General features: G+C 38.0%; 2 protein-coding genes across 2 annotated transcripts; one reads left to right on the top strand and one right to left on the bottom strand.

The window, feature by feature from the left end:
• The first annotated feature begins 7,406 nt into the window (after nt 1-7,406).
• LOC139736294 (ciliary microtubule inner protein 5-like) lies at nt 7,407-17,182 on the top strand. Its single transcript, XM_071647024.1, has 4 exons — nt 7,407-8,311; nt 8,357-8,465; nt 14,903-14,942; nt 16,970-17,182. Exons 1-4 carry the CDS (start codon nt 8,170-8,172, stop codon nt 17,159-17,161), a joined length of 483 nt encoding a protein of 160 aa, XP_071503125.1. The 5' UTR covers nt 7,407-8,169; the 3' UTR covers nt 17,162-17,182.
• A 7,715-nt stretch (nt 17,183-24,897) lies between these two features.
• On the bottom strand, nt 24,898-26,820 carry LOC139736277 (caveolin-3-like). The gene is made up of 3 exons (XM_071647008.1): nt 26,572-26,820; nt 26,067-26,159; nt 24,898-25,191 (listed from the first exon to the last, which is right to left on the bottom strand). The coding sequence occupies exons 1-3, from the start codon at nt 26,818-26,820 to the stop codon at nt 24,898-24,900; spliced, it is 636 nt and encodes a 211-aa protein (XP_071503109.1).
• Between the last annotated feature and the right edge of the window lie 28,871 nt (nt 26,821-55,691).

A 55,691-nucleotide genomic window follows, 5' to 3' on the forward strand; every position in this document is an offset into this window, starting at 1 on the left:
TAGAAGGATAACTCCTGAATGAAAATTGTATCATATTATAACAAAGAGGTACAAGAGATATCGCGGTTTCATTAGGGCGGACGTCCACTTGGGCGCGGACAAGCCCCGGAAGGGTTGCGGAAACAAATTTTGTTATTTCGGCATCCTGTCCGCGACAGACGCGGAATAACTTTGTGAATCGGCTTGTCCTGGGACATTCCTAGGACTGTCCGCGGACTGTCCGCGGACTGTCCTAGGGCTGACTGCGGACAAACCTAGGAATCACTCCGGAAGAGCGCGAAATACCTCGGAATATGCTAATCGTAGCCGGGCAGCGCGGAAACATCTAGGATTACACCAGGAATGAACGCGGACAATCAGGATGCCTTCCGGACAACACAAGTTAGGCATGCGGACAAACTGCGGACAATACCAGGAAAATGGAAGGGTATAAATTTGGCGCTGACTTTGACTTTTCCTCATTTGACTGCTAGCCGTCATTGATGCTCCTTGTTGTGCTTCCGCAGTAATGGCTGATATTATATTGATATGATTGGTCAATACTATTTGATAATAGAATGTGACCACCAAAATTCGAAGAATAGGATTGTCTGCATATCGGCTGACGACTCATTTTTTTTATATTTTTTGTTGTTGTTGTTGATTTGTCTCATCTGGGAGAACAATTTTTTCTCTGCCTACAGTCACATGGATGATATTCGCAAACTTTTTGAACCATATATATATACATATATATATATATATATATACATGATATACATAAAAATGTAAATGTGTATACATATATATATGTATATATAATCATGTTGATAAGGTAGTCCACGTTTGGGCAAGATAAAAAGATAGGCAACAAAACTGCAACAAAGTTCATGCTGTATTCACCAACGGTTTATTTCTTCACAAGAAATAAACCGTTGGTGAATACAGCATGAACTTTTTGCAGTTTTGTTACTTATATATATATATATATATATATATATATATATATATATATATATATTAGACCTGTGCTTTATCCATCGTGAAGTATATACATGTTTTTGTCTGATACTTCTGTAGAGCATGCCAAAATGATCCTAATCATTAAATTTGTTTTTCTTTCTCTGATTTTTACCCTTGTGCATCTCTAACCCTCTCTTATTTTGATCACTTTTGAACATTTTCAAGTCCAAGATTTTTGTTCATGCTTAGAGCTTACTAGCATATTGTCAATGAAGTGTAAAAATGGGGAAATATTTTTAACCTACTTTAATTTACTTTTTTTTTGGGGGGGGGGTTCAGCTGGGCTGTCAAATTGGACAATCGAGTTTATTTGCAACTAAAACAAAAAGAGAAGAAAAAAATATTAGGTAATAACAACTACGACAATCATTCAAGTAAAGAATATTTCTGAAATGATTTGTGATGCTTAATGTGTACTTTTAACACTCAGCAAAAAAACACTTTTTCGAGTTCATGATTTATTGCTTTTTCTCTCATTTCGCTTGAATTTTGAAGTGACAGAAAATTCTTCATTTTCCTCCATCATCTTTAGCTTTCGTTGTTATTTTGGGATTCAAAGATATTACATTGTAATGAGACCACAGGTATATCTTTGCAATTGAATTCATGCTTTTTAGTGTGATGAATTTGTCTTGTTCTAATATGTTGTATCATTAGAAAGCATTTACGTATGAATAACAACTTGTTCATGTGTATATAATACATTAACATTTAGCCAAAAATGCTATGATTTTTTTTTTCTGAGTGTACTTCCACCTACTTTTGTGATTTTTCAGCTGGGCTGTCACATGGGACAACATGGTTTGTTTGCAAATAAAATACGAAAACAACATAAAGGAAAATGTACTATTAATAGTAAGTAATAGGAACCAGGAAAGTCACTCAGATGAAAAATAATTTCTGAAAAGATCAAATCAAAACAAACTTACTAGGAAGTTAGGGGGCTGATTTCACTTCTTTCTGGTTGCTTTTGGCACAGTCTCTACTACCTTCTTCTTTGCCTTCTGGGACCGGAAATTCCTTAGATTTACCTGTTCTTCATCACTAGACGAAAGGTGAGCCTTTTGATGGAGATATTTGCATGGAGGCCTTGCCTCCCTTCTTGCTCATTTTGCGTTTCATTGGCATGACGCTCGCGGAAAGTGTCGACATTTTCGTGTCTGGATCACAAAATTTCCGCATAGGTTCCGGACACTTGCATATATAGATCCGCATCGGCTCCGCGCTGTCCTAAAACATTCCTGGTGTCTTCCGCTTTCATTCGGTAAGCTTCCCCACACCGCGGGATTCTTTCCGGAGCGTGTGCGGAAGGAGCGGAAGGGTTTCGGACAAGCGGGACATCCTCAGGACATCGTCAGGACAAGTCGCCGAAGGTGTCAGGAAGTTCATTTCCGCGTCCAAATTTTGGTCTCGATCAAAATTTGGACGCGGAAATTTTTCTCTCTCCCGAAGGTGCGGAAACGCCCGGACATGTTTAGGACAGTGAGCGGACACGTTCAGGAACGTGCGGACAGGTTCCCGAAGGAGTGCGGAATACCAAATTTGCATTCCGGGGCTTGTCCGCGTCTTGTCCGCGCCCTAGTGGACGCCTGGTCTTAGGAGGCGGCGCGGAGCTTCTATGTCCACAAGCCCATGTGCGCATAATGATATGGCGGTTATGACAAAACATTCAACAAGTGAACCATCGACCATTGTAAATTAAAAGAGAGAGATTTGTCTAGAAAATCCTTCATTATATTCACAAAAATGTTAAAAAACGATTCCTATCAAGATCTCATTTCAGGCAAAATCCATTACCCAGTTTGTGGATGTAGAGGTTTTTTGTATCCAAGTTGACATAATTATCGAGCCTTAAAAAACAATTTCAAGAACAGAAGAAATGATTTTTTTTTTTTTTTTGCATTGAGATACGCGCATATTTGCCTTTCTTAAGTTCATTTATTATGTAAAGGCACTGTAAAGCGAAATGGACATGTTTGGAAAAAGATCAGTGGTTCCCAATGGCAGATTGCTGATATGAGTGGATGGATATGTAAATCAGTAGACACTCAAAGTTGAAAATATGGAGAAGAGCTGAATTTGGCTCGCGATAATTCAGGCTTCTTAGTCATTTCTGTGCCACAGACTTTGAACAGTTTGTAGAATGCTACGAGGTTTTCTGTGCAAGTCGCCACTCACGGCACACAAACGGTTAAAGTATCAAGTCAGAAGTATAAGTACCACACTCGGACGACGTGTAAGTCTCAATATTGCGGATAATACTGTGTCTGCAAACCGAAATCCTCCTCCGCTCTCCCGACCGCCACAATAAATTAGTGTTCCATTTAATGAAGCATTTTGCTCCCTGCGCCTCCCATTTTAAGCCTCCACTCCCAGCGCTATCACTATTAACATCATGTCTTACATGCGATGCCCACGGGGCCTTGTTTTGGCATCAACAGCAGCGTTATATTTGCCAACGTCTTATCGGGCATGTAAGGAACAATTGGCAGGCAAGCTTCGATCTGCGAGAGTGGACATTTCTTCTTCTCGTACACTAATGTCAACCACCTCCTATTTGTTCTCTTTCTTCCGCGCATCTTTATTCTATCACCCTGAGACGGCTGTGGCCTAGCATTTTTAACTTCCATCGTTCAGATTTGGATTATCGCCCTGCTTTTCGGGCGTTATCGGAGAACTTATCTCGCTTGTATCGTCACCATCATCATCACAAAACACCTCACCAACACTTCATTATTATGATGACGTCATCAAGCAACATCTCAAGCACTTGAGACCCGATTATTGATCTCAAACGGGAGTTATAGAGAGATTGTTTCCCTCTTCTTCTTTTTCGATGGAATTTGGTCGATGTTAGACACCTATATGTCATGTTTTGCTTCATGTCGGTGATGTAGACTATCGTTAGCTGAACCTCGTGAGGTTCCAGACGTTTGTCTTTGCAAGCTCGACTAAGGAAATCACCATGAGGAGCGTTGAAAGGGGAATGCAAGCCACTGGGTATGTTGGAGGTGGTAAATTCTTTGTTGGTAGAAAACTGAGTGATCTTGTTGATTATAAGCATGATTTGTAATTCACGCATGTTACAAAGGTGCAGTTACAGCATCATAATGACGTGCGTTTAATTCGTCGAGAATAGCGAGTTATGGAAGGGAAATTTTGTTAAATGATTAGTGTTTGCAGTGCTTATTTCATATTACATCATTCTGGAGTCTGGTTCAACTTCTTTCTGCAATGTTAATTTAACCTAAGAGTAGTCAACGTAATAATATTGGTGTATGCAATAACCCTTCTTCGCAGTCAGCAAGGTTTTCAATACACCATAGTGATATCCGACATCAAGCGCGAATTTTTAGCAATGTCAAACTTACATCATACCACGAACACTTCATATCTGCATGGGAAGTGATGGAATTCATTTGCTTATTCCAGATCGTCGCAAATTGTGATGTCCTTTTTTTTATTTGGAAATCTTATGGGCTAGAAGATGTGTGGTTTTTTTTTTAGAGTGACACTCAATTCGAGGTTATCGCCGGTTTTTATTTTCCCGGAACTCCCCTCCCTCCTCCATCCTCCCCTTTCCCCGCTTCCGTACACCAATAATATTGTACTCGCTCTGATAGATAGTGTGAGATGGATCTAGAGTGGAACATGGCGATACATATTTTCATCCGAGCGTCGCATTCGTGACGTCTCGGCGACAGAATTCGCCCTTAACTCGTTAGAATTCATGGTGGTGTATCCCTCATGTCGGAATTCAAAAGGTTAAAAAAATTGTCAGAAGTATCTGCAGGTGTTTCTTTGTGCATCTCAAAGAGACTGGACGCTTCCAGGGAGCTGAGCAGAAAACTGTTGTCATTGGGAACAGGATAAAGATTCCTTTCACCCTCCTCCTCTCAGCGCCTCGGAGCAGGTGAAAAGCACTGAGGGTAATCAATAGTTGTTTTCCTATCCTCCCCCTACTTAAAGAGTACTGATCAAATCTGGGTTAGATGCTTGAATATTCGATTTGTAGATATGACTTTTTAAAGACCTTCATCATTTTCTTTAAACTGTTACTTGTTTTCATTAGTGGAGGAGGGTGATAAAATATCCCTAGAGTTGTATTTCTTTTTTCAACGAAGTTAGAATTTTTTTATTCAAATTTAGACGAGGAAAAATTGCGGCAAACGCGTGATCGATTGATACGGTGAGGGAGTTTATAGTTGATATCGAGGTGGTTCTTTTGCTCGAGTCAAATTGTCAGAGGTCCTTGTCATGGTTGTAGTCAATGTTAGTGAAGAGTATTCTACAGTGTATTACGTGTAGTGATTTGGCGATGAATACAATTCATGTGTTCTTGTCTTGAGTAGCCATTTGTACGTTATAGGTTATATTATGGGACTCGGCATTGGCAGATTGGGGATTGTACTGGCAGGTCCTGTCTTCGGACCAAGACAGTGGAATTAGTGTCCTCCTCTATTGGGGAGTGATGTGTGAGTTATATGCGTCAATAATTCAGGACGTGCAACATTTCGAACAGATTATCTTGAAATGATGAGAGAGGAAAGAAACTCAGCAAAAGACATAAAGAGTATAGGCGTTTAACAATCCCTTTGGAAGCATGAGGGATGATACATATCAGTGTGGTAACCAGTCAAATGACTAACAGAAAAGAAGTTTAAGAATAAAATCCCGAGAAACTATTTCAAATACAGTACCTCGAACTGAAAGTGGCATGTTAGCGCTTTGTTTCTTCTATACACCGGACTGATGAAGTCCCGAATCCACATAAAGAGCGTCGTTTTCGATAGCTGGACTTTCATCATGCATTAGGTTTTATTTACATAGTACAGGCGATATATATTGGCGGTAGGCCTTGGTGATAACGGTCGATAGTGGCACCTCATAATATACAGTCATAATGCTGCAATAATGTTCTGAGAGTACATGCTTGTACCTTGTAATGATTCCCTTTGTCGCGCAGTTATATGGGAGGTGATTTATTCCTCACAGCGACTCGTGGCATCGTGGGGGTCTGAAAATGAGTTAGCTCTGTATAGATGATTGCATGGGTATATAGGTCTACACGTCAAAACAGAGTTCTGCAGGGGGTGATACTTTATCCAAAGTTACAGAAATGAATCCCTGAACAGCATACTCTACTGTATTCCAAGAAAGGGGTGATTATAGGGTTTGCAATAACTACTATACAGCAAAGTGAGTCTTAAAATTAGTGTTGATGCCCAATTAAGAAGATTTCGCACCATGATTATCTCTTGAAATGCCATACCTTGCACTTTCTCATAGTAATACATCATACATACATACAAACACACATACACCTGATAACATACATAGGCCCCTACGTACATACAAGTAGGCCTACATACATACATACATACATACATACATACATACATACATACAAATATGGCGTCATGGTCGGATTGAACTCAGTTTCCTTTTATTGTTTCAGTAACCTAAATGAGGCGTTATGCCTTCACCCAACCGGTTAACGATGAATAAGCAAAGTCATAAGATATTCGATCATGGAGACAAGGCTGTATTGAAGAGATTAATTTTTAGAAATGGGACACCCTTTCAAAGTGAGCGTTTAAATGGAACGCAACAAATGACGTGACCTCTGAGTTTTGTAGAGTGGAACGACCATTACCTCCGTTGACACTATATTGGGGTACAATGAGGAAGGGGGGGGGGGCTGTCCCACCACCCCCGTTTAGCTCCTAAAACAGAGAGAAAAATATGAATGGAATTTTTTTTTTTTTTAAATGCAAAAATCGCACAAAGACTTTCCTACAAAGGTTTCATCCGGAGATTTTGTTGTAATTCAATATGATATTACTTTGATGTAATGATATAATTTGTGGTAATATATATATATATATATATATATATATATATAGATATATAGATATATATACATGGTATTGTATCGTATGCCATAATTCCAAGGAAGGCAGATTATAGAGTAAAAGAAGTATATTACTGGTCTTTTTCTTCACATTATTATAACAGGCAGAACAGGGAAACGGTAGACGTGCAATGTTACGTCATAATTTGTGGTTTATCAGTATAACGGTTGCAAGGAGAATTTTGATAAAAAGGTCTTCGAGTTATAAGAAAAACGCAGGATATACGGACGCGCGTCTGTCCCAGATCACTGGCTCGCCGCGTAACTATCCGTATCTATTCGAAGTCAGGCAGCGCACGGGTCACTCATTTCTCTCCTCCTTCAAATAACACTTGAGAAATCGAAGAAGGCGGCTTCCCAGCCAGCGCGCCCGCACTGCCGCAGATCTTTTGTTGATCGTCGCCTAGCGACACTCGGGCTCTATCGACACGCAGTGTCAACCCCGAACAAAATCTATTCAGGTCTCTCGCACCCGAAAGGTCCCCCGATTTTCTTTTCTTCTTCCTTTTCCTTTTGTTGTGTCATCTCTGTGGTTAGTCGTGTATGGAATCTTGTTTGTCCATTCGGCACAGGGCACTGCCTTTCGCTGCGCGAAGCCATATCGTCGTATATGGCGTAGTCCCATGACCAGCTTTCCTTCTCAATTTACGCCAGATCTTTGGATAATTCTGCTGGTCTCTTACTCATATTCACTCAGTGAGGATTGCATGTGTCTCTGATATTCGGTGTTTGTGTTTCTCTGCCTTTGAGATTCCTTCTAATCTCGGACAGACGAAAGAATCGTCAGATATAACGAGTGCATTTTACGTCGGAAAGACCGGACGCACCGATAACGTATCAGAGGGCTCAAAGTTTGACGCCACTTTGCTTGACATGAAATTGGATATGCACTGTAGACATGGTAGAGGATTGTACCACATTACAGCTCCGTGACATTCGAATGTTGTGGCATCTTGATGTGCCTTGCTCTTTATAGCGGCAGTTTTCAAGATCCCGTTTGTGATTCCAGTTTTCGGTGTCCATGGATGAAAGTTACGAGCAATCGGCAAACAGAGACTAATGTGAAACTGTCAAGGACACACTTCGCTGCGTTATTGTCGTTACTACTATACGGAACTTTAGTAACATCCACGTCTGTATATTGTATGGTATAGATATGGCACGGTTGTGCATATAGGTATTCGATATATTTCTTGAAGGAAAGTAAATGGACGTATATTTTGTTTTAAGTTGATACTGGAACTACTATCATCATGAGTTCTCACATTCAATACACTGACCGGGCCACTTCGGCTGGCTACCGTCTTCCCGCTTCAACTCGTATCTCTAGCGCCTACCACAAGAAGTGCGTGCCAGCCGAGCAGCGAGCCGAGAGCCAGCGCCTCCCTGAGCCCCGTGTTGGAGCTGGAGGAGGAGCAGGAGGTGGACTTGGTGGTGCAGCGGGAAGTGGAAGACACACCAGGGCGGACTTCCGGGCGTGCAATGTCGTCATCGAGGACAAGACGTGGCGGGAATCCGTCGGGAGGGAGAAGAAGGGATCAATCAGATGGTAAGGACGCCTCATGAACAATCTGTAAAGATGCCATAAGCCATGTAAGCACCGTAAGAAAAAAAAAACACCACACACACGCACACACACACACACACACACACACTAATAAACCCCACCACACTTATTCCACAATTAATCACAAATACATTGCATATGTACTATATGTTTACTGTACATACTCGGTGCTTAACACTCTTTTCATAGGAAATGGGCCTTCGACCTGTTTTTAAAACATAGCCACAATAATTATAGACCAGGGGGTGTTTCATAAAGCTGTTCGTAAAGTTACGAACAACTTACGAGCGACTGGTGATCAGTTCTGATGTGCTATACTTATCAGAATTTCCATAATTCAGCACAAGAACTGATCACACCAGTCGCTCGTAAGTCATTCGTAACTTTACGAACAGCTTTATGAAACACCCCCCAGGTGAAGACCACAATGCCATGCTCGGGAGGCCCGGTAACTGTTTTGTGGTAGATATTCCCTGTAAATTGAGTCAGTTCTTACGATGCAGTGAACATTTTTGTAGACTGTCCACAAGACTGAGCCTGAGGCTGAGGTAAAGAGGGGAAAAATGAAACAGAGACACACAAAAGAGAAGAGCTGATTTGGTTATTGTATTGCCCATTTTAGGAAATTGGAAGTATGAAAAAGGTCAGTTTCATTCCTCCTCGTAATCTTTTGCAAAGGCTCAAGAGACTGAGATTCTCTCCGTCTTGCAAAGACCTGTGGGACATCCTGACTGCACCTTTCTTATCGCACCTCAATATAATCTATCTGTCATCTGGATACTGGTGTATATACACCATACATTATCTCTCATAATAATTTAGCTACAAGACGTATTTGTATGCATGTGATAATGTTCAACATGGCGCCATTACGCAATCTGTGATGCACTAGACCATTCAATCACTGACCCACAAAATTCGCTGCACTGTCTCCATTGTGTTGTCAGAGCGGTCCATGTGTTCTTTCTTTTCATATTTAATTTGAACTTCATTATCCCATAGTCCCATACAGATAATTGTTGCTTGCACATGATGATCTTGCCCGATGGTATGCATGAGTTTGATGACTTTTTCGAAACACTCAAACAATATATTTCTTGTCAGTCACTAAATTCATTGATGTTTCATTTCCACGACATAAAACTGCTGTTAACAATGCTGGCTGGACTTTAATCATATACAATAATTTGTACAAAGATTTTATGTCAGTACTGCTGAAGTATTCCAATGCCTGTTGATCACAATCATTTAGGTGATAGGGTTTCCATTAATGTGTTAGAATGTTGCTCTTAAATATCCTGCCCCCCCCCCCACTCTTTTTTTTTTTTTTTTTTGCTTCTTCTCATTTTCAATTTTGCAAAGAGACCAGTTGCGAAGGTTATCGAATTGACAATGGCAATAAGGGCAATTCCGTATGGGAAGGGCAAAAACAGCAAAATTCAAAGTTAAGTAAATGCTCAGAAATTTCAGTTTCCCGTACAGACGGATTGTTGTATTTACGGAAACAAAAAACCCTTTACCAATAACTTTCCTCGTTTTTGTTGTACACACTTTTGAAGTTGGAAGACTATTTATTGTATTTATCTGAAATCTTACAATATTAAATGAAAATTTAAAATGACACAACTTAAATATCTGTCTGCTTTATCCATACTTCCACATCTTTATTCCTATGCTTCAACAATCACATTTAATGAAGCTTTCAGTCACTCTCATTACGATATTTTTTGGAGAAATTTTCAAAATCTACTGACAAATTGACGTAATTCCGTTACCATAAAATTGAAAAAAGTTTTCTCCTGAACAAACTAATCACTGATTTTTTTCTCCCCTTGTAAATTTTTTCTCTACATGTGACTCCCTGAAAAGTCACAAAACATTTTGTGAAATATCTCCTTCAGTTCTTCTGTAATTGTGGTAACGGAATTACATGGTAACGGAATTACACGCACATCTAATATGGAAGAGAATGACATATCCTACTTTCGTGCCAATATATATGTGAACTGTCCATGAAATAGCTTCAGGGCATTATTATTGAGCTTAACAGTGTTAGTGATTGGCAGTAAAGGAGTGAAAGTTGAAATATATGTATGGTATGATACACTGACATGACTCAGCATACAGTGTAGCTGGATGCCTCTGACAGTGAGTCCTGACATCAGGGTACACGCTTGACAAGACTTCTTGTGCTGAAAGTCTCCCCCTTCTTTCACCTTCTCTCATGTACAAGAACTACATGTGTACATGGAGACTGTGCTAACTGACAACTTTATAAGGTTTGCTACAGATACTCATTCTCAAATGTTAAAAATCATACTGAATTCTGAGATATCAATTTGTATATTTTCTTGCTAAAAAGTCTCATGGTTTCATACAAAATCTAAGTATAGTGATGAGGGACTATTGAATGGGTGTGATGCAGCATAAATTGAACAAAGGTTACAAAGAAGAGGAAGGACATAAAATTTCTTTAAAAGGAAAAGAGAGCACTGCTACTGACAGAGAGAAATGAACAGGATAATTTTTGTGAGGAAAGATCAAGAATTTAAGAGAAGGATCATACACAATGTGTTAGAAGTCATTACTTGACATGGGATGCCCACTGAATGTGACACCTTTGATCTTTCTGTATGCTAAAGGCTTTATTATCACCAAGTCGATAGTCTGACCTTTTATTGAACATGTCCTGTTTTCATCCTCAAGTCCTTTATCTTTAATGGTAAGTGTATGACTATTGTGTACCTTCTTTCATTTGTTTCTTAGATCTTTCCTCCACAGAGACATGTATATTTTGATTTTCATGCCCATTTCATACAGAGCATCTGCTACCCTTTGAAATTTGTTCTTTAATCCTTTCTTTTTAAAAGGAATAAAGACAAAAACACCAGTTGTGATGAACATTTACCCAGTCAGTAATTATGATACAGCTCTAAAATGTAACATTTAGGCCTATACTTCCCGTCCTAAGAATATTTTAGATATTAAAGTCAATGGGCTTCTGCTTCTACCTTTACTCTTCATGTTACCATTTGCTGTACAATCCAGTTTCCTTTCATACAAGTGCCATTACAGTGTATTTTATAATATGCTTTCAGGCAGTCAAAATACAACTTACTGCAAAAGAGAAGATGCACACTTCTTGTGAGTAAATATATGGCAACACTCAGGATGAGAAAATAGACAAAGTCAAAGAAGAAAGACAGAGACAGGAAACTTGTAGGAAAATTATAGGCCAAGTCATGATTGTGTTTCTGAAGACGTCATTTGGAAATTTTGTGTGGTCAGAAGTAAATACTAACATTATTCACAGGTTGATTAATCTAACTCTAACACAGTGAGCTGCAGATGGATAAAAGAGGCCCTCTGACCTTTCTATGAATTCAGAATTTGGTGGACTCACTCTAATGATTCAAAAAGTTGTAGTTTGTTAAAGTTATTTTGCTGTTTTCTATTTCCTTATAGTTTAGTTCATTTTATTTTGGTGGGCTTAAGTAGGACTTACACTGTAAGGGAATTATCAAATTATGCACTACATTATATACCAGGGGGCAACTTCAGCTATTAGTAAAATGTCACAAGTTTTTAGTGATTAATATATGCCACAACATATAGATAATAATGATTAAGCACTGATGCAGTACCATAATCATATAAGAAAATTTTCTTTCCTATTTATGATTGAATTGTAATTTGTTATATTTGTCATTGAACCACAACTGCATCTTTTCACTTAACAAATTAAAAGTTTCAAGCATCTTTAGTGTTCATCCTTAATATCAAACATTTTGTTCAATGATGGGGCTGCACACTGCACTCTTGCACTGGAAATTGGCACTTTATGATTTAGATTTAAATTCAGTGTCAATTCGGACAGTTTTTTATTATTTTCTTATGCATGTGCACATAATATTCATGTAGAATACTTGTAAGTAATTCACACATATTGTCAATTATTGGCATATTTAGGAAGAAGAAAACAGAGAAATCTGTCTTGCATGATATCAACAAAAGAAATACAAGAAAATTTGAGTATTGTTGACTGGATTTATAGAATTGTACTTGTGTAGGGCTATTCTAGCGTAATTCCGTTACCATGTGTCTTAGATGTCATTTACCTGCAGAGTGTGAAATTCTTAACTTGAAAGTAGACAAATTTTGATGGATGTGGTACTTAGAAGTTACAAGATCTTGATTGACATTGTTACAACTTCAAATCACAGTCGTTAGCATGAACATTTTATGTTTTTTGACAATAAAAACTCATTTGGCACCTATACGCTTGTAGCAGTTCAAGGTCAAAGACTAGAGAATACTTATTTAGTGGTTATATTATAGCTAAAGGCATAAACAATCTTTATCAAGACATTTCAGAATACATGAGTACCAAGAATGTGTATTTTTTCCAGTGTATTTCAGAAGGAGTAATTCCGTTACCATTTGTGTAATTCCGTTACCACTGAGTTTACAGGGAAAAAGCGTGCTGCTTGGAAAATGTGATGAAATATTTGAAAAACAATACAACCGAATTGAAGTCAACACAATCAAAGATGAAATCAGACAACAACCTACAGTGTATGTGTTATAGATTTCAGAGAAACAACTCCCAAAGTCAGAGTTGAAGTTGTGACTAAATTCTCTGGTAATTCCGTTACCATCGCACATAGACCTCATTTGTAACCAACCAAGTGAGAACATTTAACAAATTTGTATTTGGGGTGACAGTGTGAGTACCTCTGCATCTTTTAAATGTATCAAGAGAAGGCAAAGTAATCAATCCTGTATACAGGGTGAAAGAATATGAGCCAAAATTCTCTGATTTGTAATTCCGTTACCGCGGAATTGCCCATAAGTGAGCTTGGCAGCAAGAAAGATAAATGATTGCCCTTGATACGTTTCTCAGACCACTTTTAAGCCTACAATGTGTATCAAACTAACAGTTAGTTTATCCATTTGTTGTTTGTGATCGAAGGAAGTATGCAACCCCTAGTAAAGGGAGAGCTCAATAAAATCACAGTACAGAAAAGAGATTAGAAATGCGCGCAATTCCGTAATGTCTAGTGAGTGTTCAGCACAATGAAGGATAATCTAATTTCTCTGAATCGCAATATGCAAAATCAATTCATGCTAATTGGGTCATACAAAGGTTTTTTTTTTTCTTTTTTCCTAGCTTATTATTTTTTCCAGAAAAAGGGATTGGTTTCAGATAATCGTTACGATATCGATTTTCAATTAGCACTTAAGGTGACTTTTTATAGTGAATATAGTGAAAAAATCGATATAAACGTTAGTTTCATCAACATTAAATAGAGAAAAATTTAATAAGTGTGTCTGTGTATGTTTTTTCCTAATTCACATAATTTTATGAAACAGTGATGACGAGTACGATCACATACAGTGGACTCCCGTTACTCTCTAAAAAAAAATCGAGTGAAAATATTCACTCTTAAAAGAGTGAATACAAAAAAGAGTGAATTTAGAGTGAAATTGGAGTGAATTTTGAGTGAAAATGTTCATTTTCACTCGTTTTAGAGTGACGTCAGGGATCACTCCAAAATCTTCGAGTGATCCCTGAGGTCACTCCAAAATGAGTGAAAATGAGCATTTTCACTCAAAATTCACTCCAATTTCACTCTAAATTCACTCTTTTTTGTATTCACTCTTTTAAGAGTGAATATTTTCACTCGGTGTTTTTTTTTAGAGAGTATAACAAAGTCCTCGGGACTGGCAGTTTTCTTTCGTTATATCAAAATTTCGTTATAACCTAACAAATAAACAACAACAACAACAACAACAAAGCCATTGGAGTGGATACTGTTGCGGTCTGATTTTTTTTCTTCGTCGTAACCGGCATTTCCTTAACCATGTTCGTGATAACGAGAGTGCACTGTGCTTAACTATAGTATATAATTGATTCATGTGTATACGTCAATGAGGAATAGCTGGAACGTATTTGAAACTTCCAGATTCTAAACTTTCTCATGTCTTTAATTACTCTGAGCTCCGTTTTATACTTAAGAAGGAAATCCATGCTAAGGTCCCCAAGAGATGTTTACAACACACTGTGAGATTCAAATGACCGTGGGAAATCGGTATTTGAAAGGAAAAATCAATAACTTGCTACAGAAAGTCAATGGCCTTGTCGCCTGAGAAAATCTCGCGTCAGCCATGTCTGCAAAACATTTCTTTCCTTAACATTTATACCCTACATGGGACACTAGTTATTTTGCAATGGGATGATGCTGGAGATATGGGCAGTCTGGATGATTATTGTTCATCTACTTCTATATAATTTTCCTAGATTTACAAGAGATCGTTATCACGAATGGTAACAAACAAAGATCTGATTTGATCCGATGTGGTTTGATAAACGTAGTCAGTCTTATTCTGTTGTTTTGTTTCTTTGTTTCCTTTTGCAGGGAGGAAGGCTGGGGTTTCCTGAAAGAGTATGACCAAAAGGTAAGTCTTGAAAGTGCCTCAAGTTAAATGATGAGAAAATAGCATCATATCATTGAAATTGGAAACGAACTTAAATCGTTGCTGTGTAAATTACGCAAAACAATAGTTGATGCTCGTATAAAGTAGTCACAATCTTCTATACGGTCACGACTAATGCAAATTCAGATATGGTAATTGATTTTTAATTTCTAACTTGGAACACTGTACTGTCGCACTGTGTTTGACCAAGGAGTTGTAAGAAAAGGAGAGACAACTCTTCGTAATTCATGCAAACACATGTTTGGGTTCAAAGCGTTACAATGGGATGTCTAGCATTCCACTATACGCTTTGAAGTCATGCTCTGCACCGCTCTAGTTGCAAGGCGAAGTTCGGAGACGAAGAACGCATTTCACCTTTCGTTGAATTACAAGCTTTATTTCCCCGTAAAATCTTAAATGAAATACTCGAATTGATTAAGAGTAGTTTAGGAAAGATTCAATATTATAAACATGTATTTCTAGTTTCTTCGTAATGCGCAAATCGAAATGAAATGAAAATTAGGCCCTCTTAAAAGTCTAATATTTGTCTATAATGCGCACATTTCCGCATGTTAGTTTTCTATCCTTTAATCTGGGACATTTTGATCTTTCAAAAAAAAAAAGCACTCCGCTAAAGCGTGCTCCACCGTGCTTTTAAACTCTTTGCTGTTAAACTTGTCAGTGTTACACTGCATTTTGATTCGCTGCTCCAATTCAAGGTACACAAATTCATTGTTGCCATCATATTGAAAGAGAGAGAGCGAAATGCACTAGGGGCAAGTATTTCTAGATGTGAGAGCGCTAGTCCCGATAATAATACGCTCTCTTTTGTCAAAGCACTGATTTCCTCCTGTAGTTAAGCGCAAAACTTCTCGGCGGTGCCGCGCATCCTTCAAAGGAGAGCAGGAGTTGTCTCTCCTTTTCTTACACCTCCCTGGTTTGACTTACTGATGACTGTACATGTGCATGTTACTAGTAACCCAGACTTAGCTAGCACATGGAGTGGGATGTCCATTCAGGGCGTTGTTTTACCACCTAGTGATGTGCTGGCCTATCTCTGTGTAACTTTGTTTTCATCATTCATGTGCATGTACATGAATTAAAATAATTAGATAATACGTTCGATGCCGGCACTATGATGGATTGCTCGTGTGACTGTTAATCCAATGTTGTCAAAAGTATCCGACACAATATCATGATCATGATGAGTTGCTCCGCTGTAAATTTCTCATACTATATTTTAAAAGGAGTGAGACAGAAAGTGTGTGAAATTGTGTGATACTATGTGGTTCCCTGACATTTGCTTCTGCAACAAGTGCTCCCACGAAATTTCTGCACGCTACCAACAAACATCACCCTAACCGTAGTCCTAATCCTCATATCAAACTAATCCGAAAACCTAATTACAACCATATAACCATAACCCTATATAAGTCCTTGGAGAAAATGAGACCGGAGCAATATTTGTCGCAGGAGCAAATGTCGTGTCGCCTATTATGTAGACATGAAGTACATGTAATTTCCCTTGCATGATTGATCAGCGACATGATTTCAAAATTTGATGGCATACAAAGAATGACATAAAATCAATAGGTGTCCCTCCGTTGTCCTTAGAGATAATCAATACCAGCCCATGTCAGTTCCAATTCTGTCGTTCTTTTTCTCCTCTGTGGAGCTAACATACAATAGCGATTCAATCGATAAATATTATACAGGTCAATTTCATTCAGTTAATTGCCCTAGATATGAAATAGGTTTTCATTTCGGATGCCGATGTGTAGTAGGGGACGGCAAGTTTCAAACGTACGCCTACTCAACCATTCGAGAATCTTCTGCAATATCAATGACATTGCATCCGGCTAGGGTCTATTAATCCTTATGCCCTGATATAATTATGTTGGAAGCATTAATGGGAGGAGTTCACATTTTCAGGTGCGTTGAAGAGAACAAACCCACGCCGAGAATCCAAAAATGAATTTTGTGTTTGTCGAATCGTTCCATTCTTGCAGGGAAACCGGAAAGAACCCACGCAACCTCCTGAAAACCTCACGGTGTACTCAGAGACAGTCCCTAACACGGCCAATCAGAGGTTCGGACATCGGCAAAAGACGGGAGCAGCGAAAGCAATGGTGGACCTACAGCACAGACTCAGCACGACGAACAGGAAAAAGCATCACAAGGAGCTAATATGCTACGACTGAAAACAAAGTCTGAGTCAGCGAACTGATCGATCGACATACAGATATAAAATGTGCATCAATCAATACTTCATGCGTACGTCATGAGAAACGTATTGTGTATTCGAAGTCTGACTTTTAGCCTGGGCTACAAATGGACATGAAAGAACGTGGTGTAGCTATACGGCGGTGATTAGTTTCGCAAAACAATCAGCCGTCGCACGATGACAAAGAAGTAATGACTTTAAAAAAGAATTGTATGGCTGATCATGTACATCAGACTGTCAGGTGTAAAATGATGTTTACAAACTAACACCGAATGTGCATCGAATTTTGTTGGCTAACGAACAAGTCATTGTTGATGGTTCACACTCAAATACGATGCTTATTTATCTTATTTATTTTTATTTTTTGCAAAGCCAGTGTGTAGCCTGTGGTTGATTAACAAAATGAGCTCCAATGAAAAAGTTGACGGGAAGCAGTGTATTTCCTTTTCTTTTGAAAGAATGATTAAAAAGGATTTATCGATGGCAAATGTTAAAGAAAACTAATGTGAACTCATCTTTCATGGGAATGGCTGTATGTGCGACATACAAAACATCATATTCGTGAAATAGGGTTCTATGTGGAACATTGCAATTGATGTAAATCTCTGTTGAATGGGAGAATGCATGAGAGAAACTTCTATTTTCAAAATGGTTGGAATTTAAAGCAGGACTTGTACCATTGACGTTATTTCTTCTTCAAATTATGAATAAATATGGATAAATGTGGATGAATAAAAGGCTATAAGCGCAAGTGGATCTGGTGTCCAAAAAAATCTAGCTCCGGTCCAATTCAAAAGTAGGCCTACATGTAGTTGCATTGATATCACATTTAAAAAATACTGCTCTTTCAAAACTGCATATTTTGATTGTAACGTGGACTTTGCGTTAGTCTTTCTTAGAATAAAATTTACAGTTTGACAATCATTTTAGCTGCCTTTTTAGTTTTCAGTCGTCGTGTTTCCTAGAAGATTAAATTTCCACTAGTGATCTGCACTTAGTTTAGAGTATATTTTGGGGAGAATTCAGAGAATAAAAATTGTTCGTGCTCAAAGTAAAACGTTAAACAGTGCTCCATTAAGGGCGCATTGCAAAGCTACCATAGTATTCGTGTTGTAAATTATCAGGAAATGTTCACGCATGAATTTTGTAAGACGAGAAAGTTGAACAACATTGGCACTTGCGCAGTGGGAGGAGACTGGAGTTGCAAAACGACATGTAAGTGTGGTTGATGTTATGCAGTGATTATAATAGAGAGGGGAAAACTCAGTCTGTGTCGCATCCTGGCGGTTTGCAGTTACGGAAAATGTCGTGTCGTAATAAGAATTACGAAATCCATGGGTCTTTTTACGGACAAGGAAATCCCTGTGTTTATGTTGCCAATTTTGATGACTCGGTGTTTTCTTCTTAATTTCAGATCAAATTACATCATGGTGTTTTAAAAAAATTGAATTAATGTATGTTCCTAAATAATTGTCAACAAAGTTCAGCACTATCTAGCAGGTCTATAACTGCGACAACATCATCAAACGCAGATACATTTTCACGTCATACCGTATAATCACGTAAGGCGTACAGACCATCTAAAATGTGTAAAACTTCTGTTCTTAGAAATGATTCGCAGCGCTCCGTTCCAAACTCGAGAGCGATATGAAACATTTACAAACAAAGGAACAGAACAATGCTTCATTCAGTTTCGAATTTCTCTTCCTTTCGTCCTCACTTTCAATCAAACTAGTTAGCCAAGGTAGGATGTTAAACAACTCCGACACAGCAATATGGCTCAACAATTCTATGGCTTGGCTGTTTGATAAAGCACGCACGACTCATATGCTGTGTCAGATGACATCCTCTGACTGCACTAATAGTCAATAAAAATAGTGCATATTTATTATCTACCGTGCGTTAGATAGCGCAAATGCTCATCAAGTGTACCAGAAATCACACCGTAATGACTATCAAAATAAACTCAATCGTCGTAAGTAACCTTTGCCCCCCCCCCCCCCCCAAAAAAAAAAAAAAAAAAAACCTTTCGGGGTTATCCCCGCGGCTGATGTGCCAGTGTGTTAGCACTCAAATCAAAAGTGTGTACAGAGTTCGAGTACGAACGGATTACTGCAATCAAACACAATTACAGTCTATTTGGTTAAATGTCTAGATGGGTGTAAAGGTTTATGTTCCATTCTTTCTTCACGAAGAAGAAAAACAGAAAGATTTTTTAGCAGTAGGTGAGCATAATATAAAGGACAACCACTTATCCTCGTTATAGGCAACCTTCTGTGTTTATACCTATACTATTCAAGCACCTCAATGTCACAGAGCTGGTAATGTACAACTGTTATCAAACGGATATTGCTTCATTTCGAAACCACAGTGTGCCCGGTTGTTGAAATTACGTGTGGTGTTCATTCAATACTGCATATTGCTTTGACCGTGTCTTTCAGTCTGGTGCGGTTCTGTATTACATTGAGGTGCAATCATTATGATCGCATTGTTTGAAGCGGCGGTTAACCATAATGTACAATACTGCGTAGCAGTGAATATGGAAAACAGTAGAATAATATTGTTAGATATTCGTATTCAACGGTTTAATGAGCCCGTACAAAGCATGATACAAGCTAGAAAAATACAAGTGTAGCCAAACAGTCATGATGAAAGAATTGTGATAACACGCTTTCATTTGCTTTTCTGGTTACTTGATGATTGTAATTATGTCACCTGTTAGCGTCAGAAAGCAAAACGAAAAAACTACCAACTGGGGGGAAATGTTAATGGCACCGAACCTAAAGCATTTTGACATCAATTTTGATAGAATGTATATTGGACCTGTATACAAATCGAAGAACTTCATGATTGCAAAATCTGTAAGTTTCTCTGATATTGAATGCATACATCTGTCTAGACAAGATACCGGCCATGCAGTTATGTCTGTACTTCAAATTGCGGTAATTATAGGGCCTACCCTAATCCGTGTAATCGAACTAGAATTCTTTGAAAAATGATGGAATAAAAAAAAGTTGTTCTTTCAATTTGCTTTGCTAGCTCGTGTTTCACAGCGCACATTATTGATACGATCTGATCCGGTGTCAATACGTCAGCAAATTATTATTATTGTATCCTGCCTTTGATAACACAATGTCGAGTGAGTGTGGAAGAGAGAATGGGGGACTGGTGTAGCTTCTTTCGCTTCGTGATGTTTCTAAGCAACGCTCTTTCGTGTAGTCACACCACTAGCTATCATTACCAATTTGCGGAACAGGCTATATGATGTTGTATAATCAAACGAAGTGAATATGAATAAACTCTTAGCATGAAAATGGCCTCGCTACAAGAGGGCTATAAAATAGAAATGGTCTCGAAGTTTGTTCACGTTAGAATAGAAAGAAATGTATGTGCACTCTGACCACGTATGTATTACAATGTATGTCACCAACACTAATTACGGGTTACAATGCCGATCGAAAGTACATGTATCTCTATCCACCTCCTGGTTGTACAGAACTCATACTATATTGTGTCGCTAGAGTAATTCCATGCTATTGCCATGTAGGTATATCACCGATTATGATCATCTGCTTTGCGTGAAACGGACCGAAGAAAAAGCATTCTATAATGACTTGCATTGTGCCGGTAGACATCAATGAAGAGGTATAATACACGGGAGGAAAATCAGTTCTATTTTTCTCAAAACATAGCAGCGGTCTAGAAGAATGGCAATGAAAATAGGAGAAATACTTTTGATCACTCACACAATGTGCATATAAGAATATAAAGCAAAAAAGTTCAATGGTTAGTGTAACTGCTATATTGGCACACTGCCTGTTTTTTATCTGCTGTGGATCTTATACTGCATAGGCCTTCTCAGTTGCAGCACAATATTTTACAGAAGTGTTGCTTTCCTGTATTTCACGTGTAAGCAGCATTATATTGTGTATTAATTGCAGGTGAGGAATGTGCAATGAATTACAATGAACATGATATCACATCAGCCTCCCTTATACAACAAGATTTTCATACGGTATGACATTATTATGTTTCCAATGACGCTAATCATACCATGCATGGGTTTATTCGGAAGGCCTGAAAAAAAGGAAATGTTAAAGGATCTTTAAAACCGAAAATGGAAGTCACTAGGCATTCCCCGCCATCCGGTGAAAAGGGAATACCCTCTGTATGACTTAAGATGCAACACAATAAGACTTAGAGTGCCTGCAGCCGTTTCGTACGATGACATTGTTATTTCAGGTGAAAAAAAAAGAATAACAACGTTCGAATAGTGCTGCAATTTAAAAAGTACAGTTAATGATATCAAAATTCAGATACGCGTTTCCATAGTATATACCTGCAGCAGATATTGATTATTACAGTCTTATAGATCATGAAAGAAAATAAACACATCAACATCATGGCCGACGCATGTTTAAAGTGGGGGCCACTTCCGCTTTGGTGCCACTTCTGGGTTTCTTCAGCTCACAAGCAAACCAAAGTTGTGGCAGGCTATGTATTTCTATGGGTGCAAAAAGGGGATCCCCCTGGCCCCCCGGTTCCGCTGGCCCTGAACATTATTGACCATAGTCTGTAACTGTTTCTGTCTCTTCTGAAATACTTAGATGATTGGTTTCGTACCTTGACTGGGAACTATAGGAGTATATTTTGTGTGTTTTGTATAATGTTTCTGTTGAGATTATTCATGCTGGTGTGTAATTAGTGTAATATTTGTACAAAAATAAAGATCTACATGAAAATATTGAAATCCTGCCTAAAGTCTTTAGTTCTACAATTAATGACGAGAATCTGGTGACGATCTTGCACAAAACCCCTTTAGGGTGGACTACATAAGTGGTTTTGGGTGGAATGTACAAGAGAGAGCAGGCAAAAAAAAATCGAGAGAGTTAGAGAGAGAGAGAGAGAGAGAGAGAGAGAGACAAACAGACAGAGAGACAGACAGATTTGATGCGTCAGCTATAGTCGCAATCTAGTGTCATCTAAAAAGAAGAAAAAGGGGAATACAGAAAGACTTTATGGTTGTAAGGGATCTCTGGATTCTTCTTCTTCTGACAGTAGGCATACCCGGGATGGCACTCTCTTTGTCATAAAGTCACTTCTTCGTAAACAAGCTATTTTACCAACTTCATTATACTCACGGTCAAACACGCAGATGCACATTCTCACAGACGCACCCCTCCCAAACAAAATATAAAAGTTATCATTATACAATATGCTTTTGCTGTTCATGAAGTCGATGTTTCGTAGTAGATTAATTGAAGTTTAAATAAGAGTTAACCGCTTGTCTGTCTTGGCACAGAAAATCCAATGTCGTTGTAGGCTACACACTTTCCAAAATCTCTGGCACGGAAAGGCTGGAGGCTTGAGCTGGTGTAGCAAGCGAAGACCGCAGGGGATGGGAGGAGGAGGGGTGGACAAGAGGGGGAAGGTACGACGCGACGTGGGGAGACAGTGAGAAGGTCGGGAGCCAGTCCGCCGTGAGTGGTTATGCGCCCTCTGGAGCTGGCGTGCAAGTGAACTGAGCTGTAGTTGCTGTAGCCTATGTTGAGATAGTCCGCTAGCATTAAAGGCGTAAATTATTAATCATCTCATTCTTTGGTTGCCCATCATTCTATAGATGACAGATTCTGCTGGCCAGTTTGGTATTCGACCTTCGTTGTCAACCACACTGGCAGGCAGATCCTCAATATCGTGCAATGTATAGACAGTCAACCAAAGAATGAAATAATTGTGGCTAACAAATATTTATGTCGCATCGTCAAATTGCATAGACCTATTCTGTTTTAAAACACTGCAAGTTATGCCGGCCATAACCGGGGATGGGGGGGGGGGGGGGGGAGGGGGATTCCAAATTTGAACAACAACAACAACAACAACAACAACAACAACAACAACAAGAGATGATTCAATGAGTTATGCAATGAATCAGGCCCATTGCTATGCCAATGCATGAATTATAACTATTTTCATTTTAGACACACAGAATACCTCAGTTATAGCGGAAAAAATAAAAACAACACCCGAACGTCCAATCGAACAGCCTAGGTCCATTGGGACTATGGTATCAAAAATGTGCATGGTTGTTTTGTGGTTGTGATATTAAAGATTGGTAACTCCATGAAAGTGGGGTAGGACTGGTGTTTGGTGATGACGACAAACCGGTTACTATCATTCCAATGCTCATGTATCATGGGACCTAATTAAGTGGGTAAATTTCGATGGCCTCTATTCAAAGCGCCTATAGTGTTCTCATATTTGCTTTGCCATATTTGTGATGAATGACTGTTCATGTTGATGTATAAACTATCGCTGATCGAGTTGAGTCGGTAAGCATATTTTGCGTTCTCGGAGTTTGGCTTTCCTCTCTCTGTTGATATTTCTCTTTTTCTTGCATAAACATCACACACATGCATATATTAACAGCAGTAGAGAATTCCCTTAAAATTGAAACAGAAAGTCGGTTTTCTCAATATTTTATCCTTTCATTTCATTTATTTCCACTTTAGATCATCAATGAGTTTACAAAATTTGCATGAAAATATACATTATATCAAATATCATAATTATTATCATTATTATACTAACGTGCCTGAGAAAGGCTAACGTTGGTTTTTCTTCTGTTTAGACGTAAGAATTGATGTTGTATCACCACATACTTCTTAAAATAATTCATCACATTTTCAAAGGTGGCAAACAGTCTCAACTATAGATCAATTTTGCGAAAAAAAACAAACACTGTTTTCTTCAACCATTAATTCTATGTCACTAGAATTTAAAGGGATCGTACAGTTTTGGTTGAGACCTAATTTCAGGTTTCTAACATTTTTTTTTGAGATAATGAGAAACCTCTATGAAATATGAAAGATCATGTAATTCCATGAGGAATTCAATGTTTATTTGATGAAAATTGGTTTTGAAATGGCTGAGATATCCAAAAAAGAGCAATTCTAATAAAGTGTGGGACCCACATTTTATTGCGATCGCTTTGTTTTACTTTGTTTTTGGATGTGTCTGTCATTCCACACCCGATTTTCATCAAATAAACTTTGAATTCCTCTTAAAATGGTATGCTCTGTACTATTTCATAAGTGTTTTCTTGGTATCTCGCAAAAAGTTAAAAGCCCAATTCTCATCTCCACTAATACTGTACTAGCCCTTTAACTAATGTAGATTTTCGATGAAAGCTAATGCGAATTATATATCGTATGTGACGCCTTTTTTATCATTGTTGTTCATTAGTAAACGTTGTAGTTTATTACAGACAACATGTACACTTAATGAACATTAATTTTATTTCGCCTGGGCGCCGCGGGGCGTTCGGTTCGATCCGAGATGTTTGCTCCTGCGACAGTTGCTCCCATGAAATATCTGCACGCTAAGCTGAGCATAAATCCGTTACCTTCAAACGTATCCCCAGCCTTAATCTTAATCCTCACATCAAACTAAAACTAAAACCCTATCGCAGCCCTAACCCTAAGCCTATAAAGACCACCGCACACTATTAGACTCTCGGCCGGACGACTGACCGATTTTGGATCTGAAATAAACAAGCGTGTTTAGGGCCTATTCCGAAGCAGTAGTGATTTAATTCGGATCCAAAGTCAGTCAGTCGTGTAACAAAAGTCGTATATAAGTGTACGTATAGTCCTTGGAGAAAATACCACAGAGCAATTGTTGTAGGAGCAAAATAATGTCGTGTCACCGGGGAGATCACACGTTCTGGATCTGGCCCGTCTTCATCGTCACGTTGATGTCCGATTCGGCCACCTGAAATCGGCCCCTGATGCCCGACAATATGAGCGACATGGACCGGAAGATCGGATCGATAAAGAGTCGCACCGAGGCTTCGAGCAGCATGCTGCTGATTCGGAACATGATGAAGTAGGACTTGATGCACGGCTGGATGAACCAGATGATGAAGATGTGGAGGACAGCGAAGATGACGGCCCACATGAAGGAGATGAGGGGACCGATGATCAGCGTCAGAGAGGCGTACAAGGCAAACTGTAAGGAATGACAAACGTTTGACTTAAGAATAACCATGAAATCAATTTTACAGGAAAATTATGATTTCACGGGATACGCCTATCTTGAAAATGACACGTTGAACAGGACATTTCCCCCCGTCTTTACCATGATGTCACTACCTGCATGTTTAATCATAATAGAAAATATCTCTTACCTGGATCACTGTGACAGATGACAAGACGTTCTAGACAATATGATTATCACAATATGATGTACATAATGCTACACTTTCACATTGCAGAAAAAGAATCAACAAACTTCGAAAAGTGAGAGCGCTGGACATGCAAACCGAGAGAGGACGATATTAGTACCCCTATCTCTGACAAATACGATAATAATGACAATGAATCCAGGACATATTTCTTTTTTTTTTTCATAATTACCACGGTCAACACGGTCAAACACGACTTTACTTATTCAAATTATTAGAAAAAGGGCCGTCTGCCATGAAAATAAAAGAAATGTGTACATATAACGTTGTGAAAAAAAGGATAACATTCTAAAACTGTTAACATTAGAAAAACTCCAATGCGAAGATGAAACTGTGGCTCCAAATAGCCAAGTTTCCAACGTCAAAGATAGCAAACAATTACATCTCTTAAATGCGACGAATAAGGTGCTTGTCAGCACAATATCGTCATATCCTATAATATTGTTCACAAAATTTCACGAGTAGAGAACAAGATCCTCACATGATGCATTTTTTATGGTGTTTCGGTTATATTTGTGAACAAAACTAGAAAGAGAAAATGTAATTTCCTTTTGTCATGGCTATGTTGGGCTGATAGGAAAAACTCGCTTGAGCGCTGATCTTTTGATAGTCAACGGAGTAATGATAATCATCAACTTACGTGCGTCCATCTGTAGATATTTTTGTTGACTGATTTCATAAAGGGGAACCCAGCGGCCGTCTCAGATTCTTTGAAAGTGTCCTCATGCGTCACCTGTCAGATAAACAAAGCAGTCCTCATTTTTGTGTGTGTGGGTTATACAGGTATACATATATATATATATATATATATATATATATATCAATTGTATTTATCTATGCCTTATGATTATACCTTCAGAACTTTTGTCCAATCAGGGCGAAGCACAGCATTTCTTATGGCAGAATGAACAAGATTTATGAATATGTCAGTAGGCCCTATTTAGTGTTCTAGTCAGCGTGGGAAAGAAATAAAAAATACGTCATAACCTCCTCGCTTTAGTGTGCTTTGCTCTGGTTTGTTGCCAAGTTGTAGCTTTAAGAAGAAAGGAAAGAGTGATAATGATCAACTTTAACAAGATGCACACATGGCACAGCAGCAAAGTATGAAATACATACAGTAGTACAGACAAAAAACAGATACTCACATTCACATGTGGTTTCATACTGTAAATGTCCTCGAAATCATAGGCAGCTTGTTCCTGATTGGTTTCATGCTGCGTTGCCGTGGTAACTGGAACCGCCCCAGTTGTGATGACGTACGATGGAGGAGAAGGGTTAATCGGCTGGCTGGGCATCTGGGCAGCCTGGCCCTGCATACTGTGGTAATTAGAAGGGGCCGCACCACCGAGCGAATGCGCGCCAGTTGTCGCATCTGGACCTTGTTTGTCCGCCATCTTGTCACCCCTGGTCACCTGTAATGAATTGATAATTATCATAGTCTAGAACCATGGCATAGTATAGTTTCTCTAGTATTAATAATACTATCTCCAGAGGGCTTATTATCATCTATTACCCCAACGTGCAGGTATCGTGGACTTCCATGATACGTCTGGGTAATGAGGGACATTGTGCGCGAACGCAGCAAACAGGATTCGAACCCTAGACCCTTTGCTTACAAATGTAGAGCCCCGGAGACACTAAACACAGCTGATCCTGTTGACTGAGCAGTCCTATGAAAATTTGGTCTACTCTCCTACTGTAAGAAGAAAAAATGCATTAGTATACGGAAATGTTCGGCCTGTAACCATAATATAATATATTTCTTTAGCCATTTATAAATCATTCAAGTAAAGTTGAATTATGTCTGTGAGCAACGAGGAAAACAATGAGGCTGTCATTGAGGTTTTCCACGGTCTCATTTCACCATGGATATCAAAATGTAATAATGGCCGGGATGTAATAAGCTGATTATAATCATCAACACGTATATCGGTAACGGTTCAGCGTTACATAGACCGGTTTCATTTTCATTCTTCTAAAATGTAGTGTGGGTATATGGACTTAAAACTATTTCCAATCACATCACGTGCTTTGGTTTTGAGGGGAACAGTTTACTTAGTTATCATGATGTAATGGCGTTGTCAAGAATGATTGAGCAATATTTGAGTGTATACCAATACAAAGCATATTTCGAACGCACATTATTCTCCGAGTTATATAGACCAAGGTGTGATACTGACAATTAGTTAGGCGTTGTCTTTCATAGATTGACAAGAGAACCATGATCTACAAACGACGTTTTGTATCATTCATGTACCCGTCATAAAAAACTACATCATTCGATTCGATTCACGTCTTTTGAGATTACAAAATGGCCAGTCGGATAGATTATGCCCCAAAAGAGTCACGTATACGTACAAATCCCTAATTATATCATTTTTCCCTATTGTGTGAGAGTAAAGTTCAGTAGGCCTCCACATTTTATGGCGGAACATTCATTAACATTCAGAGAAGTAACGATCAAACAAAAGTTTGGTAACAGCGCCTTTCCTTTTCTCTACGCTCAAACAGTCCGCATCTATAAAATTTATACTGTGCAAACAATAGACTTGACTTATGTTAAACAGTGTGCGTATAAACTGCATCAGCATTAATCCTCTCTGTGAAGACCTTTAGACCGCGTGCACAACGCTATGGGGATTCTGTGTCAATTTGGACTCAAAACACACAAAGTGTTTTAATGTCATCACGTTCAAACACTCAATAAAAAAATTAAAATTGACACAGCAGTGACCGCACATATTATCTTCCCCATGCAATAATCACTATAGATCTTATAACGTACTGGAGAGAGTGCTCGATGTATGTTGCTCCCGTTACTTATGTTTTGCTATACTGTACAGTCGAGACTGCCTAACCTGACAGATCCACTGCAGCTGGAAACCTTGGTACAGTGTAGGCATAGTAGGCCTGTACTGTACTGTACTCGAATGTTGATACTCCTGGCTATCTTGACACGCAGAAGATATTTTTTTTTTGTTAATTACCATGTATTTCACTATTCCCTTTGTGTCATAAATTGTTTCGACTAAAATAAATACTTTCTGATCGAGAAAACCGATTCCCAGTTGCCAGTTGCGGGAAATTTTTAGTTTTAGTTTCAGTTTATTTCACACTTCTCACATGATGTTTATACATCAAGAATTATAGCACTACTTCTTTTACCTTGTAAATAATAAACGCACGAAAGTAATATACATACATGATAATTATACATAATACACAGTAATTATAATGATAACTGGTAGAAATTGAAATTACGATTCGGGTTGTAGAAAAATAAATATGACGGGACCTACATAAAAGGAAGATTATTTTCCTGTAAGCCCCGCATAATCAGTGTTTGTGCTCATGTGAAGGCCACGCAAAAGCATCAAATTTCGATTGCAGGGATATTAAAGAATAATTTCCTACATTCTGGGGAAATCCAAACGGCCGAAATTCGTTTAAAAAAAATGTGAGCATACAATGTATATTGCTATCTCACAAGTTTTGAAGCATGTTCTACAGCTCTTCCATGTATGAATAACAGGTCTATTCACTGTATATAGGCCTAGTAGCAAAGTATTGTACAGTCATAACTATGCAAACAGTAAATCTTGGACTTACCTTTGAGCTATCAGCTTGCTGGAAATTATAAAACTGTGGACTGTGCACTGCGAGGGAATCATTTTATTATGCTGCAGAGTAGAAATTAGCATTAGGTTAGGTAGAATTAGGGAGGTGGAAGTGGAGGAGACACCAATCAGTGCTAAGGTTTAGGGACCAAGGGGGGGGGGGGTGAGGGTGACGGTGGCGTACCATACCGCCGCCGCCGTTGGATGGGGGGCATCCATACCCCCATGTTCTTAGACAATGATACGGCGTCGTCAACGTTAGCCTCATAAAGGGATGTTTTTCTCGCTCTTCCCCTCCCCACCTCCCCCCCCCTCTATTTCACAAAACAGGTTATCGACATTCTCTAGGCCTACTATTTTACGTAATTTGGGATAGTACATGTGAGTGGTGTAGATTGAATATGCCCTGTAGTTTATATCTTACATCTGTTTGACGATATTCCTCACTGTATTCCAGGGCTGTGATATTCTGTTGATATTTTCTAAACATAGTGTAAAAGTGTACACACATTTCTTTATTCAAAAATACAAATTAGGGTATATGATTTACTTGTCAATTTGAGGTAGGTATATGACGCCTCAGTTAACACTATTTCGGGCATGCTTTACAGGTATGACGCAATAATGATGTAAACTTGATGTGCCGTATGGTATACAAGCGTCATTTGGGGTCCATTTCTGAAATAATTTGGACACAGGGGAGCTGGGGTGGCACATTCTATCTGAGAACGACCCCCCCCCCCTCCGACTATTATGAGCGATCGACGTCATTCAGAGTATACCATCGTACACACACAAAACATTCACAAGCACCCATTAACGGTGTAATAAACTCGTATTATCATCTCTTTTATCTCAAAAAAGACGAGTTTGCCTGTAGAACCTGAAAAATAAGACGAGGTATTATTTCTTCTTCAGTGAAATTCTTCAGTCATGTGGTCTTTTCATCCAGCAATGGCCGCACAGAAATTTTATAAATTCATAACTTTTGAACGGATTTTTGTATTTTGCGAAAACTGTCAAAGATTTGTTCTACTAACATTGCTGCGCTCACTCAATCTACGCATTTAAGTGAACATGTCTTTTTAGCCATATCATACCTTGGAGTTTCATTCTTTGGTTGTCCGACAAAGTAATTGAGCAGGATCTTCCTATCGAATTGTGGTACACTGTATTTCTAGTTGTCGACTTTCGTCGGCTACCAGGTAATTAGTATCGCGCCATCTATTGACGGGTAACCAAAAGTTGATATCATTTCTTTAATGATCTAATTCCATCAGGAGTATTTTGGAGGGGAAGCTACCTAAAAGTACTAATTGTATCATTCGTCGCATACAGTAGACTAGTGTGAAAATGATATCTGTGTCGGGTTCTAGGACAATTACGTCCAGGACAATTACTCTAGACTATTACCCTGACCTATAAACCAAACCCTAATCTTGAACCTAATCCGGATCCTAAACTAAATACCGACCCTAAACCTAACCCTAATTCTAATCTCTGCTCTAATCCTGTCTCTAACCGGTATTTAGCCGGGGACTCTTCCTCGGGGGTAATTGTCCTCATATATATACCATGTATACCCTTTGGGAAAGTTGTGCTGATCGGTGGCAGGGTGACAAGTGGAGTATAGTGATTGTTGATGGCAAACTAGAAGAGTTTGTATTGCTGCTATATGATAACGATAAAATTATTATGATTAATAAAACAAGAACAAAAACAATAGAAGGAGACTGAGAGCCGTAGTGGCTATCATTAAGCAAGAATTATTTATTTGCATAACACCAATGAGATATATTTTGACTTATGATATTTTATATTGATACTAATAAGCTGGAAAAATCTCAGAACGCCTTATGCTTGTACTCTTTAAAATTGATGAGCATGAGTTTATTCACAAACCACCATCTGATCTGTATTCACGCAAAAATGGTTTTCTCCAGATGAACTCCTGTTCTTGTTTGCGTATGATATTAATCGCTTCCCCCAGTTATAGTATGGTCTAGAAAAATATCTGTAATTTTCATACTTCCCCTAATCTCATTTCATCACGGGACCTGCGGCTCTATACAAGCTTGCTTATACGCAGGCCCCATATTTTTCGTATAATGACCCTAGTTTAACTCGCATGTATACAGATCTTGTGTTTATACCAAGACAAACTTTTGAACATTCCGATGAAGTTCTATTTTAGATTATGCTCTGTATAATTTTTGCATATATATATATATATTATTGTAATATATGTGATAAATATGAAAATAAATTGAAATGAAATGAAATGAAATTTTGCAGCCTGAAGCACGGTTATATGCACATCTCTACAAATGACACTTATTATTAATGTCCTGCAGAACAGTGAACTATTATGTTACACAGTACATAATTATGGAATGTGTTGAAATAATAATATGCACAATAAGGCAAAATAAATATTCAAGTTTCATTCTACATCCGCGGTGAATTTTAATTCCGTGATGGCTAGCTTTGCGTCTGGAATGCATTTTACCTACCTAAACCTTACCTAGTCGTATACCTAAACATTAAAGCATGAATAATTGTAGATTTGACATGCATGCAAATGGTAAGTTGTTAACAACTGTGTGCTAATACGAAAACAAAGAAATACTCTTTTACAATATCCGAGTTTGAAATGCCTGAGCTGCTACTAGAGCCTGGTATTTCAGAAGCCAAGAAAATGGAGTTGAGCATTAATACAAATGCTATCGAAAAGCAACGATCTGTGAAGTATACTCATTATTTTTACAATATACAGTGAATTCTTATGAGTAGGAAAATAATGAGCGTGATGAATATACATAATCAGTTAATTTCAAGGAGATGTGCGCTTGTAGTGTGAACTGATACAGTAGTCGCCCATCCTAACCTCCTGCTAATCATTATCATCTGCACCATGCTTGCGTCTTAGACATGGTTGCGAACATTTAAGTACGGATTAATACTGATATTGAAGAGTTATACGCATATTTTTTATTACATACATTTTCCACTTATGTTCCCCCTCCACTAAATTAGATAGCATGGTTACTTTAGCAGGTCGACATAATTTATAAACATGAATACATTACGAACGTATTATACAGAAGATATCAGCCTAATGGAACAAGCAGGCGAACATGGCATTGCTTGGATTGTGGTCAGAAAATTAAATATGATGCAGTTCTAAACAATATAATCTTAACTACAATGACTCAACTTTGAATTGCACTGTTACATAATTACCACTCGAAAGTTTTGTGGTCATCATGAAACTAATGTACTGCATGGGTAATGCACACGTGATCAACACTGGCAGCAAAATGAATTTCCATATAAAAAGAAAAAAGAAAGAAAGAAGTATGATGTGGTTACCAGTTTGATTTGTCTTGATTCCGACCTTGATTTGACTAAAATCTCAATTACAAGCACGATTGTCGCTGTTTTGTCACAACTATAAAGTTACTTTGTAGGCCTATGTCATGTATGTTCAGTTCCTTCTTCGCGAAAAAGGGTTTTCATATTACAATACATTCAAGTTGATTTTATCGAGAAAGGTAAAGTAAACACACTCACAAATATACACACAACAATCGAGGATTTTCTAAAATCGAAAAATGTAGCAGATGGAACTGCGAAGATTATTAACACTAAGAAAAATATTTAGACAAAAGTCATCATAACCAGGACTAATCATAACATTATACATCCTCATATACTTGACAAAAATCATAGTGATGTCGGCAACATATAACTTAAAATCAATTTGGTGTAGAAAGGATACACTGTTTTCTTCTTCCTTTTACAATGTCAATTAAATATATCGTCTGAAGATTTTCACTGAAAGCTCTAGAGTTTTTTTTGTTTGTCTTGTTTATGGCGGTTGTTGTAGTTTGTTAAATTATTACAGACAACCTGTGTATACACTATGAAATTTCACTTCACTGGGGCAATCACACGTTCTGGATCTGGCCATTCTTCATCGTCACGTTGATGTCCGATTCGTCCACCTGAAATCGGCCCCTGATTCCCGAAAATATGAGCGACAAGGACTTGAAGAACGGATTGAAGAAGAGTCGCACCGAGACTTGGGGCAGCATGCTGCTGATTCGGAACAGGGTGAAGTAGGCCTTGAGGCACGGCTGGATGAACCAGATGATGACGGTGTGGAGGAGAGCGAAGATGACGCCCCATAGGAAGGAGATGAGGGGACCGATGATCAGCGTCAGAGAGGCGTACAAGGCATGCTGTAATGAATGAATGGTTTATTGATCATCAAACTTCACACAACAGTAGAATGACAAAGGTTTGACTTTAGAATAGCCAACCTTGAAATTAATTTCACAGGATACGCCTACCTTGAAAATGACATGTTAACCAGGACATATCCCCCTGTCTTTGCTATGATGTCACTACCTACATGTTTAATCACAATGGGAAACGTCTCTTTTCTGGAACATTGCAACAGACAACAAGTCGTTTTAGACAATTATCATTATCACAATATGACATACATGTAGGACCTACATAATGACACACTTTGACATTGCAGAAATATATGGATTATAGAATCAACAAATTTCGAAAAGTGAGAGCGCCTGACATGTAAAATGAGAGAATACTACATAACGCCGCTATTTCTGACCCAAACAACTATAATGACAGTGAATCCAGAACATTTTTGTTTTCAGAGAAACCCCTGTTGAACATGACTTTACGGATTTAAATTTTCAGAAAAAAACCCAAAATGTACACATAAACTTGTAAAAAAGAATATATATATATATATATATATATATATATATATATATTGAAACATTTAACATTAGAAAGAACTCCAACGCTAGGAGGGAGCTGTTTCTCCAGAAATCGATGTTTCCAGAGTCAAAGATAGCAAACCATTACACCTCTTCAATGCGATGTAAATATGCACAGGTGCACAGCACATGCCAGTACAAGGTCGTCATAATGTAACAAAAAAAAAAATCAAGAGTGCAGAACAAGATCCTCACATGTTGCATTCTTTTTAGGTGATACGCTATCAGCGTATCACCTATTGTGATTGCCAAAATCTCTCTTTATTTTTTAGGTGATACGCTTTTAGCGTATCACCTATTGTGATTGTCAAAATCTGTCTTTTTAGGTGATACGCTTTTAGCGTATCACCTATTGTGTTTGTCAAAATCTTCCTTTCTTTCTGGCACATTTTGTGTCGTGAATATCTCAACATTGACATGACGGAATAACATGACATTTTCAGTCAACATGTCTCATGACAATATCTAGCCACAATAAGGTTTTCATGACAGTAACGTATCTATGACGTCATCTAGGCGCCATTTTGTGATTTTCGGACCATGTTACATGATCAATCATAACTTCATAACTAAAGGTCATTTCTGTATCATTTTCGGTGGACATAATGTTCAGGTCACGCTCTATCTTACATTTTGATGCTAATTACCTTGGACATCATTACGCGCGCATTAGCGCGCGTCAAAGTTTTTAAATGCTTAAAACGACTTCCCAAAGGGAAATCTCGAAGTTTCAGACAATTTTAAGCGTTCCGCGCGTTCGCATCCGTCCGCGCATTTCCGCGCGCAGTGCGCGTAAGCAACATGAAAATGCACATTTTTTGACAGATTTGGATTCCTGATACATTAAGTAACAATATCCATTGATTTTCGATCAATTTCGACCTATAACAAAGGAATGCGCTGGCGTCAAAGTTGAAATTTCGTGTGCGCGTCTATGTGGAAATATAGCGAAAAACATGTCTTTATTAATGACGACGACGGAGGTGTTGTACTTTGAACAATTGTCTTTCAAGACGATGTCATTGTTTTGTACTTTGATGACGTCATCACACTGGAAATTGTGATTAAAGCAAGGTATCAAAACCAGCCGATTATAGGTTTTATGTCTACGGCGCGTATTTTTCCCAAGTTGCCAGAAATGGCATAGCGACATCAGTCGTTACAAGGCCGCATTTCCCTCTAGCAATGCAATACATGTTCACGCGGCCACGATTGTTGAGTGGGCATTGACTTTTTGCCCGTGTAATATCTATACATTTCTTTTTTGCCTTACCATTTCCGTGGATGTCCCGTGGCCAAGTGGTTAGAGAAACGGTTTCGCATGCACGCTCAATATAACTTCAAGGTGCCTATATCACATTATACCTAAATGTAAGGGTATCATTGCTTTGGAATTGCTGAGACAATATCTTGGCACGAGGGCTTCCACCTGTAATAACTGATCCCTTTGAAGATGTGTCAGTCACGGTTGATCGTCATGATTCATCTTTCACGTAGAAGCTTCCGTTCCACACTCTTAGTTCGAGAAGACTTACCATCATACTTCAAATTGTGATTAAAGGTAAAGACTCAAAATCAGACAAGTTGACGTGTTAAGTCTATGGAAGGTGATTGTTTTTTTAAACCATGCATTGACTTGACAACGTTTAAGCACATTTATCTCAGCTGATTTTGCTCCATTTCCTCTGAAACTTAAGTATGTGGTAGCTCAGACAATAAGCTGCAGTAATCATGCATTTTATTTTTTTCAAATCTCCTCATCAGGTTGATAATTTTGCAGCTAAAAACTGAAAATGAGAATGGAATGTGGACCAAACGATTCCTGAATCATCTTTCACATATAAGCTTACGTTCCTCATACTTTCTCGTCAAGACGTACATGGCCGAGAGGACAAAGGCGACGTCACAAAAGACGTGAGGTTGCACACGTACGGGTTCGAACCCCATGAGAGCACGAAACAAAATATCTTTTGCTTTTTTTGTTTTATGGAGTATTCACCTTCATCCATGTAGAAATCACGTTTTCATGTAAACGTACACACACACAGGCACACACAGGCACACACACACACACACACACACAATATCCCTACTGAATATCAATGTAAATTTGTGTTGTGTATAGCATACATAGATAGATTTAAGTTTCGCACAAGATCTTCGGATCTTCCGTGTGGCAGAATCGCTTAGCACGCTGCGTGTTTATAATGCCCGACCGGAAGGAGAGAAGTTAATCGAGTCCCGCAGGACTTTTTCCTTTTATTTCTTTTTTCTTTTTTTCTGCAGTTCAGCTTCACTCTGATGTCATGAACAAAGCTACTCTATTTCCCTTGTTTTGTATTGGAGTTTGGAGGTTGGGTTTGCTTCATTAATTTTGTCACACGTAATGTTGTAAATTGCCCCTTGAAACAGTACCCCGCTTGCCACCATTCGTTTTCTCTTTCCCTTTCTCTTCATAGTGTTCTTGTTATACTGTAGCAGGATATTTAGGAACGTGTACGTTTACATAACTAAATGGAATGGGAACTGAATTAATTAACTCTAGTCCAGGTGCATGGCGTCTCGCTTATCTCTTTGGAATTCCAGGTTGTTATTGTTTGACCAAATAACGGAGTTAAAGACAGGCAGGGAAGGAAGTGACTTGATATTGCTTCATAATGAGGAATTTCGGGCAACACCTTTCCACGTGTAGTGATTATGACGGGGTTCTCTGTCGTTTATTTTTGTCATGGCTGTTTCACTAGTTAGCCATAGGTGATATATGTTGCTGGCATCTGGGAGAATAGAACAGATCAGTACCAAACTGGAATAGCCCTATAAGCAATGTGGTAAGCGTTCAATTTTTTGCATTATCTTTCTTCTTTAAAGTCAATTACTACTCATCGAAATACACAATGATTATAATATGACACGTTCCACTGGTAGTTTAGGAAAAGGGAGTTAATGCACGATGCAATGATAAATGTGCTACCATTGATTTTAGAGACGTCATTGTGGTGTCGTACTGGTGATGGTAAGGGAACCATAGATTGCTTTTAAAGTAATGAGACAATCATTGGACCTTTGCATCAAGACCGTATTCCCATCTAGAATATAATGCATGTTCCTGCGGCGTTTTTTTTTTTAAAATCCTGACGTGGACATTTCCTTTTTCTTGTTTTTAATTTAAGAATGTTATATCTAAATTTGTTTCTTTCCCCTAACATTTTTTTGTTGTTGTTGAATATAAAGTTGGACATTCCGTGACCGAGTAGAAGAGCAGCGATTTAGTTACAGTTTCAATGCATCTTGTTTACCATCTTCTCTGACATTAAATTGATGGTTTTTATATTTGACATTGTCTGTCTATTTGCCTGTTTATGCTCATAAAACACTGCTATAACAACTAATACATTTGCTTCACTTGTCACATGCAATGATATGGATTGCAGTTGTGCATGCAGTTTTCCTTTTGCCACCTCTCGTTTTTCTCTCCCCTTTTCCCTCACTTTGGTTTTGTTATACTGCAGATGGGAATGATTACAATAACATAACCCAACTTGAAGTAGGAATGAGAACTGAATAAATTAACTCTAGGCCAGGTGTATACAGCGTCTCGCTCATCTCTTTGAAATTTCAGGTTGTCATTGTTCGACCAACGGAGTTGAAGACAGGCTTTATGTTGCTATAGAGGTATCTCGCGCCACATGAATAGAATGCATACGCTGTTTAGTATTAGTAATGAACTTTTTCATGTCCATCCCTGCCAATAAAAGTGTGTTTGACGGGATTCTGTGTCATTCTGCCTACGAGAAAGCAAAGTTTTATTTTCACCATGGCTGTTTCTCTATTCGTAGCCGTGGGTGATGGGTGTTGTTGGCATCTGGGCAGTAAAGAACCGAGTATCATGCTATAATACCCCCCCCCCCCCCCCGTTAGGTTCTAAGCGTTCAATACGGTGATATATCTTTCTTCTTTATTATATCAATCACTGCTGATGGAATTACAGAATTATATTATGACACGTTTCACTCAAAGCTTAAAAAACAAAGTTTATGCACGATACAAGTAATGGTGCATGAGTCCTATAGGCCATTGATTTTAGATGAGAAATTATGATATGCCTATAGTAGCGGTGTCATTGATTAGGAATTAATGACATGATTAAGCACTCTTTCCACTTCTAACTGTCCCCTTTGAATGTGTGTCGATCACGTGAGATTGTCATAAATTATCATTCACGTGAGATCGTCATAAATTATCATTCACGTATACGCTTACGTTCAAAGTGTACTCTTAGTTGGAGGAGACCTATAGTTACATGGTTAAAGGTGATGTCTCTTTCGCTAGAGCCGTACGTTTGGCCCGTTTTTCTTTTGCCCTTTTCTCTTTAATTGAGGTATCACTTTCGTCCAGGATAAATCACATTCTCATGTAAACAGACTCACTTGCTCTATATCCTTTGTTTTATATCGGAGGCTTCATTGGTTTTACTGCTGGTAAATCTCACAAGCTTGTATATAGCTGTAAGAGCTCTCTGAACTGATCATTGTGATAGCGAGATTAGAGGGAGTCATATTGGTTATGTAAATAATGGTCAAAGGTCATGTTTTAAAAGGCCACTGTTAAAGCCAGGATGGTTATAAACACTTAATTGTCATGTTTTATTTGTACGTGCCGAGGATCACTTGGACCCCGTTTACAGTGCGAGGCTCGGCCTCGGCTGGGCCGCGCCGAGCCCACCTTCATTTCGGTGTAAACGCGCAAAAGGCCAAATGCGGGGCCAAAATTGGCCTCGCATTAGGCCACGCTCTGGAGGTGGTCTCGGTCGCGGCCGAGCCGCGGTCGCGCCCGGCCTTTTTCTCAGTGTAAACGCAAACTGGGCTAAATGCGCGGCCAATTTTAGTCTGGCTTCCAAACCCTCGCCTGTACTATTTCGCTATTCAGGATATTAACCACTTCAACGTCGAAAACTAGTATAGTTTAAGGTGGTTTTGTCCTGCAAAGGATTTTCTCCTTCGGCAAAGGCCTTTGCCCGAACGGCGACTTCGTCGCCACGGAATTCAGTTGGCAAAGGATCTGAAAACCAGACAATACCAAATTGCGTTTGTTTACAAGTAGAGCGCCACTACGACAAAATATTGAAAGGCTTGAATCAAAAGCGCGGCCGAGCCTGGCAGTGTAAACGGACTAAATTGCGGGGCTCGGCCTCGCAATTGAGGTTGGCCTTGGCCGCAGCTCGGCCGCGGCTCGGCCCAGCCCCGCACCGTAAACGGGGTCTAAGTTTATGCACTGTACGTACTCAAAAAGTCCGTAAATCGACTTAGTCGCACACGCACAGAATTTCCACTTAGTTTGTGCGACAGAAAAACAAATGTGATCTGAATAATGTAGGCCCAAGAAAGTTCAACTAAGTATCTCATTATAATTTCAAGGTGCTATATTACATTCTTTTTTTTGTCGATCACGGATGACCGACATCTGATGACCCCAAGCGTATCACCTAACTCGTCTTCAGTGTGACGAGTTTCATATCTCGTTTAATAATAAATTCAGTATTCGTGAACAAAACTAGAAAGAGAAAATGTAATTTTCCTTTTGTCGGGTCTATGCGAAAAAAAAAAAAAACTCGCTTACGAGCCTTTATCTGTTAATAGTCAACGCAGTAATGATAATCATCAACTTACGTGAGTCCATCTGTAGATATTTTCGTTGATCGGTTTCATGAAGGGGAACCCAGCGGCTATCTCCGACTCTTTGAAAGTGTCTTCATGCGTCACCTGATAAACAAAGCAGTCCACATTTGTTTGTCTGTTTGTTTGTTTGTTTGTTTGTTTGTTTTTGGCGTATACAGGTAAATATGAATAGGAGTGACGGAGGAATTACTGCTGGCAGACGATGAAGTATGTTCACTCAGCCTCTAATTCACACCACTGGCACCACGCACAGATAGGTACCCCCCAACGCCTTAACAAGCCCTAAAAAAGACCGGTAATTCGGTCGAAAGCTCGAGAGAATTAAAGGCAAAGTGAACATTCTGCAACGTCTGCCAGCAGTCATTCCTCCGTCACATCTATAATACATAAAAATAATGCAGCACCCATCACGTACGAGGCTGAGCCCACTTTACTCCCCCCCCCCCCTCTCTCTCTCAATATATACATACAACATACCTTTGAGATGCAAAATAGAATGATGTAAAAATAGCCCCATTTTATTTATGATAAGATTATTGAATAATAAGCAATGAGTTATGGGTCAAGGTAGCTGTACTGGTTTATGATGGCTGTATGATTCCCTTTGTCCTTTTTTCTTTTGTTGGTAATCAATGGAGACATGTTTTGGTTTTTTTTTTAGTTTTTTGTATGAAGTGTTAGGTGTGACAGTGTGACCAGAGACCCTTAAAATCAATTTGTATAGTAAGCTGCCATCACCCGGTTGATCAATAAGGCCAGTTTAATGCCCTTTCGCAATTTTAATCACGTTGTAAATGCACACATGAATAAGTGCAATTTAGAATATATTTCTCAAGTTGTGATATATAAATGGACCTTTTTTATATTTCTCATACATTGAGACGTAGTATAGGAATGAATCATTATGTAGAAGCACCTTTATCCCATTCATGAACACAGTATTGAATACAATATGGTTAGTATGAGTGGGTTAGTTAGAGATTATTATGAGTTTGCAGCTTGTATGAAAACAAGTTTCGTTTGTGTTAATGTAACCTGGATATTATGATATATTAATTACGTAGTATGTATGTATGTATGTATGCGCGTGTGCAAGTGTGTATGGGTGAGTGTGTTCGTATAGGTCTCTGCATGTGCTGGATTTCCGATGCAGATGCGCGCGTGTGTGGGTATGTATGTGTGTACGTTTGTGTGTATGCGTTCATGTGTCTTGAGATGTGCTAGACTGTGGCTATGTTCCAGTGTGGATGCGTGATTATGCCTGCGTTCGATTAAAGGAATTATGATTATTGTGGTTTTTTGGGGTAGTATATTACCTTTTTTTTTGGGGGGGGGGGGGGGTAAAGAATTATTGATTTAACCGTACTCATACAACCTTATACACTTGAGATATATGAATAGATTTTATGATTTGTTTTGCTTTTTACTGTGGAGTAATGTGGTAATTTTTCGTGCAATATATTTGTGACACTGCACCTCAAAACAAACAAAAAGTCGCCAGACATGAATTTTTAGTTAAGACCATATTCTGAAAGAGCAGTCTTTAAGCTTTAAAATGATGTATAACTCAAATCAAATGGACTCTCCTAACCTATCTAAATATTGGAAAGAAAGCACAAACTCAGGAAAAGTGTGAACTGAGAAAAGAGGCCCTGAAGTACAGTGTCTATTCAAGCGCTTAATCTTTGCCAAACCGTGCTGGCTGTGCGATGAATGGGACAAAAAAAAAAACCAGGAAGTTAACCACCAGAGTAACAACAATGAAGGGATTATCAGATTAAACTGAAATTAAGCATGCCTCATTAACACATTCTGTCCATAATTAATGCCAACTTTCAAAGCAGTAGCACTATCCTTTCAAAAGTTATTAGAGTTGAAAGTGAAGAGTGTGGACAAGGTTTTTCAGAAATGAAAAAGGGATTCTATAAAGACACACCTAAGCACACTATTCTACCAAAAATGTTCGAGATAAACTGCTAAAAAAACACACTTTTCTGCCCGTTTTATGATACCAAATTTTAGCATCATGTAAAAGAAGACCCACTCTTTCAGAAAATATGAAAAAGTCAAGTTCGGCTAGGTTGACCCATTTCACTTATTTTCAGTCCTCACGCAAAATCAGTGTGTGCGACTTTATGTTCGTTTTGAGGTGCACGGTCACATTTTATGTTTAAATGTGATTTCTGATGCGGATGTTATGTACGACGGTTCAATGTGTTCTATTTTATTTGGAAGTATTTATATGTTATTGCAATGTATTTTATCCTTTATCCTTCGAGCTACGATTTTGCAATTTTTTACCAAATAAACAATTGTAATATAACAAAATGATAACCTTTATATATCTTCAGAACTTTTGTCCAATCAGCGCGAAGCACAGCATTTCTTATCTTACAGAATGAGTAAGATTGTGAATATAATTATCAGTAGGCACAATTTATTGTTCTAATCAGCGTGGAAAAGAAATGAAAATTACGCCATAACCACCTCGCCTTTGCCGCTTGCTGTGTTATTGTGTTTTGATCTGTTTGTTGCCAGGTTGTAGCTTAATAACAAGAAAAAATGTTGATAGTGATCAACAGTAACAAGATGTACAACTCTCAAATACATACAGAGGTATAGGGAAAAAAAGGTACTGACATTTACATGTGGTTTCATATTGTAGATAACCTCGATATCATCAGCTGGAACCGTCCCATCTGTAATCACGTGCAATGGAGGAGAATGGTTATCCGGCTGGCTGGGCATCTGGGCAGCCTGGCCCTGCATACTCTGGTAATTAGAGGCCGCACCACCGAGCAAAGGCGCATCAGCTGTTGCATGTGGTCCTAATTGTTTGTCCGCCATATTGTCACCTCTGGTCACCTGTAACGAATTGAACCATGACATGTTAAGACTCTTCAGTGTCAATAATGCTCTCCCCAGAGGGCAATACCATCATCTATTATACCCCCTACATTGTATTATATATATTCATTTATGTCTGAAGCACGAGAAACATAGTAAACAATAAATATCGGGCAACGCAGCAAACAGGATTCGAACCCCAGACCTTCTGCTCACAAACAGAGACTGTTGACTGGGCAGTCATATACAAATTTTGTCTCATGTGGGTATATGGATCCAATCATATTACACACTTTGGTTTTCAGGGGACCGGTTTGCTTACTTATCAAGATGCTCTGATGTTCTCAAAAATGAATGAGCAATTGATTATGTTGAGTGTTTATCAGCAGACCAATTTACATAGCAAATTACAGAAAGCAGATATTGTCCGAGTTTAAACTGGGATTTTAAGATATCACGTCCCTGTCATGGTGCTGTAACATGGCCTGAACAGCGATTTGCACGGACTATACACTGCAAAAACAGTGGTGTTAGATTTAACACCACTGGTGTTGAATCTAACACCGGCCGAACTTCAATAAAGGACCACACCATCTGGTGTTGAAGTAACACCGTCTCTGGTGTTAAAATATCCAACACCCATGGGTGTTAAAGGGTGTAAAAATATACCAACACCAGCCTCGGTGTTTTTTCAACACTTAAGAGAGTGTTAAGAAGTTGACACCATAATGGTGTTCATTTGACATCCCAACACCAGTTATGGTGTAAGTTCAACACCCGTGGTGTTAAAATATACCAACACCAGCTTTGGTGTTGCTTAGATTATTGATAAGTTGACACCACTTTGGTGTTCTTTTGACACCCTTTAACACCAATTACGGTGTAACTTCAACACTATTTGTTGTTAGAATCTATACCCCAACACCTGTCATGGTGTTATTCTAACACTTCAAAGTGTTATAAGTTTGCATTATTTGGTGTTTATTTGACACCACAGAAGTGTTGATTCAACGCTTCAGAGTGAGAAATAAATTCCAAGTGATGCCAACTTATTAACAATTTGAAGTGTCGATACCTCGACATCATTTCACACTCTCCACATTCAATCGCACAAAATAACACAGTAATGTAAGTAGGTGAAAGACAGTCACGTGCTACTAGGTTGATCAAAATATTTAATAAATTCTGTCTGTCACAACAAAACACAATAATTCTATTACATGTAATGAAATCCTCATCTCTACAATATAAGTATCAAAATGGAATACCTTTGACCCTGTCAGTTGGTTCTTTGATTATCTATGCAAATGACATACATTATGGCTATTGTAGGCTAAAATATCAAATTTAAATACTCACTCTGAATACCTTTGGCCTTCTTGGCACTATCAAGTTGAATTTTCAAATGAAATTGATACTAGTATTATATCTTCTTGGCTCTATCATTCAAATGTTCAAATTGAATTGCCTACTCAGCTGTATAATTCAAATATTCAACATAGATCATCCAGTCTGGTTGTAAAATGTTAACATTAAAAAAAAATTATACTCTTTCTTTTGATCAATGCTATTGCAAGTGACGATACAAGCATGTGAAATTCGGATCATTTAAATATTCAAATGACACACATAAGGCCTTCTTGGGCCAATATTTTCAACTCGAACTGGATGTAATTGATACCCCCACCTAAAACTTAGAGAGTTAGCTCAATTCATGATATTCTTGTATGCCTTTAGTTGAAAAAAAAGTACAATGTAACAAAAGTTGTTACCATAGCAAGATTACTCAACAGTGAGATCAGTGTGAGACTCATTTTAAGATTACACTGGTTACATGAGCGAAACCTCAAGTCAAATGTTAGAAAACTGAGGGAGCTCACCCAATTCACAGTATTTTTTGTTTGATTTTCATTTTAAAAGATGGTTGCCATTACATTAGAACTCTGTGCAATATTTCAGGCCAGATGCTCAGAAACTGAGGGAGATTGCATAATCAACTGTTGTGTAAGTTTTTAATTTGAATATGTCACTGCCATGATAACACTTTCTTTGACCGATACAAAAGATGACATTTGCACATTAGCGGACTACAGTGGTCACGTGCCAAATTTCAAGTCAAATGCCTAAAACATGAGGGAGTTATGAGTCAATCACAATATCTTCGATTGCTTTGTATTAAAAAAAAAAATAAGTTAGCATGGCAACGCATTGTTTAACATTGACGAGAAAAGTGTTTTGCACATCTAGAATTTATCTTGTCACAATATATAGGTGTCATATCTCAAGGTTATTGCTAAAAATTGAGAGAGTAAGCTCAATCCACTTGTAGTTTATACGATTCTCATTACAAAATACCATTAACTTGACAACATACTATTTGACAATGACGAAAAATAAAATTTGCACAGTACATAATACAGTGGTCACATGTACCAAATTTAAAGTCAAATGCTCAAAATCTGAGGAAGTTAGCTGAATCCACATCGTACTTGTAGATGATTTGTATGAAGATGCTGTTGCCATGGAAACGGATTTATGACCCCCCACAAAAAGTGTCTTGCACGATAACATATTATCATAGTGACCATATGTATCAAATTCAAATTTAAATGCTAAAAAAAAAGAAACTAAGAGAGCAGCGTGATCCACACAATTTTGTATGATTTGTTTAAAAACTGCAAATGCCATGGCAACAGATTTCTGGACAATCAAATTTCAACAGAATTGATTTAAAACTGAGTAGCTTGATCCACATTCTGTATTTGTAATCTTTATGAAAATTTGATGTTACCATGGTAATGCATTACTCCATACTGACACATGTAAACTAGGACATGTAAAAATTACAAGGTCGTTGCTCAATGTCCCCTGGACTAAAGGTAATCACCTCCTCATCAAAAACTGTCATCGACTAATGGAGAGTACTGCTTCATCAACTGTATATCATCAGTCTCTATCTCGGTTCCTCCATAGAACTGGACTTGGAGTATCTTCACAGTTTCATTGTCACAATGATGATTCTTCAAGTGTCTTCTAAAACCACTGAACGAATCAAATTATGTCCGTACACAGCCCCCCTGGGCGCAATTTATTGTTTGTCCATCACTCAGTCCATGTTCGTATGGCAAACAGTGAAAAAAAAAGCAGTTTCAGTGGGAACTCCTAAAGAATGCATCACTTCATTATCCATTTGAAAGTTTAGATCTCGGTTCACGAACTCGGGGTAATTCCAAATGTCCAAAGGTTGATGAGAGGTTTTGCATACCGTAGACAAAACACATATTTAATGTGCTTTGAACAATGTGTCGAAGGCACTCTGAATGATATCACCAGGGCAGGGTAGTACCAAGTGGTCAACAATGAAGTAATATTGGTACACATGTATGTTATCCTTCTGACGTCCTCTGTCAAGCAAGCTGCATCTTCTGATCTTCAAGCAAGCAAGCTGCATCAAGAGCTGCATCTTCTTCTGCTTTCCCTCTTCAAGTGGTGATCAAAACTAGCATCAGGCTGAAAATGTAAGGAAACAATGAAAAACAAACAGACATTGTATGAATCTATTACAAATAAAAACTAGACAAATTTGACTGTGACCTTTATTTCGATTCCATAATGCAATTTGATAGACTCAGTCATACATAGGCTTAACACATTTTATTCACATTTATGATTATTTTAACAGATTACAAGCTATCACACACACGGAGGGATGGACTACTCAAAACCATAACAATTCAGGCACCACTTCTTGGCAGAGGATAATAAATGGATCTTATTCCATTTTACTTAAATATCACTATAATTTCACAATTAAAACTCACTTATACCTATTTTTTCTTAAAGAAGCTTTGAAATTTATCACTTTTCTCTTATTCGTGACTGATCAAAAAGCAACTTCAAAATTTTAGCCTACATATGGGGAAGACAATCTTTAAAGTTCAAGGATCGACTTTGAAGCATTCACGAGTAAAGTTCTCGTCGACATCAGGACATAACCCTGACAAAGGCAAGTGCGCAAAAATATTCACAACATCCAAAAAAAAAAAGTTAACCTGTGAAACATTGAAAAGCAAGTGATCTTAATAAATTACATAGTCCAACAACACAAAAAAAAACCCAGAAAATTTCCCTTGACCTCTAATTTCTTTTCTAATACAAAAACAGATCATAGAAAGTAGAAAATGCAAATTCAATTAAACTCGTAAAAATCAATTTCATTTTCAGAATACCAAAGTACTGTGAGTTCTAATTGCCTGTCCAAAATGACTCATAAAGGCTTTTTCAGATATGATGAGTCAAACTCCGGCAACATTTTAGTGCATAAATCAATGCGATATGAGATGGTAAAAAACAAACAAATAAACAGATCAAAATGCAACAAAACAAAACAAAAACACTGAGGCAAGAGGAATATATTTTGCCACATAGTGGCAAGAAGTTATGGTGCAATCAAGCTCAAAAGTAAGTGAAGATACAATGTCATGAGTTTATCTTTATCTTATTTTTTTTTTTGAGTCATGTGCATTCATTAACATAATGAAAGTGGCGTGGTTCGGCGCACCATATCTGAACACTAAAAATGTCAGGGGGTTTGTCGCATCATATTTGAACAAACCTTATAGTCATGTAGACTTACCTTTTGAAATCGGATAAGGTAGTCTATAGCCAAAGCCACAGCAATCTTGCACAATCCTTGCGCCCTGGTTCACAGGTGGAAGCAGATAGAGTACAAGAAGGATTTGCAGGTTACTTACATTCTATGCTGTGTTGTAAGAAATGCATGTTATATACAACATATTCTACGACTCATTAACAAAGTATCCAGGTATCAACAGAAATTATCAGTGAATTGCACTGCATAATCAGGGAGCATTAAGTATTAAAAACATACATGTATGATCCTTCATGTAGGATGAACCCATGGGTTGTTGTGTGACTTCTTTAAAAAAAAACAAGAAAAAAAAACATCTCCAAAATAACAAAATTACATTACATATTGATTTGTGACTGTGAACTCTTATATTACAATTGAGTTTGGTGAAATCCATTCATCTGCCTTTGAAAAATCAAAGTCACAAGATATTTCCTGCATTTTTTTTTTTCATAATGAAGGGCTCCTGACCCTTGATTATTGACCTCATGACCCTCATCGACTCCAGGGAAACGTTTGATAAAATGTATTGTCAGATGCAAAGATTTCAGCTACTTATAACAGTTGTCACCAATGACAAGTTTTGTGGAACGCCCCCTGGATTTACATAGCCTTACCAAGTTTCATTCACAGATGATTGTTTTCAACTTGCGGCATGATACACAAGAAACGATATTGGATGGATAGACATCTAGAACATAAAAAAGGGGCTTTCAAAACCTATAGTATTGTGCATACCCTGACTGCTACCAGGTCTGGTGGTACACTATTTGATGATTGCTCCAAGTCTCATGAATCCACATCAGTTTTCCGCATGTGTTCTCCCAGCAAACTCAACAGCTTGACTGTGGTTTCTGAAGGCTTTCCTCTTGCTAGCTTGACAAGACCTTCCACCAAAAACTGGCCACTGCTCAAAAAAGCTTGGCATCGTTGCCTGGGAGAAGGAGTGAGAAGTACTGTTCAACCTGCAAGTGTAAGGACCATGAACATACATAATTATCAAGTGGCTACAAGTCCGCAAACTGTCAAACTGGTGCGCAAGGTGTGATGCACTGGCTTAGGATTCAAAGTACTGAACATCCACATAACTGCACTAGTGTATTTACTGTATACAAGTGCGTGAAACAGATTTATCTTGTGTGCATGAAAGCTTTGATCAGATCTGCAGAAAACAAAGGGTTTTGTTCAGGTGGCTTCAGATTAATTCAGTCGGTGATTCTATTATATATACCTACTTGAGATATGCTCATAATTTCATGTTCGTTTTAATTAGCCACCAGGGGGGGGGGGGGGCAATAATATCCTGCTTCCAGGTATTCATCATCTTTATGCAGTGTACATTTATGCAAATATTATTTGAGGAGAAATGGAAAAATCAAATGCCATTTTGCAATTGATCTAGGGCCTACTCTCATTTTCAAGGTTTTTTAGATAGATAATAAAAGGTCTTTTTGCAATTCTGTCATTTTCAAGATTCTCAAGTGCACTATTGCCAATATCATTAAGTGTGGCAATAACATAAGTATGGGGAAGAGGCATATTCCAGAAGGGATTTTTTTTTTCAAGAGATTATTTCAACAAATACTACCATCAAAGTAGACGTATATTCCCTCACTTGAATCATGAAAAAAGCGATGATACATGTATTCCATTTTGACTCATTTGTGAAATTTAGGATCAGTTCTCAGACAGAGAACAACTGCCACTTAGTTATTAAAATGGGCTGTGATTCTGTTTCTCGCTACCCTTGAACTCGCACCTTACAATTAGATCTAGAGTCTAGAGTCTATAATAACATGGACTCGGTGGAAATACCGGTTTTACATGCATGTGACGTCATCAACTTTATAAGAGCATATTCTTATATAATGTAAATTTGTAAGCGGTTAGCAAACTCATAAATAGTAGTACTCATATTAGAAACTAGTTAGTAGATTCTAACGTAAGATCCACGCGCAAACACTAGCGTCCTATATAGGCCCCTACGTTCCTACATGTAGCTACTGAAAACATCACGTAACCTGTTGTGATACAACAAAAATCGGGTCGGGAGAACCCCCCACCCAGCCCCTTTAATCGGGTATTTACGCTCTTTTTAGAGCGATATTTGCTACTAGTACAAAGATCCGCACCAGAGCCTCAGAGGTAAGAAAACTACATCAATAACAATACAAAATGCCACGGAACCTTTTAGATTTAAAATTTGATGATATTTTTAAAATGCAATTATTGGACAAAGGAACCCTCAGCGAAATTCGGACTCAATGCACCACTGCAGCGCGTTGGTGTTATGGCCTATTATGTATGGCAAACACTATAGGCTACATGTACTTAGTATGCTGCGCTACGTAGTATACTATAGTATTATGTGCGTGCAAAGACAAAGTTGTCTATAATATGCGATGAAATCCGTGACAATCATGCACATCGTTTATGATAGAAAATAACTGGTACAGGAAATAATTACCTTAAAAGATACTTATCCCCGCTGACAGACTTAGCAAAGTCACCATCATAGATTCAATGTCATTTTTAGCCCCAGACGACATCGAAAACCTGACTATCGCGATGACAGACGTTGACGACTCCGCGCCACAGCAACAAATTTCAGGCATTGGCATGTGTAACCAATGAGATCATCGGACTGCGAACACGTGACTTTCTCTGCTGGACAACTAACACCGATACGGTGTTATTAGTGAAAACCCCTTTTTCATGACAAAACTATAACACCACTTGGGTGTCATTTTAACACCGAGAATCTAACACCCAATGAATGAGAGAATGTTGGTGTTAAATTAACACCGAAGGGTGTCAAATTGTGTCAATTTAACACCAAATTTAACACCCACAGTTTGACACCCGGTTGGTGTTACACTTTTAACACCGCATTTTTTGCAGTGTAGGTTAAATTTAAACTCAGCACATTTTGATTATAATGTACATGAAGATAATGAATTACTGGTAGGCGAATCAAAATATTTCACTGAAAAAAAAAACGCTTTTTGTGATGTTATGACTACTTACCCCCATATAGTAACAAAGATTATACCTCATTCATTTTACTGTTCGCAGCATGAATGCAAAATTAAATAGGCTAGTTATGCTCCTTACGAGTCTACATGACACATGCTCTGTAATTGGAATATCAGAAACTTGGTGCTCTAGCCCTCCTAGTACAGTTTATGATCTTCCTGGCTATCAACTGCTCTTTAACAATCGGCATAGCAAACCGGGGGGAGGAGTAGCAATGTACATTCCTGTATCATTGGAGTTTCAGATTGTATCTTAACTGTCAGTTATGAGTGACGTACTAGAAACTTTGTTTGATGATATTGTAATTCCTTGGGTAAATAAAGAGCATGCTAGTCGGAGTAGTATACAGGCCACCTGGTGGAAAAGTAAATGATTTTGTGGAAGAAATGTCAAGAATTTTATCAAACCGTATTGTCACAATAGAAATATTTTTGTTATGAGTGATTTTAATGTGAATTTATTACATTGTGATAATGACAACTCTGTAAATGAATTCTGTAATTTTTAAAGTACTTTTTCTTTAGTGCCACTGATCAATAAGCCAACCAAAATAATAGAGAATTCACAAACTTTAATTGATAATATATTTACAAATTTGTACCCTCTCCCATATGCTGGTATTGTAGTTTCTGACTTATCAGACCATTTCCCAGTCTTTGCTAAAATGCCTATGACATTAAAGCATATTCATGATGCTCCAGGTGATCAATATGTGAGAAAATTTAATCAGGAGAGTATATTAAAGTTTCAGAGAGAACTTGAATTTACTGACTGGAATGAATTGTCTTGAGCGAGACAGATGTCAATAAGTCATTTGAAAATGTATGGAAATGCTTATGTTATACGATCATTGTTTTCTATTTGAGAAAAATCGTAAACAAAATTATAAAACAAAACCCCGTTTGCCATGGGTTACAAAATCGTTATTGAGGTCAATAAACAAGAAAATCCGGCTGTTCTATAAAAATAAAACAAATCAGACTCCTGAATCTAAACAAAAATATACTGTTTATGGAAATATACTGACATCATTATTGCGCAGGGCAAAGAACATTTACTATATTTTTCAATTAAATTATGTATGAAATAATGTAAAGGGAACATGAAAAGTTATTCGGAATGTTTTGAATGTAAACCCCAAAATTTCGGGCATTTCAAAGCTTGTATAGTGCATGAAGAAGAAATTAAAGACAAAAAAGACATATGCGAAGCCTTCGATGAATATTTTTCTAATGTAGGTGTTGATTTATCGCATGCCTTTCCAGACATGCAGGACACATATAAAGAATTCCTGGACAATCCAAACCCCCAAAACGTTGTTTTTAATTCCTGTAGTATAACAGATGTGCTTGATATTGTAAGTAACCTAAAGACATGAAAGAGGAAAAAGAGTCCTGGGTATGATGAATTAGCAATGATTTGCTAAAAGAAATTATTCAATATAATAGTACGACCCTTTACTCTCATTTATGATTTGTCCATCGTTCATGGTATTGTGCCCGATAAAATGAAAATCGCAAAAGTTTTTCCTATTTTTAAAAAGGAAATCGTACAGAAATAGGTAACTATCGACCTATATCTTTATTACAGTCTTTTCTAAAATTCTTGAAAAACTTGTCACTCTACACTTATTGCATTTCTGAAATCATGTAATATTTTTTTCTACTTTTCAATTTGGTTTTCGTGAAAGGCATACAACATCTCATGCTATCCTGTGTTTAGTAGAGAAAATGACATCTGCCCTAGATAATGATCTTCATACTATTGGTATATATTTAGACTATTCTAAAGCGTTCGACACTGTCAATCATGATATCTTGTTGCATAAGCGCTATTACTATGGTATAAGAGGATCAGCACTTGAATGGTTTAAAACTGAGTTATCTTAGAAACAGACAACAACACGGTACGGGTTCTATTATGCAGTCTGTCACCTGTGGAGTACACTAAGGCTCTCTTCTAGGACCGCTATTATTTATTCTGTATGTAAATGACTTTCCAAAATCGTCAAGTGTCTTTTCTTTCTTCCTATTTGCAGATGACGCTAGTATTTTTTGATCTAACAAAGACCTGCGTGTCCTGTTGGAGACCGTAAATTTGGAATTACATGAATTAACTAAATGAATTCATGCCAATAAGTTGACTTTGAATCTGCTTAAAACAAAATACATGTTATTTAGTATAATAGAGACTCCGTAATGCCTTGTCCTGTAATGTTTGATAATGTTTAGATTGAAAGAGTTATATCAACCAAATTTCTTGGTATTCATATTGATGACAAATTGAATTGGAAAGTGCATACAACTCACCTTTGTAATCTTCTCTCTATGATTGTAGGTATGATGAACAAATTAAAGTCTTTTCTTCCAAGTAGCATTTTGGCCATGATGTATTCATCTTTGATTTTGCCATACTTAAACTATGGTGTACTAGCTTGGGGTGCTACAGCCAAAATTCGCTTAGAAAAATTTTGCTTTTTCAAAAGAGAGCTGTTAGGATTATTTCAGCAGCAAATGCACGTGCTCATACTGATATGTTGTTTTATAGGAATAATATTTTGAAAATACAAGATATTTATTTATTGTATCTAGCATCCCTTATGTATCAGTCTATCAGATCAATAATGGTGATGTGCCCCACGGAATATCGACCATGTTTGTGAAGAATGATAGAGTACACAATTACTGTACAAGACAGGCTGCCCTATATCATCTCACATCAGTCAGAACCCAACTCAGAAACAATGCTGTCGCATTGGCAGGCCCAAAATACTGGAACTCTCTGCAGTCATCTTTTAGACAGGCCATTAGCCTATCTGTACTTAAATGTAAGATAAAATCTTATTTTCTTGACAGATATTTTGAATCCTGATGCTTTGTTACTGTTCGTGAACTTTAGATGAAATAACTTGCATAGTTGAAAATATATAAACTTCAGTGCTTAATGTGAGTCCGTTTTATGAATGGCAAGTGGGACTTTTCTTGTTACTGTATGCTGAGCTTCTACTGTACAAAAGATTTGTGTGACGTACAGCTTGTGCCAAATATTTTGACCTTGCTACAGTGTATTGAAATTTGAAATTGTACTTGTTTACACACGATGAAATTTTTCAGAGGGAATACATACGTGTGTTTCCACTGTTGATAAAGTTTCACAAATTGTAAATTATACATGTATTAATCTCTAAAGGACTGAGTATTATATTAACATCTCCATGAACAACTAGATACATGTATTGACATAATCTGCTGAACTGGTTTAATTCTTTTTTTTTAATGATTAATGCTGAGCTACATCATAATTAAGCACTGGATATCTTGTAAGTCATTGCCTTTATTTCACCCTCATTACTCTTGTCGCTGTAACCGTGTGTCCAAGTCCAAGTTCAATTTTACCCCATTATTCAATCCCTTATTGTGTTTAAATACATTTTTTTTTTAACATCCGTCAGTGTGCTGCATCCCCCCCCCTCCCACAATTATGGTTTCATTTCCGCAGGTATGTAAATATTGTACATAGTTTTCAGGCTGAAATTTTCAGTCTTTTGTACCTGGTGGCTCTTGATTCTGATTCTGTTTTTTTTTTATTTTTTCTTCTTTCTTTCTTCTCAGAAATAAAAAAGGAATGATGGCGGAATTGCGTCAAAAGCCGCCAGAACCTATTATCAAACAGTTTGTATTTGTAAATAGGAGTTTCTGCAATCTACAATCATTGCTTCTCAGCAGGTCTCCTATTTTTTTTCCACCTGATGTATATGTTAAGTCTCTTATCAGCTATCTGTCATGATTGTCAAATCATTGATTTTTGTCTTTCTTTCGCCCAATATTACAATTTTATCTAATATGTTATTCTTGGTGGAATTGAACAATTAAATTGAAATTGAAATTGAAATAAATTATCTTTGTATAACGTTAGACCTGTTCTACTGACGGTGTGAGTGATACCGCGACTGTTGGTTTTGGAATACAAAATTAAATTGTCATTTTAGTAAATAGACGGATGTGTCTCTTATTTTGGGGGGTTCTCGTTGGGGTTCTTATCTAACGATAGTAGGCCTAACAGTTATAGTAAACATGGTCAATCCCTAGTAGACTCTAACCCTAGTTAGGCCTAGCTAGCTAGAGTAGAGACAATCTTCTCGTATGAGTTTATTGCTATGCGGAACTGCTATGACTAGCCAAAATGCCCTAAAAAGGCATTTAAGCCTCACTAAATCAGTTCTAGTTGAACATCTAAGCCTACTTTATTGATATTTAGCTTTGGGATTTTATGAATTTTTCCGAATGTTTCTTTTTTTTTTTTCGTGCACAGATCTTATAGATGCCTTCCAAAACACAGCGCCGTACACTGAATCAACTGCTTACATACTTAACCCGCGGCGCGGGGCGCCCGTGCTCTTTGATTGCTGGTGCGGGGGGGGGGGGGGGGGGGGTATACTGCTCTTATCATGCTTACTGCTCTTATCATGCTTCCTCTAACCTGGAGTTAGAGGAAGCTAAGCGCACACAGTACAAGCGGTCACTGCGTGCGCTGTATACGGCATATAGGCTTTGTGTAGGCCCATGCACGACGGCCACGCACAGCAGCTAGCTGATTTGAAGTGTTTTGAACAGCGCTGTTTTGAAAGGCAGATTTGTTTGTTTAATAGATACTTTATTTTCTGCAAATCAATAAATCAATCAGCAAATCAATATACAAAATAAATTCAAAACAGAGTCGTTTGACTTGCGTATACAAAGATATAAAAGGTAATTAATGATACAATATACAGTATGCATGTCTATGCAGCGGGGGTTACAACAACAATAATTATGGAGCGATTATGCAGAGGGCCGGCATTGTAAGCATAGCTTGAAAAGATGGCCGGCCAGATACGACATCTGTGCAAGAAAAGAAAACAGGATTTTTTTTTTCGGATTAATTCAAAAAATCGGTAAGCTAAACATAGATTAGGAATAAATCGGGCTTAGCCATTCCACTAGAGTTGATTCAGTGAGGATTAAATAATGCCCTCTGAAGGACGTTATAACTGACAATTTTACACTAGTTTACTGCGCAAACACCAACGTGTACGCGCTGGCCGTGCAAGATATTTCGCAGCAAAGACGGTTTAGAGCGGAGCTTCGCGGCGAGCTATCATCTTTGTTTCCCAGTTTGCCGCTGGGCTGTCAGTCTTACTTCATTCAACATCTGACGTCATCCAAAAGGGAGCCGAAATCGTAGCTGCCTCCCGATCAGGAAAGCAAAAAGAATACAGCTTTTTGGTTCCGTCCGATACCCAGCTAACATTTGAAACGTTCCAAGTTCGTTGTTTGAACGTTTTGTCAGAAACGTTTTCAGAACGTCGTTTTGTGGAAGGTTTTCGACGTATTTAAAACGTTTCAAATGAACGCTATAAAACGTTTGAAAAACCAATAAAAACTCTTCGGAATTTCTAAGGACCTGAAGAAAATCTTTTGGACGTTGTAGACGTCAGTAAAACCTTTTAAGAATATTCAAAACGTTCTTCAGACGTCCAGAAAACTTTTGAAAACCGTCTAGAACGTTCAAAACAACGTTTTAAGAACGCCTAAAAAATTTTCATGACCCGTTCCAGAACGTATAGAGAACCTTTTACTTCCGGCT

Source organism: Diadema antillarum, unplaced genomic scaffold (assembly GCF_040938485.1).
Source record: "Diadema antillarum isolate AM-2024a unplaced genomic scaffold, OU_Dant_1.0 seq00000635_RagTag, whole genome shotgun sequence".
NCBI classification, from domain to species: Eukaryota; Metazoa; Echinodermata; class Echinoidea; order Diadematoida; family Diadematidae; genus Diadema; species Diadema antillarum.

Excerpts from the sequence above, each read along its gene's own strand:
- LOC139736294 (XM_071647024.1), top strand. The coding sequence starts at position 8,170 with ATGAGTTCTCACATTCAATACACTGACCGGGCCACTTCGGCTGGCTAC. Across the intron at positions 8,466-14,902 it reads AAGAAGGGATCAATCAGATG|GGAGGAAGGCTGGGGTTTCC; the intron begins GTAAGGACGCCT and ends TTCCTTTTGCAG. Across the intron at positions 14,943-16,969 it reads TGAAAGAGTATGACCAAAAG|GGAAACCGGAAAGAACCCAC; the intron begins GTAAGTCTTGAA and ends CCATTCTTGCAG.
- LOC139736277 (XM_071647008.1), bottom strand. The coding sequence starts at position 26,820 with ATGGCGGACAAACAAGGTCCAGATGCGACAACTGGCGCGCATTCGCTC. Across the intron at positions 26,160-26,571 it reads GTATGAAACCACATGTGAAT|GTGACGCATGAGGACACTTT; the intron begins GTGAGTATCTGT and ends TTTATCTGACAG. Across the intron at positions 25,192-26,066 it reads ATATCTACAGATGGACGCAC|TTTGCCTTGTACGCCTCTCT; the intron begins GTAAGTTGATGA and ends CATTCCTTACAG.